Genomic DNA, 70259 nt, shown 5'->3' on the forward strand with positions numbered 1-70259 from the left:
TTTGAGGCGCGCAGCACCAATAAGCTGTTCCAGAAGAAACAGATCTTTCTTCGGAGGTTTGGTAACAGAAATTGGCAAAGGTTTGTCCAACCAAATAAGGGGAAAGGAAGCAAAGGCATTTTGATGACCAACACAGAAGAACAAATTCTGCCAACCCTTATTGAGTTTAGGAAGACCAGCAAGCAGACGCTTGCCACGAACAAAAGGAAGATAAAGGTAAAATTCGTTGGCTCGCCGGGAAACATTAAACACTTCGGCTACTAAACCTAAGGTGGGAATTAGACCTTTCTGGTGAACCAGTTCAGCAAACGCACACAGCAACCGGATTGCATTTGGATGAATTTGTCCTAGAGGTATTTTGTGGGTAAGAACGAAACCGTGAAGGAAAGGAGTGAGGGGAAAACGAAGTCCACCTCGAAACTGTTCTTTGTAAACAACAATACGATTGGTTTCAGGACGATAGTTGGCACTAAAGGAGGGATCACAGGAATGCAAGGTGTAATCAAAAGGAATGTCGTATGTCTCGCGTATACCAGTAAGCATGCTATCATCAATTTTAGAGGTAAACTCAATTAAATCCCTACGGTAATCTACAGTGGTCCCAGAAGAAGGAGTGGCAACACTAGAACGGGTGCGAGTCATGATACGAAGAAAATAAAAATAAAAAGGAGAAAGAAAATACCTGGTAAAAATGGAGAGGACGATCGCCACAAAAAAGAAAGAAAGAAGAAAGTAGAAATTTGCAAGAAAGAAGAAAACAGAAACTCGTTAAAAGGAAAGAAGTAATGGGAGAGAGAAGGAAGAGAAGCAGTTATAAGGAAAGGTAAAAAAAAGACACGTGGAGATGGGAGAAAGCATGAGGAACGGAACGGACGGATATTATTTTGATTTTCAAAATTTTGAAATTTCAAAAAGTGAGCCACGTGGCATGAGGAAAGAATGATTACTTCGTAACTAAGGTTACCTTGCATTTTAATTACCCGGGTAGTGCTTCAGAACAACCATAAATAGTTGCGCTACGGAATAGAGAGGGGAGGGGCTAATGATGGATACGCAGTTGACCCCAGTACATATAGTCAAATGAGTATAGTAGACAGCAGATACCAAACAGCTGTCATTAGTCAGTAGATGCAGATCCTAGCTGATATGATCTTGGGAATCCGGAAAGATTGGGATTGACTTAAATCCCTATTTTCCAGCATGAGTCCGAATTAAACACAATCACAAGAAGATGACCTCGAGTCAATTACTGAGAAAGGATTCTATATAAGTAGGCCGAAGACCAAAGGTAAACCCTAATTCATTCTCTTTAAACTACGTCATTTATCATTGAACCTTACAAGGTATCTGACTTAGGCATCGGAGTGTGGTCGGACACAACGTCCGACTCATTCTAACCTGTGTTCGTGATCTCAGGTTGATAAGAGAAGATCCTATCATTCGCAGAACCATCAATTCTTTTTGGCAAAATGTTGATAATGTAAACGTTAGAATAATATGATAATACATATAAAGTTTTTTTTAGGAGAATATAAAAAAAAAATTAATATCTTAAATATACAATTTTTATGTGTGCGAATTATAACCAAATTTTTTAAAATCACTTTATTTAATCCGTTTTGAGAATTTATATGTCAATTTAATTAATTATCAAAATAATAATTTTTTTTGTTAAATTTAGGTCTTTTAATTAGCTGTCGAGCTGATAATTTTTTTAATAAATTCTATAATTTAATATAATATATAAACCTCCAAAACAGATTAGAAGAAGCGATTTTGAAAAATTTGATGAGAATTGACCTCAAAAGTAAGATTTTATATTTCTAAAACATTAATGCTATAGTATATTTTAGGGAAAAGGATCATCCAGGCCCCTATCGTTTACAACTTGGCTCACTTAAGCCCTTAACGTCCTAAAAGGTTCGATCATGCCCCTAATCTCATCAAAAAAGATCACACATGCCCCTTAATCTAACTCTGTTACCCTCAGACTCTAACGGCGTTGACTAATCCTACGTGGCTTCTGCTGTTAGGCATTGGAATTAATGATATGGCAATTAATTTTCCACCTACCCATCTGAACACATGAAATCCCAAAACACATAAACTCAATTGAATCTCTAAGATTTTAAAACCCTAAAATAAAAATTGCAGATTATGGTTCTTCTTTTCAGCCATGCCAATATATTCCTCTTCTTCAACAAGGATTCGGCAAAGAAGCAATGAGTACACCTCTGATGAAAATCGGGTTCTATGGTGTAGATGTCGTGTAAGTCGGATTGCACCTCTATACACTTCTTGGACTGAAAAAAACCTTGGACGAAGGTTTTATGGGTGCGTAAATTATAAGGTGAGTAATTTCATAGTCTTCTTTTGGTTATACCATTATTCAACAATGTAAATTCTTTTTGCTATGATGAATTATTAAATCTGTCACCACTGGATTCTTGATTAGAATGGGGGCTGCAACTTTTTTGAATGGCATGACAAGGAGATGACAGAAAAAGCAAAGCATGTGATTAACAATCTCATTAAATACATCCTAGCAAGGAAACATACAGATTTTGATGACCAGATGCCAAAAATGGACAAACATAAGCCTAAAATTACACTAACTGACTGAGAGATGCATGAAACAGCAAACAACATTATGGCAAATTGACACGCATCCAACAGAATGTACAAACCTAGCCTAAAATATTAGGGCAAATTGACCACCAAACAACATTAACCCTAAACCCTAAAATGGAACCCAAATTTTATATCACATAACCAGCAATACCCATAAACTAAAACTGAGATAAAAACAGAAAAATAGGTAAGAAGAACATACCTGACGGTTCCTAATTTCTTGTCAAAAACACATAGATCAAATCACCCACTTTTTCTTCTAGGGAATGAGAGGCACGTTGTCACCGATGATCCAAATTGAACAGTTCTAATGAATTAGATCTTTTGCTGTTAAGGGAGAAGTGAGAATCGCTGTTATAATGGGAATCGTTTTTAATTTGGATAAGAGGGAAACCCTAACTTTTTAATTTGATCGTTTTTTTGTGTTCAGATGGGTAGTTGGCAAATTAATTGCCATGTCATTAATTCCAACGCCTGCCAGCAGAAGCCACGTAGGATTAATCAACACTGTTAGAGTCTGAGGGTAACGAAGTTAGATTAAGGGGCATGAGTGATCTTTTTTTATGAGATTAGGGGCATGAGAAAACCTTTTAGGATGTTAAGGGTTTAAGTGAGCCAAGTGGTAAACGATAGGGGCCTGGATGACCCTTTTTCCCATATTTTAAGAAATCATTTGGTGTTTTATGTTTTATAATTAAATGAGAAAGCATACTAAATTTACTACTGTTTTGTAACAAATCTTATATATTACTACTATGTTCCTCAACTAATAATTAAAAAGAAAAGTATAATAAATAATTACCGGAGAAAAAAGAAGTGAAATGAGACTATTTAAAGTCTAAAAAATGGTCGATTAAAAATAAGTACTTTCGACTATAATTCGTACACCATATTCATATTTTCGTCATGAATATTACCACTATGATTTTGTCCATGTTATGACGGTTCTCACGTGTGATGCCATATAAATGAAGTAATTAAGTCAACTTTGACAATCATGTGAAGCTGGAGAATTTTTTTGGTAGACTCATTTTATCACGTCATCTGTAAAATAAGCCAATTATATCATAACTCTTCAATAAAATGAGAGTATTTTTATAATTTCATTTGTTATTTGCATACACTTTTAAATAATAATATTATAAAAATACCCTTATTTTAATGAGGTGTTATGATTATAATTGACTTAGTATACGGATGACGTGGTGAACTGAGTTTACCTAAAAAATTCTCTATAAAGTTATGGTATAAGTTTTTTCTTGGCTTAATACATTTTTAATTTGGCCTAATGCCTAAAAAAACTCCGACCTTTTTGCCCCTTTTCAATCCTACCTGACGTTGAAAACTTGTCAATTTTATCCTATTTCGCATTTTTGTGTTTTAATTGTACCCTGAAATATTAAATTGACGTTCTTTTTGTTTAGAAAAAAATTAAAAAAACATTCTCTATGTCTAGCATATATTAATTGTAAGTGTTGAAAATTTATTTAGATTTAATTAAATTAATTAATAATTTAAAGTAGTTTTAATTTGATTATGATTTTTAGTTAGTTTTTATAAATAAAAGACTTATTTGTACTTTTTTGAATGGAAATAAATTTAATTTTATCTTTAAACTTAGTTAATTAAATGATTTCATCATTTAAATAAAAATATTATGAAAAAATAAAAACTTAAGGTATAATTGAAACGGAAAAATACAAAATGGGGTAAAATTGACCGGTTTTCAATGATAGGGTAGAATTAAAAAGAGGCTAAAAGGTCGGGGTTTTTTTTGAGGTATTAGAACTTTTTAAATTATATCTTTTTATTCTCTAATACTGCTAAACTAATTTTATATTCTATTGAATTTATTAATCTTTTTCATTCTATTTAATCCCTCAACTTTAACTTTTTGCCGATGTGATCCTTTTTATCCAACGTGGTAAAAATACGTATTTTCAAACGTTTTAAAATGCGTGAAGGATAATTAAAATACATAAATTGTTCTATTTAACTCATGAACTATATTATTTTGTTATATCTAACCCTTAAACTATTTTATTTTCCTACTGCACATTTAATTTTTTATTTATTACACATTTAACCTCCTCAAAAATATAATTATTTAATTTTCAATCGTTTTAGGATTAGAAGCATATAAATTAATTTAGTCTTAATTCCTTAAAAAATCTCTTCCTTACATTTTTTTTCGTTTATACCCTGACCTTGTAAAAACACCATTTGTACCCAATTTTGAGTTTTTATGTTTCATCTCTACTCAAAAATATTAAATTGTACTCTTTTCATTTGAAAAAAAAAAATTAAAACAACCCTTCATTTTTAACCTATATACTAATTAGATATTAATGTTATTAATAGTACAAAAATGCCATCTTCTTTAAAAAAATTAAAAATAATAATAATTTTTTTAATTTTTTCAAAAATTGTTTCAGAAACTGCCGCCACTCCTTTTCATCGGAGAAGGAGCGAGCTGCGAGCTGCTCCTTCTCCACGCTTCTTCTCCAATTTGGAAAAGGAGCGGCGGCGTTGGTTTCAGATTTTTTTTTAATTTTATTTTTAAAATTAAAAAAATTAATCAATTATTTGGATATATTTGATTATTTTTAAGTTTAAGGATTTGTTTGTATTTCTTAAAATAGAAAAAGTATGTTTTAAATTCTTTTCCAAATAAAAAGAGTACAATTTAATGCTTTTGGGTAGGGATGAAATATAAAACCAAAATTGGGTACAAATGATGTTTTTATAATGTCAAGATACAAAAAAAAAGTGTAAGGTGGGGGTCTTTTAAGAAATTAAAAGCCATTAATTTATGTATGATGACATATAATTTTTTTAAAAATAAATTTATTTTTAATTTTTATGATATTTTTATAATTGTTAATGACAATGAAAATGAGTAGAAAAATAAAAAATATTAAAATTTAGTCAAATAATTACATGATATAACTTCTTATGCATGTAAATACTTGTTTACATTTCAATAATGACAAAAGGAGTTTGTTTATCCATTAACAATATTATAAAATATATAAATTTTCTATACTGTGATAATATTAAATAAAAATTTAATTGTTTAAAAAGTTATAATTTTTTTAGTATGTTTTAAAAAAATTCAATTTTAAAATACCAGCTTTTAATTTTTTAGGCTAATAATCATGGACGGTCCTCGACCTTTGCACTAAGCTTCCCTAAACCCCCTCACCTTTCAAAAGCTTCACTAAACCCCCTGACCTTTATGGCGGCGCCATTCACGGCCCTTCTGAAAAAAAAAACACAAAATCGCGGCGCCGCCAACGATTTAATCGTTTGCATGCGTTTTCCTCGCCACCTGTCGACCCACGTGACCTGTCCACTGTCAGTTGCAACAGTCCCTCCCTCTGACATGTCGGTTGACTTTTCAAATTTTAAAATCAAAAAAAAATTAACCGCTCGGTAAATTTTCTCTCTCTTTCATCTTCTTTCTGACATACTCTTTCTTCTTCATTATATTTGTTTTTGAAATCAGTCTTTTTCTATTTCCCATCTCCTCTGACCTAGACGTTTGTCATCGTCGTTTGGTTGCTCTTCATTTTCTCTCGTTCTGTAGTTCGCCTGCGTTGCATTTCGAGGAAGAACAAATCCGGGTATGAAAAAAAATGGTTGATCAATTTTTGTAAAGTTACTGTCATGTGCACACTTTTTTGGTATTGATATCTTTATATGGTAAAACAGGCTAAGAAGATAATGGGAAAAGAAAAGATCTTCTTCGGCAGTGATGAGACGAAAGGGAAGAAACGGCCAGGTTCGAATTTTAATTTTAGTGTTTAGGGTAATTTTGTTGGTTTTTGGGTATGTGTTTTTGGGTACTTGAAATTGTGATTTTAGGTTTATTGTAAATTTTTAGGTTTATGGGTATGTTTTTTGGGGGGAGTTATTCTCAAGTTGGTTGTAAAATTTGTTGATTTGTTTTGCATAATGTCTGTGAATGAATGTCTCCATATTGTTTGTTTGAACAGCCCGTACTGTGGAAGTGGATTCTCAGATCCTGGAAATTGTTCTGCACTATGATGGAGAATTTGGAGAAGGTGGTTATTTGTGGGGCGACGTGTGTGCAAGATGTTTTGACATTTCCCAACTGTCACTGAATAGGCTTGATTTGTGGGCCAAAAAAATTGGAGTGAAGGGGCTGGTTATGTATTATTGGAGGCAGCCAGAGTTGGACTATCATCGAGGGATAAAACCTCTTGAACATGATAGAGATGTTGAGGAGATGGCAAGGGCTGCACTAAAAGAAGGTGTGGTTGATGTCTACGTTCGATATTTAACCTCTGATGATGTGCATAATTTGGTGCCTGAGAGTGGACCCAAGTTAGAATTGAAAGAAATTGAAGAAGATGGTCCATTTGAGCCAGTTGAAGATGGTCCAGTGGAGGCAGTTGAAGATGCCGCGGGAGTTGAAGAAGGTCCAGGTGATGAATTATTGTTGCTAGAGTGGTACGGCACTGAAGATGAGGGCCAAGTAGAAGCCTTGGAAGTGGAGATTGCTGCTGATGAAGGCCCATCTGATGTGGCTGAAGGTCCAGAAGAAGGGTGCAGCAAAAAACAGAAGAACAAATAAAAACGAAAGAACAAATAAATGTAGCGTTGTTTTGTATTTCCGGATATTGTTGTTATTTTATTTTAAAACACTTATATGTTTTTTATATGTGCTATTTCATAATTTAGCATTGTTTATTATTTCCTGATATGTTGTTATTTTATTCAAAGACACTTATATGTTGGAAATTTTATAAATTTATTTTTAGAGAAATGAAATACGTATGGTTCATGCATGACCACTGTCTTTCATTCTTATACTTTTGTTCACATAAGGTCCCTGACTTTTTAAAATAGATTGAGTAGTGGACCCTGATATTTGTTACGCTGGACAAAAAAATATACATAAAACATATAGAACATACATTACTTACACTACTTACAGAACATGTAAAATATAATTCGTAAAGACATATAAACAAGCATAAAAGTAAGATTAATAATTGACTTCATTAAATATTCAAACATTTCAGAACGTTTAGAAAAAAATTACATTAACATCCATCTTCACCAAAATTAACCCTGAACAAGAACAAAAACAAGAACAAAAATATCCATCTTCACCAAAATTAACCAAAAAATACATAAACAAGACTACATAAACAGGTCATCCTCTTAAGCAAGCTCCGGTGCGCGATAAACACAAAACTCCATCTTGATCATACCGTCAGCAAAAAATTCGTGGTCACTATCAAGAAGGAACCCTGAAAAAGAACGATAGTAATTGCCGGTGCCTTGAATGTTCTGGGTAGTACTGTGAAACTTGTGACTTGAGTTGGCATTCACTTCAATTTCATAGGGGCAGCATCCAGCTTGTGACGGTGCAAGACAACAGATTGTAAGAATATTCCCATAAGAACACGTTGTGTTGTTCAGAACAAACACAATGTCTGTGTTTTCCTCTTGGAGAATAAAGAAATTATCATTCAGCCGAACAGAAACAGGGAATTTACGACAAAAAACAAACGGCTTCACAAAATCTTTATGCATCACTTTACAGTGAGCATAAATCATTTCAGAGGTTCCCTTAACATTGCAAACTTCAATGGGGCATGAGCACTCTATGAAAGAACAGAACTTTTCGTGGTTGCTCTTTTCGGGGTACCTCACAGTTGCTGGGCATCCATAATTCTTTAACGAGCAACAAACTCTCAAAGAGTCAGCAACATCTTCAAGAATCCGGTTCCTCATTCTTCTGATAGGCAGGGTGCAAGAATGGCACTTCTGAGTCTTCTCCGAGCATGAGTTGCATGTTGCATGCCCATTTTCACACTAAATATAGTTACAGAAAAAATACAATTATTAAACAATACAATTACAGAAATAAATAACAGTAAACGGTAAAGATAAATAAATGGGTAAAAACCTGAATAATTGGAGTTGTTAAGGGTTCACAGCATATTGGGCAATCCATGAGTTCCATATTAAGTGAAGACACAACAATATTATCGGACATCTTCTGGTTTTTCTGAGAATAAGAACAATTTGTGTAATCTGAAATGGTTGAATCAGTTGCTGTGGTTGCCTATTTAAATAAGTTACCATCATGACTCTTCAATTTCTTTACATGCCCTTTGTGTTAGTGGTTGTGGTTAACGAAGAGGCTGCATTGGAACAATACAACTGATGGAACGGGTGTAATGAAAGGGTTTCTTGGAAAACCCATTGCTAATCTTTGCCATTAAGTTTTCATTTTTTTGGCGGTTTATTTCTCTGTGAAGTCTAATATAGCCCTTGACATTTCGACCAATTATGAAAGACAGCACCTGAACTTATATTTAATTATGAAAGACAGCACCTGCACTTAAATTATGTAATCAACGACAGTACTGTAATTTAAATTTTTGAATCACACAAAGTTTTCCCAACAAGCAAATTAAATGAGTTTAAGATAATACAAAAAATTATTGGAACGCAGTTTACTAACAACACTGCACAAACACAAGCCATTGTCACTTAATAGAAAATGCATCATTTTTTCTTCAAACAAGCAACGGATAAACTGCAACCGGCAATTGTAAATGCCACAAAAAAACCAAGCCTCATGATCTTGTTTTTCCTCTCCATGTCTGAGCACTTGACTTCCATCAGCTTGACGTGTTTCTTCAGAGTGTTTATCTCCATAAGTTGCAGACCACTATCCTGGATCATAAGCACATTTTCTTCGTGGTACATCTCAATGGACTCCTTCAATCCCTCGAAGGCCTCATTAAGTTGCTCCAGTTCGTCAGTTTTAGCCGCCACCTGAGTATGGGCATGAACTAGTTCCAGTAGAGCTTTGTTGCGTTCTTCAGTCATGCCATTAACCTCACTTTTCAAATTCCTGACCATCGTCATCTGATAGGCCATGTCGTTATCCACCCACGCAAAAAAATCGCATTGATTCTGTGTAGTGTAGGTCAAACGACAGTTAAATGGCAACAAATGAAGATTAAGTTTTAAAAAAATACTTACATTTCTCTTCGAAATGCCGTAAAATCTAAAATACTTACATTTCTCTTCGAACAGCCGTAAAATCTCCGTCCTGGATTTCGTTCGGTGGAGGAAATCTGCATACGGCATGGAATTCCACAGTCGCACACAACTTGTTTAGCTTGTCCTTCCATTGTCGTTGTGTCTTGGGAGTGGAGATCTATGGGAAGGCTGGTAAGAAAAAAAAATGAGACGAGGGTTTTCAGAAAGGGGTTGAGTGTTCAGTTGAATAATGTGTTGCACCTTCATTTATGCAGGGTTCAGATTTGCTTTTCGTTGTCAGGTGTGACAGATGTCCCTTTTTTAATTACCAACGAACCTTTATTGTTTTAATTATCAAGATTAAGTACTTTAAGTGATAGTTCATTAAAAGTTGAAGTACCATGGTTGATCCTGAAATAAAAGAATGAGTACCGTGGATGATATTTAAAACATAGGATAAGTACCTTAGGTGATTATGTAAAATGTTGACCTTATCGTTGCTAAAAAACAATAGACAAACATAAACTGTTATAAACTGTTATAGACGTGACACCTTTCCATTTGTGTCGATTTTAGGGTTCTTTCTTGTGTCGATCTCCTAATTATGGCCGAAGGATTTTCAGAAGAGGATTATGTAGATGGATTCCCTGTGTGCAATGTTCCTAAATGCAAATGCGGATTGGAGGCGAAGGTCATGGTGTGTTGGACTGAAAAGCATCCTGGGAGGCGATTCTTTCGATGTCCAAATGCTAAGGTTAGTTGTATGAAATTCTTCTTCTTGTGTAAAACGACAATTTTTTGGGTTTCTGATTTGGGTCATTTGGATATTAGGGTTTGTAAAACGGTAATTTTGGGGTTTCTGATTTGAGTCATTTGGATATTAGGGTTTTATTCAATGTGTTTGTATTTTTTATATGGCATTTTCTAAAGCCAACTGTTGTGTATAGATGCGGGTGAATCGATGCCCCTTCTTCATGTGGTATGACGAGGAATATGCTCCTCACCTGAAGCACATGTTGTATACTATGAAGAGATCAAATGGAGAGCTACAGAAAGAAGGGGAAAAGCTCAGAGGAGATGTATTCGAGCTGAAGCATTTGATTGACAGAGCAAGTATAATTGATGCAATTGAAGTGGAGGACGAGCTTCTTAAAGCTGCTAACAAAATTGAGGGGATGGAGCTGGAGCTAACAGACTTGTATGCTGCAAATAGGAGACTGCAGATGGAGATTAGAGAATTGAAGAATGAACTCACAGCTGCTCGGATTAGAGAAAATAATAGGGGAACTGAAGGCTTATAAATCATTTGTGAAACTTGTCTTATTGATCGTTTTATTATGTAACTCAACTTTTCTGGTGTTAATTTCGATTCTGAAGTCTTTAGTAGAGTACTTTTATATTAAGAATTTTCATGTCTGTACACCGATTCAAGAATTAATTACATAACATTCCTAAGTTTCATAACATTCCATTCCTAAAACAACCACAACATTGTGGCTCAAAACAATCAAAAGCATGGTTCAAAATACTGCCTATGTGCACCACAATAATAATTAGCAAAATAACTACCACTAATCCATGTTCCAGCACTACGTTTTTTTGGATCTCTTCCTCAGGATGTTCATGTATCTAGAGGGAACATCTTTAGCTCTCCGCTTCCCTTTTCCTTTTTCAGCTTGCGTCGGGATAGGTTGGGACGGAGCTCCATCGTCAACACTGCTCCGTTGGCTGTTGAAGGCATTCTCTTCTGCATCACCTGGGTGGTTCTGGTCTGGTTGGCCTTGGTCAGCAAGCGGAGGTTCCGCCGGAACTGCTTGATCCACAAATGGAAAGGTGTCACGTCTACTCGGTGACCTATGAACGACTTGACTTGTACCCTGCCATGGAAAGACACAGACCCAAAATAAAATTAAAGGAATAATAAACCAAAAAACTAAAAAAAACAAAACCACACATTCACTTACATCCATCATCCAGCGGAGGGTGACTGGAGAGTCATGAAGCACAGGTTCTCGTTCAGCAGACTGACCACCAGGCTCTCTTTCAACAGACTGACCACCAGGCACTCTTTTAGCTGACGGACCACCAACCTCATGAGTTGACTGACCCCCACTCCTCTTTAGGCAACCCCTCTTATTGTGTCCATATTGACCACATAAACTGCACGTCATTCTCATATTTCCTTTCCTTGGCAACTTTTCCCTACCTGCAGCGGCTTCCTTGGCTTTTTCAACCCTTTGTTTCTCTAGTTCCTCCGCCTCTTTTTTCCTGGCCGTTGGTATTCTGCCCCTCTTCTTCTTATGTACTGGGGATGGTGGGAGTATGATATTAGCCGGCTCAGGGTCTGTTTCCCACATGTCTGGCCCATTCATAGGGTTGATTACATAGCTGTATACCCTCTGATACGTAGCTACACTGTAGCAATCATCCACAAACTCTTCAGGCCGTTGATTATTTCCATATATGCATGGTGTAGCGTGCGAACATGGGATTCCACTAAGCTGCCACCTTCGACATGTGCATGTTCTGTTAGCCAAATCAACTACGAACTGGCCCCCTGGGCCCTCTACCTGCCACTGAGGGCTACCACCAGGATCTGCGGTGAACTTCCAACCATAATCAATGATTTTAGCAAGCTTCTTTCTGATCTTTGGGCACAGCTCACCCTCCATGTTTCCCCCAAACTTCTGCTTGTCATTAATCCTCTTCATAAGCTGCGTCCTTATCATTTCGAACATTGTCAACACTGGCTTCTCTCTTGCAGCAAGTATGTACTTGTTGAATGCTTCAGCCAGGTTGTTTAGGAGGATATCACACTTAACTTCCTCTTTGAACAGCGCTCTACACCAGTGTTTCCTGTCCCTCTCTTTGATCCATTTGTAGCCAGCGTCATGTTTGTCTTCCAGAGCTTTCATTGCTCTATCCATGGCTGCTTTGTATGTTGCTGTTCCAATGTTCCAGATGAAGGGCTTCATGTGTTGCGTGTGAAATGTGCTCCTGAAATTGGCCCACAAATGCCTCCAGCAAAATCGATGCTCTGAATATGGGAACAACTCCTTCACAGCATTCAACAAACCCTGCACAAGCGCACGAAATATAATCACCCATGCAATCAATAACACACCCTATAGTTTGTACATTATTCACCAAAGGACCCTGATCTTAATGTAAAAAATCTAATACAGCACATTAATCAAGATAGGATTGTACCTTTTGTTTATCGGACATGAAAACAGCGGCATTCGTAAGGTGCAGATCAACTGATAGTAGCCCAATAAACCACATCCAGGTCTCCGTGTTCTCCGTTTTAACCCAGGCATATGCTAAGGGGTACATACAGTCGTTTGGATCAATCCCTGTTGCAGAAAGAAGTTGACCCCCGTATTTACCCTTCAACCAGCACCCATCCAGACAGACAATCTGTCTCATCCCATTCACGAAGGCCTGCTTCAACCCATCAAAACATACATACATTCCCTGGAACTTCCCCCTTGCTTCTTTAAACTCCACCGTGCTGCCTGGGTTGGTTCTCAAAACCTCCCTCTTATAGTCATACAGCTTCTCATATTGCCGGTCTTCATCACCCTCCAATTTGTCCAATGCTGCCCTTCTTGCTCTTCTTGCCTGCTGAATGCTTATTGATTGTTTTAGGTCCGTCTGAATCTTCTTCACAAACACTTCAGACTTATATTCAGGATCGTTTCTAAATTCTTCTAAGTACTTGTCGGCGAGGACTGCACTAGTCAGGTGGAAGTTTTTGCTCACTTTAGGACATGTATGGCGCAGATCAAGGGTCTTCACTCGGAATGTGTTGTCATTGGGATCTTTGAGGTGCAGCTTTGAGGCAAACACGTAGAACTTACATTTGCTCTTTGAGTAGCACTTTGCCCTCACCCTTGTTATCTCATTTACAGGGAAGTGCAGTTGGTACCTGTGGTGTATCCCCCACTCACGGCAGGCCTTCTTAAACTGCTCCCTGTCAGTGAACAACATCCCAATAGAGAAAGTTGGACCCTCATGGTCGTGGTCTTCATCAAACACATTAAAATCCTCCCCCCCCTCTTCTTCTGAATCTGAAATAGATCTATTACCATCAGACTCTACGTACTCTGAATCACCACCCACAGTGTCCTGGTGAATTGTTCTGTCAACACCACCAGACTCAAATTGGGCTTTACCTTTGGGTCTCCCACCAGCCCTGTTCTGCGAAGCACCAATATTCTCTTCGTTCTCTTCATCCTGTTCATTCTCTTCATTCTCTTCATTATCTTCAGGCAACTGACCGTTTGACCTCAACTCGGTAGTCAAATCTTCATCACCATCCAAGATGTCATAATCAGGATCCACAATGTACTCATCTAGATCATCATCCCAATCTTCAACTTCAACCCATTCATGTGAATGATGAAGCTCTTCTTCAGTGGGCATTGGTGGCTGGTCTTCACTTTGCCTTTGCGGTAGTTCCCTGTTCTGGTCCTCAAATAAACCCTCAAAAGGGGGCTGATGTTGGGTCTGGAAGAAATTGTCGAAGTCCACATCTTGAGTTTGTTGAGTAGGACCCTTATCATGCAGCCCCTCTACCTCATCCATGTGCGGCCCATCGTCAGCCCCCAAATCCTGAGCTTCCTCATGTGGCCCCTGAATTGGAACTTCTTCCTCTTGTGGCCCATGCTGTTCACTAGCCCCAGCCTCAACCCCATTCACTTGCCAATCTTCAGCAGCCCCAGCCTCAGCCTCAGCCAAATCCATAGCCACATCCATAGCCTCAGCCTCAGCCCCATCCATAGCCTCAGCCTCAGCCCCATCCATAGCCCCAGCCTCAGCTTCAGCCCCATCCACAGCCCCAGCCTCAGCCCCATTAAGTTGGCAATCTTCAGCAGCCCCATCCCCCTTATCATGGCAATCTTCATCAGCCATCTGAACGCTTGCCTCTTCATTTGCCCGCTCACCAGCAACCTCATCATTCCCAGTGTCAGTTTGTCCCAAAAAATCTGCCCCTTCATTCCCCTGAGCCTGCGTATTTCCCTGGACCATAGAAGCCCCTTCACTTACATATTCACTTACATATGGACTCATCCATGACCCCCCACTTTCTGAAGGACCTTCACCAACAGCCTTGGTACCCAGTGGTTTACTCCCACCAGCCTTGGTAGCCAATGGTTTACCCCTTACTTTTTTCACGGGAGTGGGATACACATAAGCTAAATCTTTGGGATTTGGTATCTCCTCAATTACAACATGTGGGGGCGAGGGGGGCGGAGGGACTAAAGCCTCAATGTCTTTAACGGTCAGTTTCCTAACATAGACATCCACTTCTCCGTCCCTCTTCCCAGCACTTGCCATTTCCATAGCATCATCGTCGTGATTTATCGGTCTAATCCAATCATGAAATTCCTTGTCTTTTTCTTTCCAGTAATAATCAACTAAGCCCTCAACTTTTTCTCTTTTCATCCATCTATCTAATTTCTTCATAGTCATACCAGACACAGAATAAACGCCGGTGGACACTTCCCCATCATGGTAACCCCATTCCCCCAATGCCCCATTAATGTGAAGGTTGATTTGAAAAAATTCAAAAAAACCTGGTGACACTGCAAACAGACAAATATTTAAACACACCAACAACCATCAAGCAACACAAAAATAATAGTAAATGCCAACCAACAGAAACGTGAAAACAATAAACAACTCGTACAAAGATTAAACAAATCAAACCAACTAGTGGTCCTACAGCAGTAAACAAACATAAAGCAACTTGTAGTCCTATGTCCAAAAGCGGCTAATAAATCAAAGCATAGAATAACAAACATTTACAGAAACCAAAGTACTATGTGGTCCTACATACCTTCCACCACTTCGTCACTATCGCTCTCATCCATTAAACCCCATCCAGCAGTTCCAGGTGGTCCCGTTCGTTCTCTTTCCTTTGATTTTCCTTTTCCTTTCTTTCTCATTTTTGTAATTCTTTCACTATAAAAACCTGTGACACAGAGAGCGTAAATACACCACGTTAATCAAACCCTAAACCACATGAACCAGATAACAAGAGTAAAAATCAATCTTTCTCACTCTAAATTTATGTTTTGTTCCTTCGTTATTTTTTCTTCTTCACAATGCAAAAACACAGAAAGCACGGAAGATGAACAGGCAATCGACGAGACAATGGCGGTGTGAAAATGAGAGTTTCAGAAGAAAAAAGGGAAGAGAATGAGTTTCAGAAGAAAAAAGGGAAGAGAAGAGAAGGATGAAAGAGTATGTCAGAAAGAAGATGAAAGAGAGATAAAAATTACCGAGCGGTTAATTTTTTTTTTTGATTTTAAAATTTGAAAAGTCAACCGGCATGTCAGAGAGAGGGACTGTTGCAACTGACAGAGGACAGGTCACGTGGGTCGACAGGTGGCGAGGAAAACGCATGCAAACGATTAAATCGTTGGCGGCGCCGCGATTTTGTGTTTTTTTTTTCAGAAGGGCCGTGAATGGCGCCGCCATAAAGGTCAGGGGGTTTAGTGAAGCTTTTGAAAGGTGAGGGGGTTTAGGGAAGCTTAGTGCAAAGGTCGAGGACCGTCCATGATTATTAGCCAATTTTTTACAATTTCAAACTTTTCAAATCAGTTTTGAATTTTTTAAATTTATGTCAAAATTGGAAAACACACCAAATTTCATAATTTTAAAAGTAAATAAGTTTTAAATGATCTTTTTCAAATAATATATAAAAAAATATATTTAAGCGTAATTTATATTTTGACCCCTAAACCTTACCCTTTTATCCCTGTGACCTCTAAACTAGTTTAATGTTTCATTTGACCACTTAACTATTTTTTTTTGTTCTATTTAACACTATGTCAGTAAAGTCATGTCAGCAATTTTATCCACGTCAGCGCGCGTTGTCGAATGAGGGGTTAAATACAATCAAGAAAAATTAGAGGTCCAATGAAACACGAAATTAGTTTAGAGATCGCAAAGAATAAAGTGGTATAGTTTAGGAGTCAAATGATATGTTAAGCCGTTTTTTCTTTTCAGCTTAAACTAAATGTTTTAACAGAAAAAAATCTTTTTTTAGAACTGATAATTTAGGAAACAAACCAAAAATGATTTTCATACATTATTAAATAAAATAATAATTTAGTTAATTTTAAATATAAACATTTATAGATATTATTGATATTGTCAAAATAATAATGAGGTAGATAAAGTTTATGCAATTTTTTTTATAATCAAGTCATTTTTTATTCAGTATTTTCCTATCAATTACAATTTAATTGCTATTGATCTCTCACCTAACATTTCAATTGTCAAGATATATTTTGATATTCTCGGGCATGACCCCATATCTGAAAGAAATGTAGACTTATATAAATTCAAGGAAATGATATACATATATTAGTACTTTATTCATGCCGGCAATGATAAAAAAAAATTGAACTTGATAATATATTTTTATATTGTGTAATAATTTATAATATTGACAAAAAAAAGTTATATATAGTTATTGTAATCTAATCTAATTGCCAAAGTAATTGTGGCCATGGCATGCCTTGTCCTATCTAGACAAACCCAAAGAAACAAGTTATCCATTCATATTGTCCATCACTTTAGTCCATGTGCACACTGTATATATATAAACCAAATTAAATTTTGGATTAAAATATTTCATAATATTTTTATCTTTTTTCTAGCTGATGTTATTTTCTTTTCAAGTGATTAACTAAAATTTTATTACGACCCAATCAATAATATTATAATTTTTAAAACTAAAAAATAAAATTTAAAATGGTTAATCATTTGAAAATGGTTTGAATTTTTAATTTTATGATTTTTAACTATATAATCACACAAAAAATCATATTTAAACAAATTTAAATTTTATTAAATAAAACTTCAAATGGAGTCTAATAAATTTTAATTTTTCATGTAGCTTCTTTGATAGTAAAAAAAAATACTATAAAATCTCTTTCGTATATTTTTATTGTAGATTTTTTTACGTATATAGAATAGAAAAGATTATTTTATTTTAAACATTTAAAATATATATAAAGTTTATACACACACACACAAGGGATTTATATATAATTTATAAAAATAAATATTACTTATAAAGCGGTTAATTGATTAACCGTGATTTTTAAAACTTCAAATCACAAATCTAGACCATTAATCATAATGTCTTAAAATCCAACCTAAACATATATTTTTAAATAGTTAACTATAGTTTTTGATTCAATTTTCCAATTTTAATTCGGTTTAACCAGTTTGATCAGTTTTTTTCCCACCAATAATGATCAACTACTTGAATTCAATCTATGGATTATGGAACACTCTAAAGTACGTAATATAATTTTCAAAAAAATAAAATTGGTAGTTATTTGAAAGAAATTAAGGGAAGGTTCATATACTATAAATATTTTGATTTCTAGAATAAAAATAAGAATAGTAGAATATGAAGATCAAATAAAAGCAAATTAGATCATAGGTCAACATGTCTTCACATATACAGTGCAAGTGATAGAGATGCTGTTATTTGATCTAAGAGTTTTATATTCGATTTTCATATAAATTGTAATAACCAAAATTATAATTCAATTTAGGAGTTTTAGATTCAACTTTTCATATGAACTGCAGTAAATAAAATCACATGCTAGATGAAAGTTTGTAAGATAAAATAGAAAATAATTTTTTATTGAAAAAAATGCTTTGAAAATTTATAAAAATACAGCGTCTAGTTATTTATTTCAATAACCACTAAGGTGTTGAATATAAAATATTTTTAGTTCAAATACTTACTAGCCAAGTATTCAGTAAGTAAAAAAAAAGTAACCAATTTCTAAGTATTTAATAATCAAGTACTCTTACTATTAAGTATTAACAACTAATCTATGTAGATTCTATTTTCAGATTAAAAAAAAACTGAATTTCATCAAATTAAAATGAACGTATATTAAATTAAAAAATATAAATAGCTGATGTATGATGATTACTAAAATTTAAAATTCTAGATAGATTCATGAAATATGGTAAAAATTAATAATTGTTTTTACATTTATCTTTTAATTACAATAGGAAGTATTCATACACTAGACATGTAAAATATAAGTAGCATAGAATTATTATTTTTCTAATATAACTATTCTTTAATGCAACTTGAATTTATTTATCTTATTGATTTTTTTTTTAAAATTGTTTGTTGACTTTAAGTCTTTAATTGCACATCGTAGTAGGTTAAATGTAATTTTACATTTATTTCTCTATCCAAACTTACACAAATATTGACAATTGAAGAAGTCAATGCGTATTTTAGCTTATTATATGCTACATAATATATTTAAAAAGTTCATTTCCAGAAATGCATATATCTCAATTTTATTTAGGCAAATTCACGAGGAATTGTCTACAATTTTACTTTATCAATCCTCTAACTTTAATTTTTGCAAATTATTATCAGTTAAAAGCGTGTAAAGCTGATAAATAGAAAATGATTACATATTTTTATAATTGAATCTCTCAACTATAATATAGTTTAATTATATTTTGAATATTTAATTATATTTGATTCTTCGGCATAAAATAAATGGTTTTTTCAATAGAGGTATAAATTTTTATTGATAACACATATACACTTTTAGCTTATCCGTAATTTTTTAACTTATCTTTAATAGAGGTATAAATTTTGATTATGAGAATTTATTAAAAAAAATTGTAATTTTTATACTATCCCATTCTTTTAAACCATCTTCCACTTTTAACTTATCTGATTTTATCTTTCAATTTTACTAATCTGTCAAACTAAATGATATTTTGAAAATTATTTTTTCACAAAATCAACATGTTTTGTCTTACTCTCAATTTTAGATATTAAAATGATAAAATTTAAAATTCAAATATGTTAAAGAAATTAAACTGAAAAATAAAAAGTTGAATGACCAAATGAGTATGAGTTCATAGGTAAAATTATATAGTAATTCAAAATATTTTGGTGACATAGGCACATGCATGAACATGACATGAACATAAATTAAAGAAAAAGGGAAAAAATTATTTACAGGTCTTTAAACTATATTTGTTTTCTTTATCTGGTCTTTAAACTATATTTTGTCTTTATATGATCATTTAACTTAGCGAACAATCATTTTTCAGTCCCTGATTTATAAAAATGACACTGTTTAGGGTATCAATTTACATTTTCGAAAATAATAACACAACATTATTTTTATTATTCAGGGGTTTAAAAATATGTTTAGTTAAAGGACCTTATAAAAATAAAAAAAATAGTTTAAAAATCAGATAAATAAAATATATATAGTTTAGAAATCTAAAAATGAATTACTATTAAAAAAATTACTTCAACTTGAGATGAAAAAAGCAAAAAAGAAACTAGAAAAGGAAAAAACAAAGCTTAAAAAGCCTAGTCAACCATTTCACCTTTGTCCTTGGGGATCATGTAATAAATAGAACTTTCCTAGAACACCAAACAATTACTACAAACCAAAACCCATCCATCTGTCTAATTGTCTCTTATATTATAGTAGTACTTTTTATTTCTTTTCTTATTTATTTTTTATAGTCAAACTAACCAATTGGTCAGTCATATTCATGGGTGACAGCTACAACCTATAAATTATTGGATTCACACTTACACTTACAATTTCCTTCAACAATTCTTTGTTTCACAGCCTCAAATCAGTTTTTGTGGAGTTTCTTCAGTTGGGTCTATGTTTTTTTCTCAATCTTTAGCATTTTGAAGTTGTTTTAAAGAGTGAGATAGCTTAAAGATTCAATCTTTTTTGAGGTTTTTTGGTGATGGGTTCTTGTTTTAGTGTTAGAATCAAAGCTGAAAGTCCTCTTCATCATGGTATGTTTTTGATTCTTTTTATTTTTACATTTTTTGATGCTAAATTGAGCTTAAAAGCTATGAAAAGATAGGGTTTTGTTTTTTTCTTTGACCTTATCTTTAAAATGGAGTTGCTTGGCTTTAATTAGTAACCATGAAAGTTCATAGCTTTAGCTGCTTCCTTTTATAGGGGAAAACTAAATTAGTTTAGATTCTGTTTGGTTGCTGAGAAAATAAGAAAATTTGATTATTAGACACTCGGACTTTAGCTTTTGAGATTCATTCCAGCTAGGGGTGTGCAGTATTCGGTTCAAACCGAATTAACCGACCGAACCAAACTGAAATTTTAATTTGGTTCGGTTTTTGGTTAATTCGGTTCGGTTTCGGTTTTTATTTTTAAAAAGTTTGGTTAATTCGGTTCGGTTCGGTTTTGGCTATGGAATTTCCGAATTAACCGAACCGAGCGAAATAACCGAATTATATATATTAATTGTGTTATTTTTGTTAATTTAAAAAAAAAAAAGTAATTTTGTAATTTTTTTAGAATTTAATTACTAAAACTCCTAAAATTGTACTTAAATTATTAATTAGTATTAAAATTCTTGTTATTTATTTTATTTTTTATTTTTTAATAATTAATTTTAATAAAATTTGGTTATTTCGGTTAACCGAAATAACCGACCGAACCGAAATATTATTTCGGTTCGGTTTCGGTTCGGTTTTAATATAGTTCGGTTCGGTTTTGAAAATTTCTAACATTTCGGGTTCGGTTAATTCGGTTTCGGTTCGATTCGGTGACCGAACCGACCGATGCACACCCCTAATTCCAGCTTCTCAGGTTTTAGTTGCATCACTATGTTTATTATTGGAATTTGTTTTCCATTATTATTGAAATTTAATATAACTGTTTTTGAGATTCTTTCTTTAAATTTATTGGCAAATTTGGCAAGATATTTGTTTTTTGTACATAAAAGTGTTGATATTGTATGGATAGGTAGGTCTTGTGTTCATCTTTGATTTGGATTTATAGAAGATTAGTTAGATGGATTTAGAAGATTTGTGATCTTTATCTCTGTAGGCAGCAAAAGCGGAAATGAAGTGAGTGGATCTAGCGGTACATTGCCTTCAACTCCTCGAACAGAAGGCGAGATCTTGCAGTCTTCGAATTTGAAAAACTTTAGCTTCAATGAACTGAAAGCGGCCACTAGGAACTTCCGCCCGGACAGTGTTTTGGGTGAGGGCGGATTCGGTTGTGTCTTCAAAGGATGGATCGATGAGCATACACTAACGGCTGCCAAGCCGGGAACGGGGATGGTCATTGCTGTAAAGAGGCTTAACCAAGAGAGTTTCCAAGGTCACCAAGAATGGCTGGTAAAACATCCCTTCTATCATTTCGCTTAATTTCTGTTCTGGAAGCTTCTATGCAGCTCGGAAACTTATTGAGTCTTATGTTTTGACGCTTCATTTCCATTTATAAAAACGCTTATAAAATTTGGGAACTTCATATTTAAACTATTCTTGTAAAAAAATATTGTTTCACCGAATTTCAGTTTTACAGCTTTACATTTGGCGTTTCTGTTTCCGTGTAATATAGTTTTTGTAATTCGTGAAAATGCCTTTGAATAGTTACATTAGTAGAATTGAGATAGATCAACATCTTTAAGGATCTTGCTCTTTGTAGCTCATCTACATGCCATTTAAAAGACTGCATGACTAATGAATTTCTTGGTTTTTCTTTGAGTATAGGCTGAAATAAACTACCTCGGTCAGTTATATCATCCGAATCTTGTGAAATTGATTGGATATTGCTTAGAGGATGACCACCGACTTCTTGTGTACGAATTCATGCCTAAGGGCAGCTTAGAGAACCATCTATTTAGAAGTAATTCATATTCTCCTCTGCACAATCATTTCAATAGTTTCAGCTAGAACCGATTTTGATTTCACGAGTAAAGTTATTGTTTGATCTAAGAGTTTTGTTGGGACAGGGGGTTCTTTTGTTCAACCACTCTCGTGGATTCTCCGCTTAAAGATTGCGCTTGATGCTGCTAAAGGGGTAGCCTTTCTTCACAGCGACAAGGCCAAAGTCATTTACCGAGATTTTAAGGCTTCCAATATCCTGCTCGATTCAGTACGTGATCATCTTCTATTTACAATTGTAAATGATTCGCAATAGTAGCAACTCTCTGACACATTTTCTCAAATGTAAATTGACAGAATTACATCGCTAAACTCTCTGATTTCGGGTTGGCCAAAGATGGGCCAACAGGTAGTAACAGTCATGTTTCGACCAGAGTAATGGGTACCTACGGGTATGCAGCTCCTGAGTATATGGCCACAGGTACATTTCTTTCCATGTACTACTATCTCGGTGTTTAAATTGGCCATTCTTTTGTGATTGTAATCGCTGTACTCGATATGAATATGGTTTAATCTATGTATCTCATGGTGTTTCATTCTTATGAAGGTCATCTAACTAAAAGGAGCGATGTGTACAGTTTCGGGGTAGTTCTCCTTGAAATTCTATCAGGGAGACGAGCGATAGACAAGAATAGGCCAGCGAGAGAACATAGTTTAGTTGATTGGGCAAGGCCTTATCTTACCAGTAAACGCAAGATTTTGCAGGTTATGGATGCTCGAATCGAAGGCCAGTATATGTTAAAACATGCGTTAAAAGTGGCCAATCTGGCAATGCAATGCATATCACCAGAACCAAGGTTTAGACCGAAGATGGAAGAAGTGGTAAAAGCATTGGAACAACTGCTCGAGTCCATCGACAATGAAGGTTCTAAGGGATTCCGTAGCGATAGCCTTCGAAAAGCTAATCGAGGTTCGAGCAACGGTCCTAGGCATCACCGGAAAAGTACCGAAGACATTTCTAATGGAAGAGCTGCATCAAGGTCAAGGCCATCTGCTTCTCCTCTACGCACATAAAATCGTAATGATAATCTAATCATTGCTTCACTAATTGCATGCTATGTTGCACGAAAACTTTTTGAATCCCACGATTCGGCATTTTGTTTCCGAAAACGCTTCTGAATATTTATATTTATAACCTATTTTGGTAAAAAATATATAGTTGTCGTTTATTGTTTCAGCGTTTTCCATCTTTTATGTTGTCGTGCAACATAACTTGCGAATTCTGTTGAATGAGCACGACATTGTAAAGAGAATGTGATGAACAATGTGGTGTTGTACAGCTCTGTATTTCCATTTATGTTAAAACTTAACATTGGTCCACTGATAATACACAAGTTTTGTGCTGGTTAACAAGTTCGTTAGTTATGCTTCTGCTACATATCTGATAATTAACTACTTATTCGAGTTCGACTCGAAAATTTGGTTCATTTGGTTTGGTTTGTTTTCGGTGTTAGATTTTTGAATTGAATGAAATGAACTAACCGAATTATTTATATAATATTATTTTTGTAATTTTTTTTGATATTTAAGCTATTTTTAGAATTTTTAAAGAACTTACATTTCAATATTGGCTTTTAAATGTAATTAAAGTAATGAAATTCAGTTAATCGAAGAAATAATCAACTGTACTGAATACTTAGTTTAGTTTATATATATTTATATTATGGTTTGATTAAAAAAATTAGTAATGGTTAACTCGATTTGGTTCAGTGATCGGATCAACCGATGCACACATTACATAAGAATGGTATCATGGTGTGATCTATTTTAGTGACACAATTATATTAAACACGAATATAATACATTTAAGTTAATAATGACATTTGATATATAAAATTTAAATACGACATTCTTCTAAAGATTATACAACATCACATATGAAGATATTTAATTAAATTTTTTATTGTCATTTTATTTAACACGCTATAATTAATTTTTCTAAATAATATGTAGATTTATTTAATGTAACGAAACAAATTCATAACTTCTATCGAGATAAATAACGTAAAAATCAATTATAAATCTAAATCATTCTAAACATAATAGAAAATATTTAATTTTATCGTTTATACATTCATATTAAATTTAAACTCAACTAATTTTATATTATGTGTGCTACTTAATTGCATATGTCTAAAATTACAGAAACTTGATCAAACATTTTCCAGAAAAAATAATAATAAAATAAATAAAATAAAATAAAATATAATGATTTAGGGGTATTATAGTCATTTAATTAGTTAGGTAGAAAATGGCTAAGGTTTTAGCTGGGGTTTTTCTGTATCCACTGAGCATCAAATAGATGATAACCACTTCAATGGCGATTCTCCAGCACGTGTGCTCCTTCCCACTGTCACGTGCCGTTCGCCGGACACGCTCTTTCACCATCGCATCCTCCGAACGCCTCTCTACCTCCGTCGCAACGCCCCCGCCGGTTGGCTCTCATGTGGACCCTCACGTCCTGCTTGGCATGTCTGAGCCGGAGCTTCTACAGCTCGCCTCCAATTTAGGTCAGGTAAGAATCGTTATTTCCAAATTACAATGAAGCATTTTTAAATTTCTTTTTAGTTTTTGAGTTTAATTAGAAATGTAATAGTCCATGTCTCGAGCACGAAACACTTCATTCAATTAACATTTTCCGTTTCGGAAACCCTAAATTTGAAATTTAGCGTTTGGGACGCGAAACTTCATTTGTAACATTGGAAACCTTAGAACAGAACTGTTTCACCTTTTCCCTATCCAAGTGTCCTGTTTACACGTGTCCGTAAATGTGCTAGCTAGGTTTCAAACTACGGGGTGGAGATTGCATTTTGAAAGAAAAACAAAAATTGGTGATTTTGTTTGCTTTGATTGTTAGAACTTTGTTGTGAGAGCCGATTGATGTGATGATAACTTTGTCGGAATATTCTATGTCGACTAAATTAATCATACTACAATTATCTGATTATCTGGCCCTCCATTATTATATATTTTTTTGGTCTGTCATACATTTTCTGTTTGATTTTGGAAACTTTTCGCACTCTTATGCAAGAGGGATTGTATTAGATTTTTCGTCAAAATTCTACTGTGTTTGTAAAGTGGTGTTTAAATATATCCCGGAGCTTTGAGCAAGGTGTAAAATTGAGAAGGTTTTGAACCAGTGATTATATATGATGAATACTTTGTTTGGAATTGGTAACAGTGCAAGATTTAAATTTCATTTGGGAATGTAGTTAATTACTAGAGTTAAATGTTTTCCAAAAAAGAAGGCACCTTGAAATAAATGAAACCATGATCAAGGCCTGACTGAATAGAGAATTGATGGAATTTAGAAGAGTAAAAAACAATTATGTTAATTTTACATGCTTTTATTTCGATTTTTGTGTAGCAAAATTATAGAGGGAAGCAGCTCCATCAATTGATTTACAAGAGAAAAATTAAAGACATTCAGGATTTTAGTCAATGTAAGTGTACTCTTTTCAAGTGAATTTTGTAGCACTTTGTGTTGATGGATTTAAAAAAATTTGTTTCTTTTTTGTTAATTGTTATATCTGCTGTTTTAAAAAGTGCCACAGGCACTCAGAAACTCTCTTCAAGAAGCAGGGTGGAAAGTTGGAAGGTCACCAATTTACCGTACAGTTACTGCAGCAGATGGCACTGTTAAGGTTAACAACTGTGTGATTACATCTATTTATGTTATGATTTTGATTTTAGTTTTAATTATTTACTTTAGATTGATATTGGTTTTACAGTTGCTGATAAAATTGGAGGACAATAGATTGATTGAAGCTGTTGGTATACCAGTACAAGATGAGAAAGGTTTAATGCGTCTTACTGCATGCATTTCATCCCAGGTGATTTTCCAGAAGTTACATTGTGGAAGCTTATTTTACTGATTTTATTATGATATTGATGTTTTAATGTGTAACTCGTAATCTTGTTTCTTTGATTATTTTAGGTTGGTTGTCCCTTGCGCTGCTCGTTTTGTGCCACCGGGAAAGGAGGGTTTTCAAGAAATCTTAAAAGGCATGAAATTATTGAGCAGGTCTGTCTTGTATCTCTCTTCCATAAGTCCATTTCATTGATAGGACCTATAGAGTGTTTTATTGAATAAACAGCTGAAAAGATGGTATAAAGAAGGATATTTATTACTTCGATTTCTCTTGGTGTTTCCAATCTAACCCGTACCTATTTTTGTGCATAGGTTTTGGCAATTGAGGAGATCTTCAAAAATAGAGTGACGAATGTAGTTTTCATGGGAATGGGTGAACCAATGTTGAACTTGAAGGCTGTACTTGACGCACACCGATGCTTGAATAAGGTTTGTTTTCAAAAGCTTCCTTATTATAATTGTGTTGCTTCTTGCCTATCTATGATAGAGTATTAAGTGTACATGATTCATTGCCTCATTGATATTTAATCCATTCTATTTCCATTTTTTAACCTGGTCAGTTGAAATTCCTTTCATACATAAGAAAGTGTTGTAGAAATAAGCTCAGACTTGCTTTGAATTATTCGCTTTAAGTTCATTGTACAGAGAGTAGTAGATGCAGGAAAAATATCAAAAATATATGAAAATGAACTACGGAATTACTAGTGCATGCCGCCAAGGATGTGCTATATTTGATTATCAAGCTGAATCTGTCAATTTTGTTACTGGAGTATTATTAGCGTTTGAAACCTCGCAATTGAAAGTGTTTCTCCAAATATCAGTTTGATGTATTCCAATGGAAATTCACGCAGGTCCAATATTGTTTTTTCAGGATGTGCAAATTGGACAAAGAATGATCACGATTTCTACTGTGGGAGTACCAAACACAATTAAAAGGCTAGCTTCTCATAAACTTCAGTCTACATTGGCCCTGAGGTACTTCATTTATCAAAAGTGGAATGTTTTGTCCAATGATTCTATGGCCTTCTATATGGTGCAGTGTTTTCCCGTGTTCGAGCTTCCTTTTTCTTAACAAATAGTGAAATTAACAATGAACTTTCCTGTACTGTTGGTCATTAATTGTGATGCATTGTCATCAATTTTGATTTTGCCATCTTCATCTCTTCTTGCTTTCTTTTCCTATTCTGCAAATTCTAGAAGCATTTTTCATTCAGCTTAATTTGTCATTAGACTTATTACAATATATTGCTTCCTTAAAATCAAAACATCTTCTGCTTGTGATGACCTTTCTTCTTCTTCTTGTGTGTCAGCTTACATGCTCCAAACCAGAAGCTTAGAGAAACAATTGTGCCAAGTGCAAAATCCTACCCACTAGATGCAATTATGAAAGATTGCAGGGACTACTTTATTGAGACAAACCGACGAGTGTCCTTTGAGTATGCACTTTTAGGTACTTTATTATAAACATTTAATTAATGCCCTATAAAATCACAAACTATACACGTTTTTGCAATTTAATCACGTAAAAGTTGATAAATATATACACCGACTACCGTTTCTTGGAAAATCGATACGCCTTGAAAATTTGGTGAAAATTGATGATGTGGAAGCCTGAGTTAGCCATGTCATTCACACATCAAAACAGTGCGTTTTGTTAATCCAGCTTCCACGTCGTCATTATTCACTGGATTTTCAATTGGTGCATCGATTTGCCAAGAAACGGTAATTGGTGTATATATTTACCAACTCTTTCAAAACGTGATAAAATTGCAACAACGTTTTTAGATATGACATTAACCCTAAAACGTTTAATAGTGTAAAATAGAAAGATGATGTTTTGGCATCTTTTGAAAGAGACATTGCTGATTGTTTCTCAGCTGGGGTGAATGATCAAGCAGAGCATGCAAAGGAACTCGCTGAGTTACTCCATGAGTGGGGACGTGGTTCTCATGTGAATCTGATACCTTTCAATCCAATTGAAGGCTCTGATTATCGACGACCGTCAAAAAGGGCGGTATGGCAGTTGATCTTTGTCTCACTTCCACAAAAAAATATGATGCTACAGTTGTGTCATGAATTGTTTTATTAATCTGCAGGTGCAAGCATTTGCAGCTGCTTTGGAATCTCGTAAAATAACAGTAAGCACTCGACAAACAAGAGGCACCGATGCTAGTGCAGCATGTGGGCAGCTAAGAAATGAATTCCAGAAAAATCCGTTAGTTTCCGACTCTGACAGCGCTCTACCAGAAGAACAAGAAATTGCAGTCGCATGCTAATGGCCCGATAATACTGCTCGACTCCTTGTATAATAGACACTGCAAAACTGCATTCACACATTTCGGATCTTTCACGTCCTCAAATCTGCTGTGAGTGGGTCAGATTCTTTCAAATCGATGCAGACATGAAGAGGCCACCTAGATGGATACTTTCTGCTGATCTGCCTATGGGTACAAACTTATTAATTTTTTCTTGAATTTTAGAAGTTGAGTGTTTTCTTTATGACTTTTAAATTTTAGATAACTGGAATTTCTCAAGGGGTTTCAGTTAAATGAAACTAATATATAAATCAGGGGAAAAACAATAAGTTTTCGAAATTCATGAAAAAAAGAACTATATTTAATCTCAAGGGGATAGTAATTTGCCCCTTTTTAGGCTGTGTATATGTTCTGGTAGCTAATATTGCTGCGAAAATTTACGAAAATTATGTAATTTTATTAGATGAAATTATTATTTTTTTCTTGTCTTTTTAACTATTTTGTCTGTTTATATTTTTAAGAGTTGCACCTAACATAGTGATGATATATTCAATGATGTTGCGTTAGTTTCGATATGGTTTTAATAAAATTTTAATGTGATTTCAAAAGATTTTATGGTTTTATATTGCTCATTTCGTTTTTACTTGTCCATTTAGAGAATAGCATGTTTTCAATATGATTTCAATCGGTTGAGCAGGTTACAATTTAATTTACGGAAAAATATTATAATCTGAACTAAAGTTTTAGTAAATAGCTTTTAATAAATATTGTTTTTCTAAATTTCTAATTAAAGTATTTTTTTAACTCTATTCTTCACTATTTTTTTTAATATTTCAGAGGTGATAAATAAAAGCATCTCTAATGAAGTATTATAATTGGTGCTAAATAACATATAAAATAACATATGTTATATCTCATGTAAAATATAACACTAATCATAATTCTATCGTTACGTTTTAATATATACTTAATTATTACTTAGTCTTTTGTTAACTTTATTTTTCCTCTATCTATTTTTGCAATTTCGGTCAATCAATTGTTCTTCAATGATAGAACATATGTCGATATAATAACAAAATATATGATAAAATCATCATCTTCATCAGAAAAGTTATAATCCATCGATCATATGAATAATATTTTTTAATAGATAAAATAAATAATTATGATAATAATTATAATTAATTATAGTACTTTTTTGTTATTTTACATTTTACATAAATATAAAGTTTTATTATTTTTATACTAAATTAAGCATAAAAATATGACATAATTGTAAATTAACACACTATTCACAAATAGAAACAATAAATACTAATCTAAAAAAAAACAAAAAAAAAACAATAAATCCTCATTCTACCAACCAACCAAATACAATAAATGATTAATCAGATCAGTAACCGGGTCAACCCAACCCTAACCCGCTTAAGAAAATAATTGAAGTCCAATTACTAGGGTTCATAAAATTTATTAAAAGCGAGAACTACTTCACCTCCGCATTATATACTCATAACCTTTCTGATCTTCATAAACACCTTCGTTTTGATCGCTACTCTTTACTCATAATAATCCCAGGTAATAATTAATTTCTTTTTTTTCCTTATTTCACCATTAAATTAAAAAAAAAACGAAACCCTAATTTTTTCCGGTTAAAAATCTGTTATTTAATCATGTTTCGTGTAATTTAGGGTAAAAGTTTTGATCTTTATGTGAATCTCTTATAAATGTGCGATCTTAGTGAAATGGGTGTGATGTTGGTTTATTTATTTTTTGAATTGAATAATTTGAATTATTACACTTTTTTTTTGTATTTTGATAACCTGTATGTAAAGATATAATTTTTTGTATGTGAAAAGAATTGGGTGTGTTTTGATTGATGTCGACTGTGATGATATTCAGGTGCTTAACATGAGAAGGTACAGTCCACCTCCTTATTATAGTCCTCCACGGAGAGGGTATGGAGGTCGAGGAAGAAGCCCGCCAAGGAGAGGACACGGAGGCGGTGGTGGTGGGTATGGAAGGCGTAAGGAGCATAGTAATGGAAGTCTCCTGGTTCGGAATATACCTCTTGATTGCCGGTAATTTTTGTATTTCCTTAGGAGGAGATTAGATGGATTACTAATGGATTTGAAGATTTTGTTGTTGATTTGTGCTCTTGCTGTTTGTAGACCGGAAGAACTTCGAGCTCCATTTGAGAGGTTTGGAGCTGTAAGAGATGTTTATATTCCAAAGGACTATTACACAGGGTGAGTTTTCGTGTTGGAAATAAAACAAGCATGGTGCAATATTCTTATTTGAGTATTTTCTACATTGGTTGCATTATTCTATCTTAGCTTAGCTAAAGCAGGGTTGTGTCTCACAGAAAATGGCTTTTTTTTGGCGCTCTATTGGATCTGCTTTGTATAATGTCAATGGAAAATCCACTTCTGAAAAGCTTTTCTAAACTATTGGTTAAGGTCTCATTTTCTTTTTTCATAGTGAATTAAAGTTTGAACTGGTTTGTCAGGGGGTTTGTTGGTTTGAAGTTAAAATCAAGACCAAGCCCCACTATTGATGAAGGCCTACTGTTTATCATTGCTTAACATATTGATCTCAAGGGTGTTAGAGATTAATGTTCATGTAGTCTGAAGTTAAAATCAAGACCAAGCCTACAATTGATGAAGGAGTACGGTTTATCATTCCTTAAACATTTTGGTTTCGAGAGTGTTAAAGAGTAATGTCTTGTTGAAGAGTGTTCCTTTTTGAAGAGAATTTATTTAATTGTACAACCCTAGAAGTTTGACAAGGGAGAAGATTGTGTTTTGATCAATAGAAGACAACTTGTGGAGATTTTAAGTTTGGAAACATTGATTTCAAGTGCGTCTTATTTTTACAAGCTTTTGAAGTCCCTTGCCTCTTTTGAAGTTGGCTGTCATACTTTTAAAGAAAAGGTTAGCCGCTAAGCCTGTTTTATGTAAATTAAGTGCCCACAAGTGTAAGTGCTCGAGAGGTAACCGTAGATATGCAAGAAAGTTGTAGAATTACTTGTTATATTTCATTTCAGAAGAAAGACGGTCTGAATTAGTAAGTTGCTGTTATTGGACAATCAATGCTCACTTTGCGCAGCTCTCAAGTCTCTTCTTGACACTCGTTCATGGTTTATTATGCAGAGAACCTCGAGGGTTTGCATTTGTGCAATTTTTGGATTCACATGAGGCCATGGAAGCTCAGCATCGTATGAATGGGCAAATTTTTGCGGGAAGGGAAATATCGGTGGTGTTAGCTGCAGAGACAAGGAAAAGGCCTGAGGAGATGCGTCACAGAACTAGGACTAGGTAATGCCTCTGTCCCACATCAACACTGTCGTACACTTTAAGATTTCACTTTTATAATTTCTAGTTTATACTGATCTTTACTGGGATTATGTACAGCCACAGAGGACCTTCAGGCTATGAAGGACGATCATCTCATTATGGTATGCTCTACTTGTCACTTTTTAAATCATGCAAGGCGCTGAACTTCAAGATTTGTGTATCTAATAATCCATATTTATATTAATTAGGGAGCTCTTTTCACTTGAGTTGTTCAGGGATGTGTAAGAGTCAACCTTTGTACTGTTATGCTCTCTTTAAATTGACACTTTTTAGTATCTTAGGTGCTAGTTTAATGACTTATCTTCACACAACCTCTTCCATTCTTGTTTTCTCCTCTCATTATTGAATACTAGTTTGCATTTTAAGGTAATTTTTTGTTCCTCAAAATCCCTGTTGAATTAATGCTCATTTTGCAGTTGGGCCTCAGGATTTAAATGATTCTCATTTACTTGTGAATCTGACGGGTGGTATTTTGTGTGTGAATTTTTGTGTTTAAGAAATTCTAATTGCTTTCTTCTTGTGGGAAATAATGTCCCTAGATGCATAGTAGTGCTTGTTAAGTTGGTCCTGTGCAAAAGAATGCTTGATTAGTTGAAGTAATCTATATGTATTATCTAAAGCTTGAAGAAATGGGTTTTATTTTTCCATTAAAAAAAAAATAGAAATATCTGGCAATATCTTTTCAAGTTATTCTTGATAGAAGTAGTCACTGTTCTATATTTAATCTGCTTCAGGGCGCTCGCGATCTCGTTCATTGTCGCGCTCCCCTCGACATCATATGAGTTCTAGGTCTAGATACCGCTCAAGGTAAGCATTTTATGTTCAACTGCAACTTGCCATTGCTTGTTACCATATATGCCGAAGCTGGTCAATGATGGGTATGTAAATGGTGGCAGGTCATTTTCTCCTGCACCAAGACGGCGGGACTACTCTGCTTCCCCAGTCCGAAGGCATGCAGACCATTCCAGGTCTCCTGACCGTCTTCCAGCGGAACGAGATGGTAACCGCGTTCGTAGGTCATATTCTCCAGGTTATGGCCCAGATGGTCCAGAGGAAAATGCCCCTGGTTATGTCGAGTGAGTGAAATTTCTTTGTAATACTTGTTTAATAGATATTGTAGGATTACTTAAATGGTTTTCAAATTATGACTTGTTAGATTATCGTTTATTTGTTAGTTTCAACCCATTTAATTCATGAATATACTTTTACAACTAAAATTGGTTACTTACCACATTATCATTTTCTGCAACTGAGCTTCTCATGTGGAAAATATTGTAGGAAACCGGCATATGCTCCAGAGGAAGGACGAGGCTGGAGGCCATCACATGGTAGAGCATCGAGGTCACCGTCTGGGTCGAGATCCAGATCAGCAGACTTGTCACCAAGGCGCAGCAGATGAAGCGAAATGGATTCGGAGGGTTATCACATGGTTTTTTGGATTCCGTGATTGTAACATGATTTTCTATATAGGACTTGGAATATGCGACTGGATGTTAAGTTTCTAGGAATTTCGAATGCTTGTTTTCAGGGAGATGGTGAAAAGTCACGGTCTTGTTAGTCGGTCAATGCGGTGGCTCTTTCACCCTGCCAAACAAATATTAGTATGTTTGTATGAATGTTATATGATAATTTAATTTCTGTTGAATGCTGTGCACATCTGATCTGACTGTATTTTCAAATTAGTGGTCTGAATGAATATGATTACTTGTGTTCATGATCCTCTCATAACTGTGAGCTGTTCTAGACACATTCAATGGTTTCAACTCTGATTGGAATTACTATTATGCCTTGCCACCATATTTGAATCTTCTGGAACACTTTTGTGTGAGATTCTGTTAATTAACTCATCTTCAATTTCTTATTATACTTAGAAGTTTGGAGATGCTAAATTATATTTTAAAAATTATTATAAGCTTAATCACTTAAAAAATCAAAATTTTACATATTATTCATATTTCAATTTTAATTAAAGCTTTTAGAATTATCAGTTTTAGCATATTTTCACTAAATATATTTTAATTATGCCAACAAATCAATTTAAATACCTATTTATTCAACAATGTTATATAATTTTTCTTTTTCCAATTCTAATCAAATCGTGTAATTTCGTCAATTAAGTTTGATAAGAAATTTTCAATTGGAAAAAATGTTTGATAGTACTAGAATTGGAAATATTCAAAAAGTTTGGCCATTTTAGATTAACAGGCTTTAGAACTGGAAGAACACGTAATAATTTGATTTCTTTGAAATGACTAGCCATTATGATAATGTCTAAATAGGGTAATGCTATTTTTAAAGCAACAATTGATAAAAAAAAAACATTTATAATTTTGACAAAATTATCATCATCTATTGATATGGAATTGATAATTTTTATTTTTATTTTTATTTTTTGATTAAATATTTTTTTAATAAAATTATAATAAATAAAATGATTTAATTCTACATCAGTTGAATAAATATAATTATAAAATCATTGAATTCAACAATAAAAAATGAAGAAGATTTAAGACTTGACTGTGGTTGTTTTTCTTAGATTGCGACTTGTCTTTGAGGCGGCCTTTATGCAAAGTGTAAACTAAATAACCTAGTCTAACTATCATTATCTATTATATCATTCTTTATTCTAACTATCATTATCTATTAAATTATGATATATGATAAATAATTTTGCATTAATGAAAAATAAGAAAAGAACAAATCCAAGGGCTCAAATCAAATTCTGATTTCATCTATATCTATTTATACTATATATAAAAGTACGGATGGGGGGGGGGACAGGCACTCTTACGGTATTGCCCTTAATAATAATTCGATAAATATGTTAATTTTATAAGGTACTTTTTAATAATATAATTTAATAACTATCCTAATCAAACTCATAAAATATATTCTAAACCAACTAAAATTCTTGCTTATCTAAATTGTAGATTTTCTTAATAATAATTAAAATATACTAAAAAAATCATTCGAAACTCTAACTTCTCTATATTGGACAATTCCTACACTAATAAATCGTTTTTAGTTTAACAACAACACAAACTCAAACTTTTTAATGCTATGGCCCTGTTTAAAAAAAAGACCTAATATAAATTGTCCATCTGGATTAAATAATCTAATGTAAATTATCCACGTTGGATTAAATATTAGTAAATTGAATAAGAACTACTATTTAATAAGATAAAATATTTTTAATTAACTAATATTTTAAATATTATTTGATAATTTGACGAGTCATACTACGAGTCACGTGTGAAACACGTAAAGCGACACTAGTCTTTATTAAAAACTCTCATTCTAAGGGTTTTTGATTAATTCGAATCAGTCAGGGTAGAATATTATCAGGCAATATATAATTCTCTCGATCTTTTTAAGTTTCTCTATATTTGGATCTCGAATGAGAAATTTTGGATTATGAAATCTAGTCCATGCTGGTTAATATAATAATTTTTAATTCCCAATTTATGATATAATAACGTTAGTGTCAAGATAAAATTGACAAAAATATAGGAAGAAAAGTTCAAAGCAAGAATATTACAAATCTTGACATACAAGGTTACATGAATGGTCATGATGGTTCCTCCTTAGTTATATATAAACCCTAACTTAAACCACAACACTTCAAACCATTTCTTCTGCAAACAAAACTAGACAGAGACACCTTCGTTATCGCCCCTCGCTACTGCTCAATCTCGCTATCGTATTGATTCTTGCCGGCCCTTCCAGATTACAATTCTTTTATTGAGATCGATATTTTGTTCCGTTAGATTACTAAATTATGGCTATTGGGTTATTGGAGGTTCATCTGCTCAAAGCTAAAGGCCTAAGAGGCAAAGATTTCTTAGGTATTTTTATTAATATTTTCTCTTATTTTCATTATAATTTAGTTTAAATTTTTGTTTTTAATTGTTGTAATATGATTTTAGGTAAGATAGATCCTTATGTCATTGTCAAGTACAAAACTCAAGAGAGAAAAAGTAGTATAGCTTCAGGTGAGCTCTTTGATTACTTTGTATCATCGTTTTTATTTAGCCACGGAATTAGAAAATAAAAAAATAGCGGATGATCGAAGAAGGAGGTGAAATGAGAAGGGATGCAATCGAATTGAGCCAATTCTGAGAGCTATTCGGAATTGACTCAAAAAATATATAAAATCGACCCCATAAAATTTTTAACGTTTTGATAAATTTTATATATTTGAAGAAAACTTTTCATTACTAAATTATATTTGAGAATTAAACCATTTACTTTAGCGGGATTTGCAATTAACATACGATTTTAAAATTTGACAAAATCAATTATCAACTTTTACACGGTTTGACAAATTGGAACATCGAACTATATTTTGTTGAGAAATACTGATGTAGACGGCTAGATGTACATTGTTTCGATAGTCATAGCAGCTTTTTTCAATGAAATATAGTCCAGTGCTCCGAATTTGTCAAAAAATAAAACTGGCTATTGATTTTACTAAATTTTAAAGTTCGTGTTGTAATTGTAAAACACGTAAAATTCATAATTTATTTTCAAACTAACCCTTATATATATTTTTTTATTAGGTGGAAAGTTACATAATTATATATTCTCTAAATGAATTGATTAAATGGTGTAGGTGAAGGTGGAAGTCCAATTTGGAATGAGAAAGTGAGATTCAAAGTAGAATATCCTGGAGTAGGCCATGATTATAAGCTCATCCTCAATCTCATGGACAAAGATACTTTCTCCACTCATGATTTTCTTGGTCAAGCAACGTAAGGAAATAATTTAATATAACTGTTAAATATATCAATGTTGATACAGGAAAAATTAATTTATATTTCCACAATTATAATAAATGTTTTATGAATAAAATATTTTGACAAAAGAATCTAATAATTTCACTTTTTTTTTTATCAATATAAGAAGCAAATGTAATAAAGATGAAAAGTCTAACTAATAAAAAGTTGAATATATAATTTGAAGATTCTTTTTATAAATGATTCTATAATAACAGAAATATTTTAATAACAACTTACAGATTTTTATGAATTAATCAATTTTTTGATATCTGATAATTTTTCTTTATGTACTTATTTATCATAAAAGTAAGTTCAAGGACTAGTGTATATATATATCAATTAAATCATGTACTATCCTTTTTGTTTGTTGTTCGGATATAATTGACATAAAGTCATTTTTTTGGAATAAACTATTTTTTAATCAGGATTTATATGAACAATTCTCTAAAAGTTGAATATATAAATTCATTTTCACATCGAGCAAAAACAAAAAACTCAAATCAAATCTAAAAGTTTAAAATTATGTAAATTTTAAATGTCTTTAAATCTGCAGCTAATAATGGTGAATGTATATATTTTATGTAGGGTTTATGTGAAGGATTTAATAGAACGAGGAGTGGAAAATGGAACTTCCGAACTTCGTATTCAAAAATATAATGTAGTTCAATCTGATCAAACTTATTGTGGAGAAATTCAAGTTGGTGTCACTTTTACCAAGGTATATTTAATTAATTAATTAACTAACTTAAGAGGATAAAATTAAATTTTTATAATTAAATTTGTGCTTTGACTAATTACTGTGTTTTTTTAATATCTTGGATTTTATTAGATGGAAGAGAACAATGGCGGTCAAGAGTATGGAGGGTGGAAGCAAAGCTATAATTATTAGATTAATTATTTAATTTATTTTAATTTTCTAGAAAGATGAAGTATTGATTTGTTTGGTATAGTTTTGTAATTTTAAAAATTTGAGGGGGGTTTTGATTCTCACTTTTGTTTATTAGGGACTTGTATTAGCCTTTTCAATAAGATTTTATTCATTTTTTAAATTTTATTTTAGCTCGCTCTACAATTTTGGTTTTCTGTTGGTTCCTTTTTTTTCATCAAGTGCGGCCCTAGGGCTAGCCACTAAGGCCTAGGTTTAGGGCCTCAAACTCATTAGGCCCCATAAATATTTTTACACACACAATTTATTACATTCTTAATTTTTTTGAATATTCTTTAAATAAAAGAGTAAAATATATTAATAAATGGCATCGACATTAACTAAACAATGAAATTTTATTAAGGGTCGTAAAGTTTGCTAAATCTTTAAATCAAAATAAATTTTCATGAAAATTCTAGGGGGTGGGCATGGACCGGTTAACCAGTCCACGAGGGTAGTATGTAAACCGGTCCATATAGTTCGGTTTTTAAAATTAAAAACCTAAACCTAAACTTTAAACGGTCAACCATTAAATCGGTTAACCATTTAAAATGGTTCGGTTTTTCAGTTTTGCGGTTTTTAACCATGTAACTATTAACAAATCAGATATAAAAAAGATAAAATTTATCGATTAAATTTTAAATATAGTCGAATGATTAAACTTTAATTAATTTTTGTATTTCGATTAGATAAATATTTTATTAATAAAAATAAAGTTCCTTCAATATATATATATATATATATATTTATATATATTCTCCTAAAATAAAAATATATTGATAAATAAAATATTTTTTAAATATATTTTGGTGTTTAAAATTTTTATATGTGTAGATTATATAATATATTTTATTTGAATAATTAAAAACATATTTATGTATATATATATATATATATATATATATATATATATATATAATTTATAAAAATATATATTATTATCAACCGGTTAACCACGATTTTAAAAATTTCAAAATCTAAACCTAAACCATTAACCATAAAAATCAAAAATCAAAAATCAAAATTTAAACCTAAACTCTTGGACCAGTTAACCATATTTTTCGGTTTGATTTTACAGTTTCGATTCGATTTTACGGTTTGATCGGTTTTTCGCCCACCCCTGAAAATTACCTTAATAAAATTTGTTCCTTCAAATGTCTTTCATTTTTTTACTCCGTTCTCTCTTTTCCAAACTATTACTTCTAGTTATTTATTATTATTTTTTAATTATTAATTTAGAAATTTAATATTTTAGAATTATAATCATGTCTTGAACTATTAGGTATTTGTTTATATTCTACATATTTTATTATTTGAAATATGAAAAATTATCCATTGTTATTAAAAAAAAATTATGTATAATGTATACTTGTTCAACCGCCTCCGCTTAGGGTCTCATTTCATATATCGGCTCTTTTTTTTAATTATAATGAGTTTTAATTTACAATAATGAGTTCATTATTGGAAAAAAAATCTTAAAAGTTATATATACAATTTTATCGAATATTTTATTTATTATTAATTTGTTTATGACTTGTTATGTTTTTATAAAAAAATTAAATTTTATCTTATAAATAATTCAAAATATTGAATTGTATAATATTTGTAAAGAAAATTTTCAAATGTCTCGTTAATATACATCACATGTCTCCTTTTATTCTATAAGTATAAAAAAAATTAGTACTACTTTTCATGTCTCATAAGGGTAGAAAAAGTAAATATATCGAAAAATTAATTGAACCATTTTCTTTTAATAATTTTATCATATATAAATTAAATCAAGTGGTTTTAAGTTATTAAACCAATAATCCATGATTATTCGTTTTAAATTTTAAAAGGAATATTTGGGGAACATTATAATATAACTTAACTACAATTAATTACTTTTCTACTCCTAGCGAAAGTGTATTATTTTTATGGGACATATGTTAATGTTTTTCAAATTTGTTCAATATTTAAATAAAATCTGAAATTTGTCAACACCGGAGAAGACGAGAGGTCTGTTTCATATCAACATCTCACATCTAGTGTAGTGAATAAATCCTTATTTTTATCAATTCAAGACTTCTTCTTTTTAATTTGATAGAACTTGACATAATTGATAAAAAATAGTATAAAATTATTGGACCAAATTGATCCAATTTTTACGCATTCAATTTTAGTATAATTTTAAATATCTTAATTCATTTTACCAATTATAAACAATGATGATAACAAAATAAGAATAATAAGCATAGAAGATCAAATAGATCCTAATACAATTAAATCAAATGATAAACAATAACTCCAACATATTAGTCTTCCTTAGTTTTCCAAATCATTTGATCACATGCTTAACAAGACCAGGAATATGAATATTCATCATATAATCATCCCAATCAATGTATGTCGGATCGAAGTCGAATTCATCTTCCTCTTCAACGATGGCCTCTGATCTCGACGCCATTCTCAACTTCTCGGTATTTGTATCGTCGAAGCTATATATAATCAAATAAAATATAGAAATTAAACAAAAATTTCAATTTTAAGACAACTAATAAGAATTTTTAAGTAGAAAATTAACATTTATCATAAAGAAGTGGAGAAGTTATCTTACATGCCCTCAAATAATACATATGGTTTATAAAGTTCTACCAATTTCATCACCAATTTCAATTTCTTATCAAGAACAATATATTCCTCCTGATATTTCTTCAACACCACAGTGTTTGCAAGTTGTAATACCTGAAACCAAATAACTTGCTAGTCAAGAAATAAACCCTAAATAATAAACACATTAGAAACATTACATTGATGATGTGTGAACTTCTTTAAATATTCGTTTGAAGGTATTATTTCTTTTCATATAAAGTTTTAGCAATTTGTAACAAAATTATTGAGCAAACCTTTCGAATTCTAACTCTATTAGTTGAATAATTAAAGAGTTAAATTGTTAAAAATAAAGTTCATTTGACCCCCCTAAACTTATTTTCTTTTCAAATAAGTCCAAAATAGCAAATTATAACAAAATTAATGAGCAAACCCTTAACGGAAGAGCAAACCTTTCGTATTCAACTCTATTAGTTGATTAATTAAAGGGTTAAATTGTTAAAAATAAAGTTCATTTGACCCCCCTAAACTTAATTTCTTTTTCAAATAAGTCCAAAATAGCAAATTATAACAAAATTAATGAGCAAACCTTTAACGGAAGCTGAAAACGAAGGGCCATGTAGAGACGGAAGCTGGCCATGGAGCCTAAAAGAATGCCCTTACTCATAATCTTGACAGGATTTCCATACTTGTTGATCAATGGATTTGCCGTGAAATAACGGTAAATAAAATCATGAATATTTGAAAATTTTAAAGGGTTTCTCATTGAAGATCCAATTTGATATATTATTTCTTCTGAAATTTGTTTCTCGCGACTCATCATTGCCACAAGAATGCCATTCACCACCATATCTGCTGGTATCTGCAAAATCATCAAGTTTATTTAGGCTTAATTAATGACTTTAAAAAATCGAATACTATACTAATTTTTATCAAATTTTTTAATTTTATTAACTAAAACCAGATTTGAATATTTTTAATTTAATTATAGTCAAGTCCGCCCAATTAAACCAATTGAGTAATTTTTCTATGGTAAATTGGTAACCAAATTCATCCAGTTAAATAAAAGCAGGCAAATAAAACAAAAGATAATCGCTTTATGATGCCACATGACTAAAATTAAGTTCAATTTATTTCAAATGATGATAAAATTGAAGTTTAGGTGATTGTTTTTCTTTTCTTCAAATTATGCTATACATACTTGATAAAGTTAATTTTTTTTTAAATAATAAAAAAGAAAAATATTAATTTTTTTCCAATGATTATGTCATATTTATTAAAAGACAAATATTTGATATATAGAAAGAAAAGATGAGCAAACAGTTGGTTCATTTAAAAAATAATCATATTAACCAAAACCGAAGTGATTGAATCTCTTTAGCCGGACTGACTGTATTAATTAAGTTAATTAGTATTCGATTAGTTGAAATCTTAAAAATATATAAAACCGAATTGACAAAATAAATCTGTCATATTCAATTAAAAATAGAAAGAATAATATTTAAAATTAAAAATATACGGTTAATTTAATTAATTAAAATATTAATCAAACAATTAGTCGTATACCGAGCCCATAAAATTAATCGAAACAAACCGAACTTAACCAAAGCAAATCAATTAATTTAGTTTTAATCGATTTTTTGGTTAGCCAGGGGTTGATTGAGACAGAGACAGATGAAGCTTACCACATCAAGAATTGAGTTGGGACCAGCAACAAAACAGGTGACTCTCCCTTTGGCATAGCCCCCAATGACACTATCAACGGTTCTGTCATAGAAAAAACAAAACATTAATTGACATCGTACCCGATTAGCTACATCCAGGGGCGGAACCATCTTAAACCTGGCCGTGACGTAAGTTTTAGTCCGGACTACCGTCGAAAATTTTCTATTTTTTTCCAATTTATTTGAAAATTTTCATTAAAATAAGGTAGAATAATTATAATGAGTTAAGGTTAGATAAAAAATTACGTCCGGACATGCAAAATTCTGATTCCGCTACTGACTATACCGTACGTTAAACATGCAAAATTTGGTGTGCAAAAATATTACCGGAGGCCTTCAATCCAGCCGGGAAATGGTTGTTTGCGGGTGCTAGTAATCATCGTTGGACGTATAATAAGTAGTGGTAAATTCTGTTTGTAATGAACTAATTGCATCTCTCCCATTGCCTTTGTAAATACGTATGTGTTTGGCCACCCAAACAACTTTGCCCTGATCATGAGTTATATAATATTAAAAAAACAATAATAAATGGGAATAATATGAATATTTATTGTTTATAATTTCGAATAATCGACTGAAGTTTAATTAATAAATGTTGATATGAACGTTAAAATTTATTTTACTGTGACTTTTGATTTTAATCCTAATATTCCATATCAACATCAATTGAAAAAAATTCAGTCGATGATTCGAATTAAAAAATTATTGTATTTCACATTGCAAAAATTAAAAATTTGACTTAAATATCAATATTCCATTTAACCTATACACAATAATAAGCAGTTTATACGAAATTCGCTATCTAATCAATTAATTTTCTAAATTTATCAATTTTAATATATTAGACCAAATTAATATCATTATAAGACATAGAAATAAATCATAGTAATTAATTATAGCATTTTTATTTTTCAAAAATTTAATATATACTAATAATACAAATAAACAAATAGTATTAAAATTGTCATACTATCTTTAGAAATAATAATTTTTTTATTATTTGTTAAATAAGTTTTTTTTTCATAATAACATAGTAAATAAAAATTCACTATCAAATAATTATAAATAATAAGATATTTAAAAATATTTTTTTACGTATAAATTAATCTAATATTAAATAAAAAAAGCACATTAACTAATTATGAATATTTCTAATAACGTAATAAATTTAAAGCAATTTAAATTGATAAATCAACACCTTTGAATGCCAAACTCCTTGAGAGTCTCCGTAATTTCTTTCTCTGAAGCATTTTCTGATTTAAGTTGGCCTATTTTTTCTTGCACTAATTTTTTTTCTTCTTCAATATTTAATTCCATAATTCCTTTCTTGGCTCTACCCATTAAATAAGGCTTCTCTAATATAATTCCTGTATCTTCTCCACATACATAAGCTGAAAAAAAAACAAAACACAAATGAAATAAAAAATCCCATCAAATTTTAAAATTAAATTATGAATATAATCAGAAAAATGAGGGTTTGTAATATACTTACCAGTAGATACATGAACTAGCATCTTGATATTTAGACATTTCTTTGCAAAATTCAAGACATGCAAAGCTCCCAATGTATTAATTCCCAATGCAACATCATATCTTCAAACCCAAATAAATTAAAATTAATAAAATTGTATAATTAATTAATCAAGTAATTTTTAATGAACAATCTAATTAATAAGTAAAAAAATGTAATTTATTTACCTTTCATCAAAGTTGGTTGTGGCAGCAAAATTAATAACCACATCGATTTCTTTTAGCATTTCATCCTTCAAATTTGAATCTTTAATTCCCAAATCTTCACAAGAAATGTCACCAGGAATTGGAGTCATTTTTTCTGATGCAAAAGAATGTAGATTTGCACCATGTGTCTCCCTCAATACTTTGAACAATTCCTTTCCTATTACCTATATGTTCAAGAAAATTAACTCAATTATATATAGCGAATATCACCTTAAATAGTATTTAAAAACCGAAAAACTATGTAGCACGGAAATGAAAAAACATTGCAACGACGTAACAACGTATTTTACCATAAACTCTCTCAAGACTCATGTAAAAAGAGTAAGAGAAATGAGTTATCGGTGTTAGTAACGATCGAGCGGGTTTGAGATAGTTCTCTCCCCGCAGGGAACGAGACGAAGCTGAATGGGGGTGACATTGTAGTACCGACATCTTGCGAAATCTCGTCCCGGTTTTCCTGACTTTAGGTAGAAAGAGAGTAAGGGATGATCATACTATAGACGATACTTTTTTCCCGTCTCATACTCTCTACCTTATATAGATATAAAATTTTGAAATTTCGGAAGTGTTTTCAGAAAATAAAATGAAATCCCGAAAATGATAAATTATAAAAATTTCCGTGTATTCCAAACAACATTATCACAAAATGAAAGTTAAATACGTTGCATTTAATTTTTCCATCTTATATTCTCTTCGTTATATGAATATTATACTTTGGAGTTCTAAAAATATTTTTAAAAATTAAAATAAAACGCCGGAAACGAAATATTCAAAAAAAATTCATGCATTATAGCTAAAGCATGATACCTCATTATTGAAGCGTTCCATGGCAGAATTGGCATCTCTAGCTCTTAAAAGAAGATATAGTTTCTTCACATTTGGTTGAACTCTCAATATCTTCTCCACAAAAACTGCAAATAAAAAAAATTAAAAAATTGTCATTTATATTTAAAAATCTCAATATCTGAAAGAAAAAAGATAGAAATAAAGAATACTTAGAATAAATTAAACTAATATACGCACTCTTAGCTAAATATCCAGTTGCACCAGTGACCAAAATGGTCTTGTTTTCAAGAAACTCATTTACACTTCCAAACTCCATGAAATCTTTAATTTGAAACCCTAATGAAAAATGTTTTTTTTTTTTATATATTGTAATAAATTGCTGTATAATACTATGAAATGGAAGAAGAATATATTTATAGAGGTAGATAAACAAAAAATGATGAGTAATCTTTAAGTTGTAGGTGACAGCTTAACCACCATGTGGGGCACGTAATAGATTCATTAAATTATGTTTATACTGTGAACATTTTTTTCTTGACGTTTTATTCTTATTTTGGTTAAGCTATGTTGGACCATGCAAAACATTTCGTTATCCTCATTAAATTGGAATGACGTATTTGTTCATTAATTTTTTTATAATATATTAGTTCATAATTAAAAAAACTCTTTAATTCTTTTAAATTTTAAGTAAAGCATTTTTCATATTATTATCAAAACATTATGCTATTATTAAAAAATTAACGTGTTTCTCCAAATGTAAACTAACATTATAACATATCATAAACATACTTTAAGATATCGAAATATACACTAATTTTAGATTATTTTTGTTGTTGATTAGAACAATGAAATAGATAGACCTAATTTTTAAAATTTTTAATTTATCATTCTCATATTATAGTTTTGACATAGGAGTCCATCTTACCTAACATTTTGATATTTTGGTGGACTGATATTGAAATTAAATGGAGACGACATTAATCTGAATTCTGACCTCTGGAACAGTTTCACATTTATTAGTTACAAGTATGATGATGCAACTTTGAACCGCCGGCCAAGAAGCTGCAACTTTTAATACAGTTTCTGGCTCACCTAAGATTGCCATGTGACCACTGTTTTGTTGGTCACCAATAAAAATGTTATACATTGGACCGTCTGTGTGAATCCATACACATTTTTCTTTTATTTATTTTTGGTAAATTATCTAACGTTCAGATATTTTGAAGTCAAACAAGCAACCTATCTAAGCGGTGAAGCCTATCTTACTCTAGAGTGAGAGAGTGAAAGTTTTCTTTTTTTCTATTTCGATCTTTTTTTAACTCGTTTATTTTTCTAATTATTTTTCAAAAAAAATATTTCGTTCTTTTGAAAACAATTATGTATTTTTTGAGTGTTTTATTAGAGTTGAAGTTTGTTTATGTAGATTCTTAAATTAACGTTTGTTTAAATTTTAAATTCAAGTTTTTAAAGATTTAAGTTTTCATCTCATCGTTTGAAATATGTTTGCAGCGGAATAAACTGAAAATAGAAGGTTTGATGGTATAATTAATGTCGGAAAATTCTCTATACTTAAATTTCATCAGATTATTGTCACCTTCAAAATTTACATCTTTAAATTTCTATTGATGTTTCATTTTTCATAGATCGATTATTGCATTCTATTTTGTTTCTAATTGATGGAATACCATAAAATCCGCATCGCCAAGAGAAGAAAGGACTCACATGTTCAGCTATAAATATAAGATCAAAAGTCATTCTCAAGGGTTTATACTATTTCTTACAATTAACACATAACTCGTATACCATTATACCCTTACTGACTTAAGAGTCGGAGTGGATCTGGGGCCTGTGCCATCAAACCCTGGTCCGCGACAGTTCGTTGTTTTGTTCAGTTTTCATGCAAAAACAACACAACAACAAAAAAAATGTAAAAAAAAACATACTGAAACATTTTATAGTCAAAATATAATGATTAAAACTGATTTAAACATCTGAGAAATATGTTTTTAAATTGATTTCTTGACAATAATGGCGAAAACAAAAAATATAGCGGAATTGAACAGATTTAACGTATGATGACTAAAAATGGTAGAAACCCCCTATTAACACGTTTTTAAGTCAATTTCATGACAATCATATTAAGAAGATAAAAAACATGAAAATTATAGTAAAAATACTGAAAATAAGCTAAGCATGCATCCTAGATGACAAAATTTAAATGAATTTGACAAAAGTGATAAAGAATATAATAGGTCCTTAGAAGTCACGTTATAAGTCCTTAGCTCATTTTCTGGCAGTCCGAATGAAGAATCCAGCTTAGATTCAGTTAATAGTAAAGCGTTATTGAGTATAGATTGAAGCGTATAAGTTTGTGTTTTTGAATGGTGTGTGTTCGTGGAGGTGGCGGTTGGTTCGGCCAAACTAGGTGTTTTAGAATTTATTATTTTGTTTTGTGTATGACTGTATGCTTCTTATCTGACTTGTAGCTAAGTTAGTTAGCAGTAGTATTTATAGAGATTAACGTTAGCTTAGAGTTAGCTAGTGTCTAAGGTTGATTAGGAGTGTACTAGTTAAGTGTTAGAGTTGAGTGGAGAGTATGCAAACGTGCAAATGTGTATTTAGATTAGGTTGAAACAGTAATTATAATAACTATTAAATAAAATTCGTATTAATTAAGTTATGCCATAAAAAAAGTAGCTAAAAGACTTTTTTTGATATCTGAAAGTGTTAAAAAAGCTTCAAAGCCACAATAGTTTGGATAATGCTCATTTTAGTCCATCAAATTTGCAAATTGGGCATTAAACTTGTAAGGCATAACAATTAGTCCGATTTCTCAGACTTTATTGTGACCCCTTTAGACTTACTTCAACCTCTCAAGTTTGTCACTGCGCACTAATCTGGTCCGCTTGAATTCAAATAGGTGGAACGTAAACTCGTCATCCGCATATCATTGAACGCTTTACTCCCTTATCAATTTTTACCTGTTCGAAAAAGGGCGTCCACAATAGGTTTAACAGAACGAGTTCAAATGGTATTTTTCAAAGTTTATACCATACCTACAACCGATGATTTTCAAATGGCTAATCAATGACCTTTTAAGAGATGAAATTAAATTTATATCTACCAAATAATGGAAAAAATATAATTCTCGCCTAAATAATAAAACAATTAATTAAATATAGATTGATACACTTAAATAATTAATTTTTTCAAAGAGATAAAAATGAATTGAGTTTTGCTATAGTTTTTCTTAACACATCCAATGTGTTAAAATCCTATTTAAAGATTTTCCAAATCATTTATTGAGTCTCCATTACTTCAAATTAAAAATAATCTGATATGAGCTATTTCATTTTTTCATTAAATACTGTAAACAATACAATATACGATTGTATGATTGAGACATACGACCGTCTGGTTCCAATAGTTAAAAAATTGACTTGAAATAGAAGTAGTTTACGATCATAATATATCTTTATGATTGTATGCTTTCTAGGTTATATGACCGTTGAGCTGCTTGTTAAGTTAGTCTTATGTTCTTCATGAAGTTTTGTACATCTGCCTGAGCATACGATCGTATGAGACACTATATAATCGCATATTTCCATATGATCATATGCGTAGTCATATTGCCTTTGAACATTGGAAAAATATTGACTAGTCTTCAAGTTTGATTTTATAAAGTTGGCGTATGATCGTATGCTACACTAAATCAACATATCTTTGTGTTCTCTATGCAATTCAATTCGAAAAGTTAGAAGTATGGATTTACCAATATGTTTGTACATATCAAAATAACTGATTTAAAATACATGGTCCAATTAATCGATAATCCCTTACCAGAGATAAAAATTATTATAAATATATCAAATTACCATGTGTAGAAAATAATTCATTGTAACATGATAGAACAAGTTCAACAACATCTTTTCCAACAATAGGCCACTCAAAATTAAAAAATATAATTAACATGGTGCTTTTGACGAATGCATTCACTTATGCACATCTTTAGATTAGTTAAGAGCGGACAACCAGACCTACTGATCATCAAAGAGAGTACAATAAATAGCATCCAGAGTAAAATTATAAGGAGGAGGATTCAAGCTACCAATCATATCACCATAATAATTCATAACACTTCTTTCAATCCCAAAAATAGTTAATAAAAACCACCCATTTACCATTATCAAGATAATAAAAAGATATAAAAGTAATTTTATATTTCATTTATTAACGTGTCTATTTTAGTGTAATGGAGTTATTTTATCAAATTAAATGAGATGGAGAAAATACATAACGTTTATATTTTTTTGCTTCTATTTTATCAAGTAGTTTTTTTTTTAATTTTTAGATATGTTATTTTAAATAATTAAGTTTATTTTAAATAATTTTTCAGCTTTATTTTTTTTGTTTCTTTATATCCTTTTGATAACGGTTAAAGTAAAATTTTAAAAATATTAATGTTGTTAAAAGTGCGAATGACAATAATTTTATTTTTTTTTAAATTATTTTATCAGAAAAGAAAGCTTTATTGATGTTAAAAAGTTAGTGTTACAACAAGGAGTACTACTCCTTTATATACTATTTACAAAAATAGTTACAAACTAGCAACTTATAACACTAAAAACATGCTAATCTCAGCTATAAATTAACACACCTATTGTGTGATCAATGTCAACTGCTTCCAGCTAGATGACAACTCATACCAGCTGGAAACTTACTGATGAAGTAACCAATCTTTATGAAGCCTGAAGCAGCAACTGAGCAGCACAATGTGAACGTGTTATATTGAGAACTTGCTAAATGAACTGGAAGTATCCTAATAAACATGATGCAACATGAAGCACATGTTGAAACTTGAAGGTGTGAAGCTCGACAACTGAGCAACACATTGTAAACGTGCTATATTGAGAACTTGCTAATGAACTGGAAGCAGCCTGATAAACATGATGCAACATGAAGCACATGTTGAAACTTGAAGGTGTGAAGCTCATGTATTCTGTTAGCCCCCTCAAGGTGGAGCATACAGATTCTGTATGGACAACTTAGAAATAGCATTGTTGAAACTTGAAGGTGGCAAAGGCTTAGTGAAGCAGTCTGCAACCTAATTTGCAGAAGAGACAAGCAATAAATGTATCAAACCAGAAGCAATCTTCTCCATAACAACATAACAATCAATCTCAATATCTTTTGTTCTTTCATGAAAGACAAGATTATAAACTAATTGAATAGCAGAATTGCTATCACAATAAACTAAAATATGCATAAAATCTAGAATTCTGAAATCATGATGAGATAAGATAGCAATTGTAGCTCACAACTTAAACTTTCTAAGGCCTTGTATTCAGCTTTTGAGCTGGATCTAGAGATTATAGTTTGCTTCTTTCAATGCCAAAAAATTAAAGAAGTGCATAAGAAAACATAGTGGCCTGAGATTGACTTCCTACTGTAAGCACAAGATGCCCAGTCAGAATCAGTAAAAGCCTTAAGCTGAAGTGAGGATTGAGAGGAGAAAAACATACTAGCACCATACGTCCCTTTAATGTATCTTAATACTCTATGAACAATTTTGAGATGTGTTGGAGTTGGGCAATCCAAGAACTGAGATAGTTATTGGACAGCAAGAGACAAATAAGGTCTTGTTGTGCACAAATAAAGAAGTTTACCAACCAATTTTCTATACTCATAATTGTCTATAATGACATTATCAGGATCTTTTATAAGTCTTACATTATTCAGCATAGGTGTGGGCACTGATATACTATCAATAAACCTGTCTCTTTTAGAAATCTAATGCAAATTTCCTTTGAGACAAATTAATACCTTCTGAGGATCTAGCAACCTCTAGACCAAGAAAAAACTTTAAAGTACCAAGGTCTTTGGTACTGAAGGAATCATGCAAGTACTTTTTGATATCTTGTATAGCAGAAAGTGATGTGCTACCAACATGGACTTTATAGTTTGCAGACTTGTGATGAATTCTGTTTCTAGAATCCAGGTGGTAATTTCATGTAAACTTCTTCATGTAAGTCTCCATGAAGAAAGGAATTATTTATATCTAACTGCTCTAAATTCCTTCCTTGAATTGCTGCCAAGAATAAAATGATTGTTGTCATTTTGGCAACAGAGAAAAAGTCTCTAAGTAATCCAGTCCTTCATTCTGTGTGTATCCTTTGCTACTATCATGGCCTTGTATCTTTCAATGCTATTATCAGCCTTACATTTAATCTTATAAACCCACTTGCAGCCTATTGCAAACTTATCAGCATGAAGATCAGTGATAATCCAGGTTGTATTATTTTCTAGAGCTTGTACTTCCTTTTCCATAGCTTCTTGCGAGTGTTTAGATTTGATTATCCCATTGTATGTATTTGGTTCTATAAGAGAGGATATGGCTAGTGAAAAGTGGTTGTGCTTGGTTGAAATTATATTATAAGACATAATAGATGAAATATAATGAGGGGTAGTGGTTGTTTTAGAAAGAGAAGATGATAAAGATAAGGGATAGTCTTTAAGATGAGTAGGGAGAACATATGATCTTGTTGATCTTCTAAGAGCTGGAAAAGCAGAGTCTGGAATATAGAAGATGGTATAGGTGCAGGGGATGGAATATTTGTCCAGATAGAAGGTGAAGAGGGAGGTGATGTAGGTGGTGTACTGTTTATAGGCAATAAGAAATCATCATAATCTAGATTTGATAAAATTTGAGGCTAAGATTGAGATTCAAGTTTTTTAGAAAAGGGAAAATGTTTTTCATAATAAACAATGTCTCTTGAGATGAATATTTGTTTAGCTTCTATATTGAATAAAAGAGAACCTTTATTATTTGATGGATAACCAAGAAAAACACATTTTAAGGCTCTGGAATCAAACTTCTGCTGAGGAGTAACGACAGAAACAAAGGCTAAGCAACCAAAAGTTCTTAAATGATCATAAGTTGGAGACTTACCATTAAGCAGCTAGCATGGAGTTTTATCAAGAATCACAGGTGAAGGAGTTCTACTGATTAAATAGATTGCATATAACACACAATAGGTCCAAAACTGCATAGGTAATGAGGCTTGAAGTTTCAAAGCTTTGGCAATATTTAAAATATGCTGATGTTTCCTCTCCACTATGTTGTTCTGCTGTGGTGCATAAACACATGTTGTTTGATGAATAATACCATACATGTGGTAAAAATATGGAAATGCAAACTCCATACCATTGTCAGACCTCATTCTCTTAATTGTGACAGAGAACTGATTTTGAACATGAACTACAAAGTTATGCAGATGACCTACTTGTTTCAGACTTATGTTTCATCAAGAAAATCCATGTATACTTGAAAAATCATCCACCAATGTCAAAAATATTTGTATCCCTGTAATGATGAAATACTGACAAGTCTCCAAATATCAATGTGCACCAAATCAAAAATAGCATTACTAGTAGATGTACTCTTTGGAAAATGTATTCTTTTCTGTTTTGCAAAATGACAGATATCACAAACATGAATATTAGAAACACAATCATCAAGTTTTTGAAGTAATTTAAATCTACTATATGATAGATAGCCAAGCCTATAATGCCAAATATCAATATGATTATTATTATTTGAAGAATCAACAATTGCATTACGACTGGAAACTGGATTTTCTTGAATTATAAGATAAGTCCCTCTTGCTTCTTAGCTAGACCAATCATTCTCCATGTAGTCATTTCCTGAATGAAATAGGAATCATGACAGAGAATCAAGCAAACATTCTTGTCATATGTAAGTTTACTTGCTGATATTAGATTGAATGTGAAATCAGAAACATATAACATATTGTGAAACAACAGACCATCTGTTAATTGCACTGCGCCAATGTGTATAACTAATACCAGTTGTCCATTAGGCAATTTTACATGGACATTTTCTACAAGATGTGATGTCTTGAAGAAAGAAAATTGCATATAATGTGATCAGTTGCTCCAGTGTCCAATTCCCATTTGCTTCTGTGTGATAAAGAAGTAAAAAGACATTTATGCATCGTACCTTGTTCAGTTTCCATAGTTTTGAAGTTGCTAGTGAGAGAGTTGACCTGAGGTGTTTTGATGAATCATTTTGAATGAGAGCCATCAACTTCTCTCATTGCTCATATGAGAATGGAAACATGGTTGAGTTGTTTGCAGAGTGTTGCATCTTATAAGCATCATTTTTCGAATGAGAAGGTCATGCATTATTTGTTTCTTCACCAGTTCAAGTCTGTAAACTCAGATCCTGCAAATTCAACTTGATGAGCATAAGTATTATCAAGCTTATTCTTTGGCTAATAACCTGGTGGATAGCCATGCTTCTTGTAGCAAATATCCACAGTGTGATTAGTGTAACCATAATAAGAGCATTGCTTCCGTTTTGCTGCTTGAGCATAATAACCTCTGCCTCTATAATTTTCTCTGAAATTTCCTCCACCTCTAGCATAGAAAACATTTGACTCATAGCTAGAGTTAGAGTATGTGTCCTCTTCACCAGAATATTGCATATTTCCTTTTTCTTAAAGTATTTGATTCAATTCCATTCCTTGCAACTTAATTATTACTATTTTTCTTTTTAGATTGAATAGCCATTGAGAAAACTTTATTCATAGGAGGAAGTCAATCTTTCATCAAGATTTGATGCCTTACATTTGATAATTGATCATTCAATCCTTTTAAAAACTTGATCACTTGATCATTAGAGTGATTCTTTCATGTCAAAAACATTACAAGAACATTTTGAAATACACTCACAAACAGGTAAAGGCCTTAGGCTTACCATTTCATTCCATATAGTCTTGAGATGTGTTAAATTCTCAATAACACTGAGATTGTTTTGCATAAATCCATATATTTCTTCTTGTATATCTCCAAGTCTGTAAGCATCTCCCTGAGAGAATCTATCTTTTAGATCATTCCAAATATCCATAGCAGTATATAAGCAAGATATGCTATCTGCAATTGTAGGTGTAACAGACCTGTATAACCATTGCATCACCATTGTATTGATCTCTCCCAAACTGGTTATATGCAATCATTAACATTTGGCATCAAGATTGACCCGTCAACAAATTTGAACTTGTTTTTGGAGATTAACCCCATTCTCATGGATCTACACCATGAGTGGTAATTACTTTCATTGAACAGGTTTGAGACCAGAAGTAATGATGGATTATCATTTTGATGTAAGAAATAGGGACTCGATAGAGTTTCTTTAGGTCTCATTGCCATTGAATTCTGTCTATTCAATCAGAAAATGAAAGTTTTGTTGTTTGTTTGCTGAGAAAATAAAAGAAGATTATGTTTGTTTGCTAAGAAAGTGATAATTGTCATTATAAATTTTGAGAGAAAAAAATAATAACTCTAATACCATAGAAAAGAAAGCTTTATTGCTACCAAAAAATTAGTGTTATAAGGAGTACTACTCCTTTATATACCGTTTGCAAAAACAGTTACAAACTAACAACCTATAACACTAAAAATATGCTAATCGCAGCTATAAACTAACACACTTATTGTGTGATCAAAGTCAACTGCTTCTAAATAGATGACAGCTCATACTAGCCGGAAACTTACTAATGAAGTAAGCAATCTTGATGAAGCTTGAAGCAGCAACTGAGCAGCACAATGCAAATTGTGCTATATTGAGAACTTACTAATGAACTGGAAGCAGTCTGATAAACATGATGCAAAATGAAGCACATGTTGAAACTTGAAACTTGAAGGTGTGAAGCTCAGCAACTGAGCAGCGCAATGTAAACATGCTATATTGAGAACTTATTATTAAACTGGAAGCAGCCTGATAAACATGATGCAACATGAAGCACATGTTTGAAACTTGAAGCTGTGAAGGTCATGTATTCTTTTATCTTTCATAATAATGAAATAATAATCTTTCTTAAAATCCGGTAGTAGAACAAAAATATACTCATTCCGTTTCAAGATAATAAGTCATTTAGACAAACACAAGATTTAAAAGAAAATACCTGAATTTGTTAAATTTAGTTCTTTTTATTAATCTTTCCATCTTCTTTTTGTAATATCTAGATGTATCACTAATTTCTTTGTTGGTGCATCTTATATGAAGCTATTGAGTCAATTGAGGATTCTTTAGAAAATATTCATTTAAAGATGATGGTATATATTTATTAAAAATAAATACTACTTTTATTATTTTAAATTATTTACCAAAATATAGGAGGTATCCTATAATGTAAGATGCTAAAAATAATAAAATGGCCTATTAATTCGGAACGGAGAGAATAAATCCTAATAGTTATGAAAAAATATATTTGTTAATAAAGTTAAGATAGAAAAAAATGTAAATTTATGTTTTTTTCAAATTATATTCTGAATACACATAATTTTTGAAGTTGAATGGGAATGATATTTAAAGAATGCGTGTGAGCCATAGATTTGGAAGGACAGCAGGTGGCTATTCCAACAATGCAAAATTGCATTACATTATTGGAGAGTGAGACCATTTATTATTATTAGGCACTGAAAAAGACAGAAAATTAACAAACCAAACGATACTAGTAATTCAGGACAAAATATTTATTCAAAGAAGTACAATCCAACCAAAATTACCGACCATTTCTGAGAAATAAATGCCGCTTACTCCATAAGTCTTAAATTGAGGTAAATTTCGAAAAAGAGAATAGATTTATTGTGACAAAGGTCTAACCATTTCGATCAATTTTAACCAAATTTGTTCACTTTCATTCCCTAATTTTGTCCGGAAAATTTAAAAAAATTGTGAAAACTACAAATTAATTATATCATCACAAATATATGTATGGTTCTAAAAAATATTTATAAAATTTTTAAATTTTAAACTTTAAATATTTATACACATTATGTATTACCTTTGAAATAAAATAATAAGAGTTCATTACAAAAGTATTGGAAAAACTAAAAATATTTACAAAAAATGCTGAATTTTAATTTTTTTATACATTTGATATATAATTGGTATATAGGCACTCCATTTTAGTAAAACACGATATATTTAAATGGCTAAACACCTGTAAAACTACCGACCTTTCAGTTTTTTTTCAATAACACCCTCATCTTGTAAAAACCTCAATAGCACCCTATTTCATATTTTTACGTTTCAATAGCACCCTAAAATATTAAATTGAACTCTTTTCATTTGGATAAAATTCAAAATAAATCTTTTATATTTACCACATATTCTAAATAATATTTAATGTTATATATACTACAAAAACACTCTCTTCTCTACATTTAAAGATTAATAATAATAAAAATTATTTAATTAAAATAATTAAAATAAAAAAATTATTTGAGGCAAGAACACTGTTCTTCCTCGTTCTTGAGGAAGAACAAGCTGTTCTTCCTCAAGAACTGCTGTTCTTGAGAAATAACAACAGTTCTTCCTCGTTCTTGAGGAAGAACAGCAGTTCTTCCTCAAGAACGAAACAGATCTCGTCCTCCCATGGAGGATGATGGAGGAGAAGCGGCGGGTTTTGGATGGTGGGGTGAGGAAGATGCCGGAAAAAATGTAGGGGAAATTTTTTTAATATTTTTTTAATTTTTTATTTAAATTGTTGGAGAAGAGGGTTTATTTTGATGTATTTTAAGTTAAGGGATTTATTTGTATTTGTTCAATTAGAAAAAGGTATAAAATGACCCTTTCATTTAGTTTGTTATAAAATATAATCCTTATAATAATAAAATCATCTATTTTTTTAAATTTAGGGTGCTATTGAAATGTAAAAATACGAAATAGAGTGCTATTGAAGTTTTTACAAGGTGAGGGTGTTATTGAAAAAAAATTGAAAGGTCGGTAGTTTTACAGGTGATTAGCCTATTTAAATCCTTTAAATAAGAAATAATTTTGTTGAAAAATTTAAGTAAGTTCTACTATTTTAATTCAATAAAATAAAAAAATACAGTAACATTTTAAATTTAATTATTTAATAATAATTTTATAATATTTAATAGTTGATGTCTTAAAAGTATAAATATATAAATCAAGTAAAATTACAAAGGCTAAACCAATTTTGAGATTTTTAAATTTTTATTTTTTTGGTTCATCAGTTCCTTCAACTTCTATTTGGATTTTTTAGGTTTTTAAATTTTCATTGTTTTGGTTTATTAGATCCCTCAACTTTTATTTGACTTACTCAGGTCTCTAAACTTTTGTTTTTTAATTTATTGGATGTCTAATGTTTTATTTTTTGATTCATTAATTCCTTAAATGAATCTCTGTTTAAGGACCTGATGAATCAAAAAATAAAAATTTAAGGATATGAAGAAGTCAAATAGAAATTGAGAAATTTGATTAATTAAAAATAAAAATTTAAAAATCTGAAAAAATTAAATAGAAATTGAGAAATCTGATAAATTAAAATTGTATAGTTTAACGACTCAAAATGAAGTTCAGCCAATTATATATCATTTCATGCATAAAATGCATAAATTTATGAGAAATATCACTATGGCCTCCAATTTGACCACGAGCGTGGTTTAGATCATGGTGACTTTCATACAATATTATTCTTTTATGATTTAATTTCTTTTTTTTTATAATTAGAGTGTGGAGGAGCGTTTGTGGAGGGAATTAATTTCACGACATAACAGATTGCTGCTTAGCTCTTAATTAGGGTTGTATTAATGTAATAATACTAATACAATCGTAACTTAATAAAAATTCTAACAGTACATATTTCTGAAATTAATCTAAAATAAAAAAAGTGGCAGTTATTCAAAATTAACGGGAAAAGGAGGATTGCCGTACCCTATTAAATTAGGAAACAAAATTTGGACAAGCGATCAATAATGCAGTATGGGAACAGGGGTTTAAGCATGACATAGCTCATGTTCATCCAAATTCCATGGCCCCATTACAATAACTTAAAATCCAAGTAGATCTTCATAATGTTGAAAATGGATGGACATGACAGATATTTTTTAGAGCAGTCTATTTTAAAACTCCATTTATGTATAATTTATATATTTTAGTCTTATCTATGACAGTATGTGAGTTGTTTTTAAAAAATGAATAACCTTGTTAACCTCCGCCAACACCTAATTCATTGTAATTTTTTGGTCTATTTATTTAAAAATTAAATAATATAATTTTTTCGTCAACAGTTTAATCATTCTAACCGTTTTGAGTATTAGTAATATGAATCGAAGAACAATTAAAAATTAAGTTAATTACTCTTATATTTTTATTATTGTATCAATAAAGATTTTATTATAAGTTTAGAGAGTTAGTGAAATGGAATTTTTTTTAAATAATTTTAAAAATTTCATTCTAAGTATTGTAAAATAATTTTTTAGTTTCAATTTTTTTAGTTTTAAAAACTAAATGGAGTAAAAAATTATATTAGAAAAAAAATTAAAGTAAGGGAAGTAAAAATTCAATAAATTTAATTTTAATTTATAATTTTTATCTATATTTATTTCAAAAATAATTTTGAGAACTAAATGTAGATTTTAAATTTTATAATTAAACCCAACTGACTAAAAATGGACGTAAAACTAAAATAACGACGGATATTAATATTAAGAATTATGGATATATTGTTGGACTTAAATTCACTAAAATTTTATGGATACATGCATAAAATAATCATCTCAATTAAGGCTTCACCTATCAAAAATCTCATATCTCTTTAAACTTTTATCTATATTATTTCTTTAAAAAATTATTCGATAGACGTTTATGAATGAACTCCTAACTCAATTACTAGGAGGGAGGTCTGAGACCCTAGAGACTTTATGTTTGAATCTCATATAGCACACTTTGTTAAAAAAATTATGAAGAAGGTCTTGAAGAATTATAAAAAAAAAATAGTTATGAACGTCGAAAGCATTATGACATTGCAAGTAAATAGAGATCCTCCGCCCGCTTGAGTCGCGTTATTCTAATTTTTGTTTATATATAGAATACTCTATATCTATCTATAAATAATAAGATAATCTTTTTTTTTAATTCTTCATTCCTGGTATCATACCATCATGATAACGGAACTGTTCGTGATGTACTCAACGTAATCAACGTGAAAGATGTAAACGGTGTATTAAATTTGTAAATAGTTATATACTTTAATATACATCATATTAGGGCTAATAATCACCCATGGCCCCTTAATTTTGGGGGTACGGGCAGTGGCGGATCCATGAATTTTTTCCAGCCCGGGCTTAATAACATGTAACTAATGAATAAATAAATTTATCTGCATAAAATTTATATTAATAAAAATATAGATAATAAATATTATCTACATTAGTTTCGATCAATACGAGGCAATTGCATTCTCCGCGTCTGCATAACTTGAAAGCATTGTAAAATGGGCTTTATCAATTCTCAAAAAAATTGCTTTCTCAATTTAACATGATAAATTTTCGCTCAAAAACTCATCCCCATTTTGTTACGCAAATCAATTTTGATAGTATTCATTGCTGAAAATGCTCTTTCAACTGAAACAGATGCAACTGTTATATCAATGCTAATTTTATCAATTGACAAATATTCTGTTAAACTATGTACTTCTCTGTTTCAATCAGTTTCTTGCAAGTTGTCCGATTCCCACAAGTTCAATAAAATCATCATTTTGCCTCACATCATGTATCTATATATCCAATTGATCGCTCAACATTATCAAATTAAATGCAGAATTTCTTTGGATAAAACTCGGCTAGACGACACATAACTTCAATTGAATCATTTTAATTAGTTTTCATCATGTTTTTTTATTTAATATTCACAAAAAATCTACACAATAAAATTCATCAATTATTTATCAAAAAATAAAATAAAATAATAATAATTTAGAATAACCGTTGTAGTCTAATCACTTCTTTGATTTTTTACGAATGCATCAAGTTACAAACCTAAAAAAATAGAATTGAATATAATTAACATAATAAAACAAATAAATAGACTAAATTAATTCATATAAATAAAATTTTAAAAGAAAAAGACTAACTTAAAATTGGAGGTTGATTGATTTTGAAGGAGAATTAAAAATTAGAAAAATAAGGTTAGAAATTTTAAAAATTAGACTATAAATTTTAAAATCTAAGTTGGAGAATTTGATTGAATAATCTAGAGAATAATAAAAATTTGGGGGAACTAATTAAAGATTTGAATAAGAATTAGCTAAATTAAAGGTAATTGAAAGATTAAATTGAAGGATTAAAGTGAGAAGTTGTCAATTTTGAAAGTGGAGAGTTGTAAATTGAAATTGGCTGAGAAGGATTAAATGCATCAGTTTGTTTTCATTTGTTTAAAAATGCAGGGGCCAATTTGCCCCTTTTCTTTTTAATTTTAAAAAGAGGCAAAAACAAATGGGCCCATGTCGGTTTGGCCTCTTGAAATTGCAAAAAGAAAAGGGATCAAACGACGCATCGTTTGGTCCCTTTAAAAAAAGAAAACCGGAAGGCTTAGTCTTCTCTTCTTCCTCGCAGACCCTATTTTCTAGACCTCAGCCTCCATTTTTTTTGCCGGCAGCCATGGCTGACTTTTAGAAGATCAGCGTCGGTCCTCCAAACCTTCGGCGGCAGCCCGTGCTTCAGCCTACCCGAGCCTGAAGGTAGATCCGCCCCTGGATACGGGCGCTAAACCCCTTGATCTTTGTGGCGGCGCTCACAAAAGCCTTTTTGGACGAAAATACCCCTGGCGCCGTCTTTTGTTTGGCGGCTGTCTTTTAAAACAGGAAAAAAAAAATTGACAGGACCAAGTGTCAGTTGACACGTCATCAAAAGACAAAAAAAATTAAAATACCCAAAACACCCCTAAATATAATATATGATAAAATAAAAAAACCCAACCACTCATTCAAAACCCAACCACCCATTCAAAACCAACCCATCACTGATCTAACCACCTCCGCCACCCGACCACCACCGGAAAATTTCCGGTCATCTTCTCCGAGTGAATGATGACCGGAAAATTTTCCGGTCACCAAGAGGAACGGATCAGCAGATCTGTTCCTCTTGAGGAACAGATCGCCGGATATGTTCCTCAAGAACAGACCCGCGACGGATCTGTTTTTGAGGAACAAATTCGGAAGATGGCCGGAAAAATTTTCCGGTCATCTTCAATAGAGAAGATAACCGGAAATTTTTCCGGTGGTGGTCAGGTGGTCGGGTGGGTGTGGTCCGGTCGGGTGGGGATGGTCCGGTCGGGTGTTGGGTTCATCTTTTAATTTAGATTGGGTTCATTTATTTATTTTGTCTTTTTCTAAATTAAATTGAGGGTATTTTAGGTGTTTGAAATTTTTAAGGTATATTTCTGACGTGTCAGATGATATGACAGTGTCAGATTTTTTTTTTAAGAATGACAATTGACTGAAAAAACGGCGCCAGGGGTATTTTCGTCATATTTGAAGCAAAAGGGCTTTTGTGAGCGCCGACACAAAGATTAGGGGGGTTTAGCGCCCGTTTTTAAACATCAGGGGGTTTAGCGCCCGTACTCCCAAAATTAAGGGGCCATGGGTGATTATTAGCCTCATATTAGAAATATAATAGTTCAACAAAATACCTCCATGAAAACAAATAGACGCTTGTGCTATTTATTTTATATTTAATAACATTTTTATAGATGAGAGTTATGGCTATATTGTTGAGTCTTAATTAAATAATAGCTGGCCATGGGCGGGTCAGTCCGTGAATCAGACCGGAATCGGTCTGATTAAACCTGGTCCGGTATCGGTCAAACCCGGAACCGGACTAAAACCGGCCCGAAACCTTAGAAAAGGCGGCTCCAGACCGGTTTCAAATTTGTTAAACCGGAATCGGAACCGTTCAGTTCCGAACCGTCATGAAACCGTCTCTTAGGCGGTTTCGGATCGGTTCTACTTTTTTTTGAACCACGACACGGCGGTTCCGAATCGGAACCTCCGGAATATGAACCATGACCAGCTCTTAACATTTATATAAAAAAAATGCTAAAAGACATATTTTTTAGTTTCATTTCTTGGATCGTTTATATATTTTTTATATCTAGAAATTTGATGATGTAATTTATTTTGTTAAGATATTAAATTAGATGGACATTAAATTTGATCTCACACGTAATTTACAATGAATGCTTCTTTTATGTTTTTTTTCCCTAAATAGAGAACAATCAAATGCAGTCAAAATTTTAGAAATACATTAGTCCTAAGATGATTTGCTCAATTAGTGGTTTCACTGACGAAGACAAATGCTTCGGTCTCTACGCAATTCTCCTTCCATGCCACATATCCGTAAATTTTTTTTTGACGAGAACTCACTCTATTGAGCCGAAATTCAATATCATTGTCAAACCTCGAAATGTAGACCGCATGCAAGCCCACATATCTGGTAAATCCGGACTATAATGGCCAGTAACTCAACCTCAACCACTCCATATTAAGAAAGGGCGTAGCCGGAGTTCGAACCCACGACCTTTGGCATTCAGATGGCTGAAACTTAGACCACTAGACCAAATCCGTGCGGACTATCCATAATTTTTATGTATAAGTCATCATAGCTACAAAACACAAAATTAGTATAATGTTGGTAAAAGGTATTTGACATAATAAACTTAAGAGTAAATTGTTCTCATATTAAAGTGTCTGAGGCGGTGAGAGTTATTTTGAGAGAAAAAAAATTAGAGAGAGAAAGTCAATTTTATTCGGTTCCGAATGCAGAAGACGATGATTCTTACTCGGAAATTATTGTCTCTTTATTTATTTATTTTTTTGTTTGTGTTATTTGTTCGAATAAATTACTCTATTTTTGGAAAATTGTTTATTTTTCCGAGTGTTTTTGTTAGTTTTGAAATTTGATTTGTATAGATCTTTGGATCGTACAATTTTGTTTAGATTTTGTTCAAATTTTAGATTCAATTTTTTTGAAGATTTAAAAAAATTACGAGGGTGCAATTAGTATCAAATAATTCTTAACACCTGAATTTATTTTGTTTATTTACACCTGCAAAATTTGTATTATTGTTTCGTATTTTTTTTCGTAGATTGATTATAGAGTATCCATTTTTTAATTTTCTTTTTCGTAATTTTTATTTTACGATGTATTTTAATGGTTTAGGCTGTAATCCCGATTTATTTTTTAAAATATAATCTGTACCTACGATAAAAAAATTGTTCTCAGATCTTAATATATGTCATAGATAGTTTATAATTTTATTTTATTATTTATAATTTAAATGATATAGTTTTTCACTTTTAATTATGTTGGTATTTTAGTTTCTTCATTTATTTGTAGTGTTAATCAATTAAATTAAAAAAAAAATATTAAAAAATTAAATTAATGTCATTAAATCATTCGATTTCATAATGATATAATTCTTACTTTTTTATATATAGAATCATATCGTTTGATTTTTAATAAAAAAAGAACCAAAGGCACAACTTATAAAATATGTGGGGTATTTGAGAGTAATTTACTTTAAACTATTTTTTTTATAATTTGATTACATTTTATAGAAAATTAGCGGTAAAATATATATTTGATATATACTAATAAAGTTTTTTTAAATTGGTCCCTCTAATAAGATTTCTATACACTAAATTCTTATACTTTTAATTTTATAAATATTCGATTCTTTTATTAAAAATATATTAATATTGTCAAATTCAACAAAAAACGATTGAGAAATTTACTTTCAATAAAAAAAATAGTACATAAATCCAATTTATAGAATCTAATATTAAAAAATGGATAGATATTTTATTTGCAATCGCACTTGCGGCGCATGAAATTCATTTCCGTCACTAAAAAAACTTAATGTCTATAAAATAAAAAGTGGGGATAGAAATGGGGATGGCTGCCCATCCCTACCTCATTATCATTCCTAGTTGAACTTCGATGTTTTTATTGAATGTATTATGTATTGTTCGTCTTCCCCGAGTTAGATGACAATATAACGTATATGTCAATTTTTAGCCATAATATATGTCAAAACAAACATTCAAAAGTCCAATGATTTTAACATTTCTTAAGCAAATAGCTTTCTTAAGGTTTACCCATTCTTTTGGTTCATTTACCTAATATTTGCCCAACATTTTTAAATAATATTATTTGCGCATACGTTAACATGCAATGTGTTCTATCACATCCTTATTATATATATAGTTGAAAAAATTACTTTAACCTCTTTCACATTTATCATGATTCACATTTGATCTTTTTTATTTAAAAATTAAACGATTTGATCCTTTATTTTTGGTTTTATCAATGATTTAATCTCTCCATCTATTTTTAGTGTTAGTCAACTAAATTAAAAAAATTAGGACTAGATTAATTTCAAACTTGAGGGACAAAATCGTAGATAAAAATAAAAGTGGGGGACCACATCGTTTTTCTAAAATTAATTTTTTATTTAGTCATTTAATTCGTTTGACTAACACCAAAAATGAACAGAAGAACTAAATCGTTAACGGAAATAAAAGTGAGAAATCAAATCGTTTGAATTTCAAACAAGAGGAACCAAAATGTGGATTATGACATACGTGGGGTGACTTGAAAATAATTTGCTCTATATAGTATCATCACTTGGATTCTCAATTAGGTCAAAAACCTAGTAAGAAACTTTTGCAATCTCGTAAAGTAGACGATACATGCTAAAATTTATCTTCATTTTATATGCTATATTTTATGCTAGTTTTAGTATAAAATTTATTAAAATGTTAAATAAAATACAAATTTTAAATTTGGACTCCAATGAACATTACTATATTAAATGACAAACTTCTAATTGTATATTAATTATCATTTTATATATAAGAAGCGTAATTTTTTTTTAATAATTTAAACTTTAAATTATAATAATTTAATAAAAAAATATATTCTTTTTAAATATAAAATATATATAATAAAAAATTAAAAAAATTAAATTATTATAATATTTTTGATATAATATGCTATTATTTGCATTATTATATTTTATAATAATGATTTACTTACTTTTATAAAAAAAAATCTAGAATATTAATACTATTTTTATAAGTAATTAATTTAAAATAAATTATTTTGGGACAATTACATTAAATGACAATGCATTAATGTCACTTTTATAGTTATTTTAAATAGATAAAAGAATTTGACATATGTCAAATTTGACGTCAAAATATAGCATGGTAATTTTTTTGCAGAGAAAAAACTATTCTATTTTATTTATTAGCGGTAGTTAGCGGAATTAATTAGTATCATCAAATACACTCAATCATCAAATAAGTTAAGTGATAAAAAAACAAATAAGTCATAATAAATTTTAATCAATTACAGACTTAGATATGTAATTTAATGAGACAACTTATTACCTATGAGAATAAGTCATAAGTTATGCTATTGTTTCCACTACCGCACTTTTTATGCGAATATAAATGCTGTGTTATAGCTAACACACTCTTCATTACAGTCAAAACATCCTTAAAAATTTTGATATGTCTATTTTCACATGAATGGTTGTACCCTTATTTAGGCATAATGTCTTAAAAAAACCCTGACTTTTCATCTCCTTTTCAATCTTATCATGACGTTGCAAATCAATCAATTTTACCATATTTTGTATTTTTTTTTATTTCAATTGTACTCTAAAATATAAAATTGACCTTTTTTTTATTTGAAAAAAATTATCTAAATTGATCATTTTTGCATTAGATTAATTTTTTATATCAAATTAACCATGTTTAAAGAATCTTTTTGAACTTTTGTCAAGTAAATAAAGGTCAATTTTATGATTCAGTGTACAATTGAAATGAAAAAAATACAAAATGGGGTAAAATTGACAAATTTTCAATGTCAGAGTAAGATTGAAAAGGAAATGAAAGATCATGGTTTTTTAAGGTATTAAGCCCTTTATTTATCAAGTGTACCCATAAAAATCAAATTTTTCCGCAGTTCAGGAATAAATCAAGCATCAAATATCCTAACTATACCATCATACATTTTGATCTAAACAGACTTAACAACAAGCTTTTTATCATTCACCACTTTTACAGTGTCATTCCACTCCTTAAAAGAATTAAACAATTTCTTTTGTAGAAGGCATACGATAAGATGCACCAATATCTAAGACCTAGGTACTAACAGAACTTAATGTCCTCTCAATTAAAACATCACTGTTTTCTTCCTCATCAGAACTCTCTTGTACCACAGCTGCATTCGCGTTATCTTTTTTTCAGCTTTGGGATAATCTCTTATAAAGTGTTCCTTCTCCTTTATAGTGATAGTATCGTCGTCCATTACACTTTGATTTGGAATGCGACCTATTTCCTTTCCCACCATCTCTCTCATTAATTATGCCCCTTCTCACCACAAGACCGGAAATTTATTCCTCCTCATTAGAGTTAGCAATCTTTTTCTTTTAGATTTTTTGGGATTGCAAAGCATTCTTTAAATCACTAACAGAAATCGAATCTCTACCATATAACATTGTGTTAACAAAATTTCCATACGAACTGGAAAAAAAACATGAGAGAGAGGGCTTGATCATCTTCTTAATCTGAAACACCAATACCTTGTAAATTTATAACAATTTTATCAAAGTTGTCAACATGATTTCTTACCTGAATATTCTCCATCATCCTCTATGTATACAAACAGTGTTTGTAGTACAATCGGTTTGTAAAAAATTTCTGCGGAAACTTGCTTTCTAATGCCCCACCATAAAGCATCAGCAATTCCTTCACTGTTAACCTCTCTCAACACCTCATCAGAAAATACTCAATAGAATCGTATTATGTACTTTTGAAATAATATCAACCTTCTCTCCCATTGACAAACTCACTGGTAAATAGTCTTCTCCTCCTAACGCTGCTACGCATCTTTCTTGAAACAGAACAACTCTCATCTTAACTTCTCACAAAGCTAAGTCTTTCAAACTGCTAAATTTTTAAATATCGAATTTATGAAGCGATATTTTCAATCAACGAATAAATACCTATAATCTTAAATTTAAAATTTAGACTCTAATACCTCTTGTTAGCCCAGCAGAAAATAAGCAAGAAAAGAGAAAAAAATAATCGCACAAAATTTTACGTGTTTCGATCGATGTGATCTACATCCACGGACAGATAGAGAATTTTATTCTATATATTTATAGTGAGTTTACAATAGAGTCATCACTATTATTTATAGTGAATCCTTAAAATACAATTTAAATCTTATGTTAAACAAAAGATTTAGTATTAATAGAAAACAAATTGATAAATATAAGTCATAATTCAATAATTTTATATAAGAAAAATTATATCACTGTCAATCTGTCATATAATTAATTAATAATTTAGAATCATATATGGTGAACTATAATCTTATTGAATTTATCTGTTAACGTCATATATTAGTATAATCTTTTCTCTTTCTTTATTATAATCTAGTTTAAAAAAATTATATTTTATGATATTTTTTGATTTCAGGTAAGGTTGATATATATTTCCTATCAAGAGAGAAAATGCAGGTAGCTACATGCGACCTCTATGTTTACACATATTATTGGTTATATTTAGTGGCTAAATGAAAAATAAATTAAAAAAATAGCTTTTAATCAGGTAAAAATAAAATGAAAAACGAGTTATTTATATAATATTTTATTTTTGAAATTTAAATTCACATTTTTGCCATGTTTTATTACCCTCCCTGTCTAAATTAGAAATTTAATTTTAAAAATACCTACTATATTAAAATTTCAACTTAGGTCATTTTATTGTCACAGCTGTCAAACTACTCTTTCCATCCTCTCATAATTTTTCTCTTTCTCTCTATTCCTCTCCTTCTCAAATTTCTCTCTTACTCTCTAATTCTCTCCTTTTTAAATTTTTTTTTTCTTATTTTTTTTCTGGTTATCGCGTTTCTTTCGTCTCGTCGCCATGTGTCTGCTGATTTGGTCTCTCACTTTTAATTTTATTAAACGATTTGATAGCTCACTTTTAAACGATTTAGTATCTCACTTTTAATCTCATTAACAATTTGGTACTTCGAATTAATAGAAAGATCTAATAGTTAATGAATTTGAACGTCAGGGACCATTAAGTAGAATTTTCAAATAAAGGGTATCAAACTGTTAGTTGAAACATATGTGAGGGATGTTATAATAATTTGCTCTTATTTTTTATTTTATTTTTGAAAGTAAGCTTTTATTTATTAATAGGTGGAGAGTTACATAATTATCTGAAGAAATTTACACTCTATACTATAAAACGATAAAATAACTACAAAAATACTAGTACATGGATTTTATCTTTACAATTTATCTTTTCACTTTTACAAAAATACAAACATTTTCTTATAACTATGCAAATACTACTTTCTTTTTCCTCATTCATTTTCTTCCTCCCTTTATTTTTAAAAATTCTAATTTATATTTTTCTTTTACTTCTTCTATTAATGACCACCACCATTAATAAATTTCATCTTTCAAACCACACTACAACCATTCTTCTACCACCGCCGTTCCCGCTGCTCGTCCCCCTTATGCCGCTGCCGTACTCACGCCAGTGTTGCTACCGTTGTACACACTGCCGCCGCTGTCGCTGCTCACGTCGTCTCCGCCACTGCTGCTCGTCTCCCTCACGCCGTGTTTAATTTTATTGTTTGATTTTAAATTTAAAATTTTATGAAATTGGATTTGTATGTATATAGACATGGGGATTTGTATGTATAGATCTTTTTTTGTATGTATATATTTAGGATTTATTATATATGATTTTTAATTCGAATTTTCAAAACCTAACACTTGATTATCAATTATCTTTCCATTTGTTTGCAAATTTTTAGTTCGTTTTTAGATTTTTAGTTCGTCTTCATCCTCATCTTCTATGTTCATATATGAAATTTGTATTTTCAAATTTGATTTTTTTTTGAAAAAACAAATGTATATAATTCGTATTATTATACGAATTATATATGGATTATATACAAAATTACAGAATTGTATACATATGCTATCTGATTTATATAGGCCAAATAAATAAAAAAGGCTAAACCTTTCATGAAAATTTCACAAAAGTCGAAACCTTTCAATTCTATCCAATTTATCCTGAAATGTATGATTCCGTTTCAATTTTTCCAATTATGTAATTTTGCTCATGTGGCGCCTACGTGGCGCTGATGTGGCAATGCCGCACATTAGCGCCACATAAGCAAAATTGTATAGTTGGATAAAATTGAAACGAAATCATACATTTCAGGACAAATTGGATAAAATTGAAAGATTTGGACCTTTGTGAAACTTTCATGAAAGTTTTGACATTTTTTGGTTATTTAGCCATTTATATATGAATTTTATATTGAATGTATATAAAATTATATTTTTGTATAAAAAAGATAGTATTTTTGTAAATATTTTTAAAAAATAATATTTTTATAATTATTTTTTTAAAAATAGTATTTTTTTTGAACAAAGGGTCAACGCGCCCCCTAAACTTGTGTCACGGGGTCATCTAACCTAATTTATACTTTTTTGAGCAAATAACCCCAAAACTCTTCATTTTCGGGTCAAGTAACCCCATAATTGTATTTTTAAAATGCGTAAAATACAAATTGAAGGTGAGGGATGCAAAAAAATAATTAGATACTTCCCTAATTGTTGCGATTTAATTATCTTAAATCTGTTTTTTAAAATAAAAATATAAATTATGGGGTTATTTGACCCAAAAATGAAGAGTTTTAGAGTTAGTTGCTCAAAAAAGTATAAATTGGGTTAGATGACCCCGTGTCACAAGTTCAGGGGGCGCGTTGACTCTTTGTTCGTATTTTTTTATAAAAAAAAACTTTTAAGTAATATTTTTATAAATATTTTCTTATTTTTTCGGTATTTATGTAAAACCCCAATTTTCTATTTTCACGTTAATGGACTATGCGGTGCAGGTGAAGGTGAAAGCCCAGTTTGGAATGAGAAAGCGACATTATAAAATAGAATATCCAGAGTAAGTAGGCCATCACTACAATCTCATGGACAAAAACACCCACTTCACCCATTATCTTTTTGGCCCTTAAATCATTATAATTGTCAAATCCATCACCAGTTTTGATGTATGCATAAAAAAAAAAATATACGATCGACCGTTGCGTTACGTCGCTCATACAATAAGCTAATAATACGTGAATCATATAGAAAAATTAATGATAGCAAAATAAGTAATAATCAAAAAAACATTTTTATCACAAATGCTTATTAGCTTGTTGTAAATATGACATGATACTGTCATTTTATAGGATAAACACTCATAAAAAAAAGACTTAGTTGTTTTTAAAAATTACGAATCTCAATATAGTTTGCAATTTTAATACAAATTTTTAATTTTGATAATGTAGATATTAACTTTTGAATTTTACAATTCAAGAAACAGAGTATTTTTTTTATCAAAAACAAATGCTAATGTAGACCTGAAACAATGTTTATTTCAATTGTCCAATGAAATTTATTTACACATGAATTCTGTCATTTTGAAATAAAATATACAAATTGTAAAATTGAAATAAATTTCATATGTTTATGTTGGTAATAAATTTTATAATTTAAATTTTTCATAATTGTTTTTCGAATTAACCTTATGAGCATTTTATTAAAAATATTTCAAACATAAAAATAACCAACTATGTTTGTATTATTAAATACTATGTTAAATAAAAAATATTTGAAATAATAATTTCAAGTCATTAACACTATAATTAAAATATATAGAATAACCTTTAATAATTTTGAAAGTTAAAAATAAAAATGATATAAAAAAAGATGAAGATGAAAATTAGAAAAAGAAAAAAAATTATCAATAATTAAAATAAAAAATTGAGAGACAGAAATAAGAATTTTTATAAAATAAAAACAATCTAGTCATATCAAATTATTTTTAAAATTTGTGTGCA

General features: G+C 31.1%; 10 protein-coding genes and 1 non-coding gene across 11 annotated transcripts; 7 read left to right on the forward strand and 4 right to left on the reverse strand.

The window, feature by feature from the left end:
• Positions 1 to 5784: 5784 nt before the first annotated feature.
• Positions 5785 to 7358, forward strand: LOC126662064 (uncharacterized). Its single transcript, XM_050355950.2, has 3 exons — positions 5785 to 6257; positions 6346 to 6415; positions 6630 to 7358. Exons 2-3 carry the CDS (start codon positions 6358 to 6360, stop codon positions 7229 to 7231), a joined length of 660 nt encoding a protein of 219 aa, XP_050211907.1. The 5' UTR covers positions 5785 to 6257; positions 6346 to 6357; the 3' UTR covers positions 7232 to 7358.
• Positions 7359 to 7824: 466 nt separating this feature from the next.
• On the reverse strand, positions 7825 to 8665 carry LOC126662065 (E3 ubiquitin-protein ligase SINA-like 10). The gene is made up of 2 exons (XM_050355951.1): positions 8576 to 8665; positions 7825 to 8481 (listed from the first exon to the last, which is right to left on the reverse strand). The coding sequence occupies exons 1-2, from the start codon at positions 8663 to 8665 to the stop codon at positions 7825 to 7827; spliced, it is 747 nt and encodes a 248-aa protein (XP_050211908.1).
• LOC126659597 (uncharacterized) lies at positions 8354 to 9685 on the reverse strand. Its single transcript, XM_056104081.1, has 2 exons — positions 8576 to 9685; positions 8354 to 8481 (listed from the first exon to the last, which is right to left on the reverse strand). Exon 1 carries the CDS (start codon positions 9556 to 9558, stop codon positions 9181 to 9183), a length of 378 nt encoding a protein of 125 aa, XP_055960056.1. The 5' UTR covers positions 9559 to 9685; the 3' UTR covers positions 8354 to 8481; positions 8576 to 9180.
• Positions 9686 to 9925: 240 nt separating this feature from the next.
• On the forward strand, positions 9926 to 10964 carry LOC126662066 (uncharacterized protein At4g04775-like). Its single transcript, XM_056104185.1, has 2 exons — positions 9926 to 10417; positions 10611 to 10964. The coding sequence occupies exons 1-2, from the start codon at positions 10268 to 10270 to the stop codon at positions 10962 to 10964; spliced, it is 504 nt and encodes a 167-aa protein (XP_055960160.1). The 5' UTR covers positions 9926 to 10267.
• A 174-nt stretch (positions 10965 to 11138) lies between these two features.
• LOC126662067 (uncharacterized) lies at positions 11139 to 16241 on the reverse strand. Its single transcript, XM_056104186.1, has 5 exons — positions 15733 to 16241; positions 15509 to 15643; positions 12874 to 15254; positions 11628 to 12740; positions 11139 to 11540 (listed from the first exon to the last, which is right to left on the reverse strand). Exons 2-5 carry the CDS (start codon positions 15615 to 15617, stop codon positions 11253 to 11255), a joined length of 3891 nt encoding a protein of 1296 aa, XP_055960161.1. The 5' UTR covers positions 15618 to 15643; positions 15733 to 16241; the 3' UTR covers positions 11139 to 11252.
• Positions 16242 to 20152: 3911 nt separating this feature from the next.
• On the forward strand, positions 20153 to 23761 carry LOC126661911 (receptor-like cytoplasmic kinase 176). The gene is made up of 6 exons (XM_050355792.2): positions 20153 to 20509; positions 21567 to 21859; positions 22235 to 22370; positions 22477 to 22619; positions 22706 to 22829; positions 22956 to 23761. Exons 1-6 carry the CDS (start codon positions 20458 to 20460, stop codon positions 23420 to 23422), a joined length of 1215 nt encoding a protein of 404 aa, XP_050211749.1. The 5' UTR covers positions 20153 to 20457; the 3' UTR covers positions 23423 to 23761.
• Positions 23762 to 24679: 918 nt separating this feature from the next.
• On the forward strand, positions 24680 to 29029 carry LOC126661910 (uncharacterized). Its single transcript, XM_050355791.2, has 10 exons — positions 24680 to 24923; positions 25776 to 25851; positions 25955 to 26052; positions 26140 to 26241; positions 26346 to 26432; positions 26592 to 26708; positions 27151 to 27254; positions 27590 to 27729; positions 28157 to 28293; positions 28376 to 29029. Exons 1-10 carry the CDS (start codon positions 24711 to 24713, stop codon positions 28553 to 28555), a joined length of 1254 nt encoding a protein of 417 aa, XP_050211748.1. The 5' UTR covers positions 24680 to 24710; the 3' UTR covers positions 28556 to 29029.
• LOC126662383 (small nucleolar RNA Z155) lies at positions 25284 to 25358 on the forward strand. The gene has a single exon (XR_007635760.1). It is a non-coding gene; the product is annotated as a small nucleolar RNA Z155 (small nucleolar RNA).
• Positions 29030 to 29990: 961 nt separating the features above from the next.
• Positions 29991 to 33541, forward strand: LOC126661912 (serine/arginine-rich SC35-like splicing factor SCL30). Its single transcript, XM_050355793.2, has 8 exons — positions 29991 to 30109; positions 30434 to 30612; positions 30703 to 30780; positions 31684 to 31848; positions 31945 to 31988; positions 32622 to 32694; positions 32784 to 32963; positions 33166 to 33541. The coding sequence occupies exons 2-8, from the start codon at positions 30443 to 30445 to the stop codon at positions 33284 to 33286; spliced, it is 831 nt and encodes a 276-aa protein (XP_050211750.1). The 5' UTR covers positions 29991 to 30109; positions 30434 to 30442; the 3' UTR covers positions 33287 to 33541.
• A 1906-nt stretch (positions 33542 to 35447) lies between these two features.
• Positions 35448 to 37719, forward strand: LOC126661079 (16 kDa phloem protein 1-like). Its single transcript, XM_050354844.2, has 5 exons — positions 35448 to 35732; positions 35814 to 35879; positions 36500 to 36638; positions 37251 to 37383; positions 37495 to 37719. Exons 1-5 carry the CDS (start codon positions 35666 to 35668, stop codon positions 37552 to 37554), a joined length of 465 nt encoding a protein of 154 aa, XP_050210801.1. The 5' UTR covers positions 35448 to 35665; the 3' UTR covers positions 37555 to 37719.
• A 2082-nt stretch (positions 37720 to 39801) lies between these two features.
• LOC126661378 (alcohol-forming fatty acyl-CoA reductase-like) lies at positions 39802 to 44815 on the reverse strand. The gene is made up of 10 exons (XM_050355211.2): positions 44664 to 44815; positions 44448 to 44551; positions 43602 to 43804; positions 43396 to 43496; positions 43102 to 43294; positions 42231 to 42392; positions 41865 to 41946; positions 40769 to 41041; positions 40187 to 40314; positions 39802 to 40067 (listed from the first exon to the last, which is right to left on the reverse strand). Exons 1-10 carry the CDS (start codon positions 44740 to 44742, stop codon positions 39908 to 39910), a joined length of 1485 nt encoding a protein of 494 aa, XP_050211168.1. The 5' UTR covers positions 44743 to 44815; the 3' UTR covers positions 39802 to 39907.
• Between the last annotated feature and the right edge of the window lie 25444 nt (positions 44816 to 70259).

Source organism: Mercurialis annua, linkage group LG8 (assembly GCF_937616625.2).
Source record: "Mercurialis annua linkage group LG8, ddMerAnnu1.2, whole genome shotgun sequence".
NCBI classification, from domain to species: Eukaryota; Viridiplantae; Streptophyta; class Magnoliopsida; order Malpighiales; family Euphorbiaceae; genus Mercurialis; species Mercurialis annua.

Bases quoted from the DNA above. Each gene is read 5' to 3' on its own strand.
- LOC126662066 (XM_056104185.1), top strand. From the start codon at position 10,268: ATGGCCGAAGGATTTTCAGAAGAGGATTATGTAGATGGATTCCCTGTG. The intron at 10,418-10,610 runs GTTAGTTGTATG...TGTTGTGTATAG, and splicing joins TTCGATGTCCAAATGCTAAG to ATGCGGGTGAATCGATGCCC.
- LOC126661911 (XM_050355792.2), top strand. From the start codon at position 20,458: ATGGGTTCTTGTTTTAGTGTTAGAATCAAAGCTGAAAGTCCTCTTCAT. The intron at 20,510-21,566 runs GTATGTTTTTGA...TTATCTCTGTAG, and splicing joins TGAAAGTCCTCTTCATCATG to GCAGCAAAAGCGGAAATGAA. The intron at 22,371-22,476 runs GTAATTCATATT...TTGTTGGGACAG, and splicing joins AGAGAACCATCTATTTAGAA to GGGGTTCTTTTGTTCAACCA.
- LOC126662067 (XM_056104186.1), bottom strand. From the start codon at position 15,617: ATGAGAAAGAAAGGAAAAGGAAAATCAAAGGAAAGAGAACGAACGGGA. The intron at 12,741-12,873 runs GTACAATCCTAT...GCGCTTGTGCAG, and splicing joins TCATGTCCGATAAACAAAAG to GGTTTGTTGAATGCTGTGAA. The intron at 11,541-11,627 runs GTAAGTGAATGT...TTTCCATGGCAG, and splicing joins CCCTCCGCTGGATGATGGAT to GGTACAAGTCAAGTCGTTCA.
- LOC126661912 (XM_050355793.2), top strand. From the start codon at position 30,443: ATGAGAAGGTACAGTCCACCTCCTTATTATAGTCCTCCACGGAGAGGG. The intron at 30,613-30,702 runs GTAATTTTTGTA...TGCTGTTTGTAG, and splicing joins AATATACCTCTTGATTGCCG to ACCGGAAGAACTTCGAGCTC. The intron at 30,781-31,683 runs GTGAGTTTTCGT...TTTATTATGCAG, and splicing joins CCAAAGGACTATTACACAGG to AGAACCTCGAGGGTTTGCAT.
- LOC126661910 (XM_050355791.2), top strand. From the start codon at position 24,711: ATGATAACCACTTCAATGGCGATTCTCCAGCACGTGTGCTCCTTCCCA. The intron at 27,255-27,589 runs GTACTTCATTTA...CTTGTGTGTCAG, and splicing joins CAGTCTACATTGGCCCTGAG to CTTACATGCTCCAAACCAGA. The intron at 28,294-28,375 runs GTATGGCAGTTG...ATTAATCTGCAG, and splicing joins GACGACCGTCAAAAAGGGCG to GTGCAAGCATTTGCAGCTGC.
- LOC126662064 (XM_050355950.2), top strand. From the start codon at position 6,358: ATGGGAAAAGAAAAGATCTTCTTCGGCAGTGATGAGACGAAAGGGAAG. The intron at 6,416-6,629 runs GTTCGAATTTTA...TTGTTTGAACAG, and splicing joins GAAAGGGAAGAAACGGCCAG to CCCGTACTGTGGAAGTGGAT.
- LOC126659597 (XM_056104081.1), bottom strand. From the start codon at position 9,558: ATGGCCTATCAGATGACGATGGTCAGGAATTTGAAAAGTGAGGTTAAT.
- LOC126662065 (XM_050355951.1), bottom strand. From the start codon at position 8,665: ATGTCCGATAATATTGTTGTGTCTTCACTTAATATGGAACTCATGGAT. The intron at 8,482-8,575 runs GTTTTTACCCAT...AACTATATTTAG, and splicing joins TAACAACTCCAATTATTCAG to TGTGAAAATGGGCATGCAAC.
- LOC126661378 (XM_050355211.2), bottom strand. From the start codon at position 44,742: ATGGAGTTTGGAAGTGTAAATGAGTTTCTTGAAAACAAGACCATTTTG. The intron at 41,947-42,230 runs GTAATATTTTTG...TTTCTATGACAG, and splicing joins GGCTGGATTGAAGGCCTCCG to AACCGTTGATAGTGTCATTG. The intron at 40,068-40,186 runs GTAAGATAACTT...GATTATATATAG, and splicing joins TATGTATTATTTGAGGGCAT to CTTCGACGATACAAATACCG.
- LOC126661079 (XM_050354844.2), top strand. From the start codon at position 35,666: ATGGCTATTGGGTTATTGGAGGTTCATCTGCTCAAAGCTAAAGGCCTA. The intron at 36,639-37,250 runs GTAAGGAAATAA...TATTTTATGTAG, and splicing joins GATTTTCTTGGTCAAGCAAC to GGTTTATGTGAAGGATTTAA. The intron at 37,384-37,494 runs GTATATTTAATT...GGATTTTATTAG, and splicing joins TTGGTGTCACTTTTACCAAG to ATGGAAGAGAACAATGGCGG.